Source organism: Hyla sarda, chromosome 6 (assembly GCF_029499605.1).
Source record: "Hyla sarda isolate aHylSar1 chromosome 6, aHylSar1.hap1, whole genome shotgun sequence".
In the NCBI taxonomy this organism is placed as follows: Eukaryota; Metazoa; Chordata; class Amphibia; order Anura; family Hylidae; genus Hyla; species Hyla sarda.
The window spans coordinates 60,783,176-60,855,264 of record NC_079194.1 but is presented as its reverse complement, the minus strand read 5'-3'; the positions used below and the strand labels follow the sequence as shown (position 1 = coordinate 60,855,264).

General features: G+C 46.1%; 1 long non-coding RNA gene across 1 annotated transcript; it reads right to left on the bottom strand.

Annotated features, from left to right (window-relative positions):
- Positions 1-42,713: 42,713 nt before the first annotated feature.
- Positions 42,714-57,561, bottom strand: LOC130275668 (uncharacterized). The gene is made up of 3 exons (XR_008844864.1): positions 56,998-57,561; positions 48,334-48,377; positions 42,714-42,798 (listed from the first exon to the last, which is right to left on the bottom strand). It is a non-coding gene; the product is annotated as an uncharacterized LOC130275668 (long non-coding RNA).
- Positions 57,562-72,089: the final 14,528 nt, after the last annotated feature.

Below are 72,089 nucleotides of genomic sequence, written 5' to 3'. Positions count from 1 at the left end.
AGAGCTTTTTAAAGCTTGGAACAGTTTTTTAAGGGCAGGAGGGGTGTTAGGAATAGTTAGGGAATATAATCTGAGTTAGTTTAGAAAATATAGTTTGATGATGGGTACTCTTTAAAATAGGCTTACATACTTCACAAATAATAATGCATCTAGTGAACACAGCCTCATGCATTGCCCAAATACTAAGTTTTATATCATGCTCAAAACAGTCTGTAGGTATAACAGTCAGTGCAGTGGTTGGAGTTTGCAGTAAGCCAAAATAATATGATGTTTAACCTCTTAAGGACCCATGACGTATGCATACGTCATGAGTCCCAGTCCTGCGATATAACGCGGGGTCACACGGTGACCCCGCATCATATCGCGGCGGGCCCGGCGTCATAGTGAAGCCGGGACCCGCCTCTAATAGCGCGCGGCACTGATCGCTGTGCCGCGCGCTATTAACCCCTTAGCCGCGCGCTCAAAGCTGAGTCGCGCGGCTAAAAACGAAAGTAAAAGTGCCCGGCTAGCTCAGGGAGCTGTTCGGGATCGCCGCGGTATAATCGCGGCATCCCGAACAGTTGTAGCACAGGAGGAGGTCTTCTTACCTTCTCCTGCGCTGTCCGATCGCCGAATGAATGCTTCAAGCCTGAGATCCAGGCTTGAGCATTCAATCGCCGAAAACCCTGATTGATCCATTCCTATGGAGATGGATCAATCAGAGTAAAAGATCAGTTAATGCAATGTTATAGCCCCCCCTATAGGAGCTATAATATTGCATTAAAAAAGTGTAAAAAAATCATTAACCCTTTCAATTATCCCTTCCCCTAATAAAAGTTTGAATCACCCGGCATTTCCAAAAATAAAAAAAACATTATGTAAATAATAATAAAAATAAACATATGTGGTATCGCCGCGTGCGAAAATGTCCGAATAAAAATATACCGCTTTTTAAACCGCTCGTTCAATGGCGTATGCGCAAAAAAATTCCAAAGTCCAAAATAGCGCATTTTTGAATTAAAAGTGATCAAAAAGTCTGATCAGAACAAAAATGGTACCGCTAAAAACTTCAGATCACGGCGCAAAAAATGAGTCCTCAAAGTGCCCTGAACACAGAAAAATTAAAACGTTATAGGGGTCAAAAGATTACCATTTTAAACGTATAAATTTTCCTGCATGTATTCATGATTTTTTTCGGAAGTGATACAAATTCAAACCTATATAAGTAGGGTATCATTTTAACCGTATGGACCTACAGAATAAAGATAAGGTATCATTTTTTTAAAAATAGAAGCCCCCAAAATGTACAAAATAGTGTTTTTTCATCAATTTTGTTGCACATTGATTTTTTTCCCCGTTTCACCGTAGATTTTTGGGTAAAATGACTAATGTCATTACAAAGTAGAATTAGTGACGCAAAAATTAAGCCATTATATATAATTTTAGGTGAAAATTTTTAAGAGTTATGATTTTTTAAAGTTAAGGAGGAAAAATAAAAAATGAAAAAACGGAAAAAGCCCGGGTCCTTAAGGGGTTAGGGTAGGGTCCCATGTAGCGTATACGCAGCATATTTCACACTGCACAAAATCTGCTGCACAGCGGGAAATACGCTGTTTATTCTTCTAAGAGCAGACACACAGGGCTATCCTGCGACAACCCTGGGTGCACAGTAAGGTTTGGAGGGGGGTCTGCAAATCACAGTCACGTCGGCACGTTGGCCCTGCCTTCAAATCTTACTGCACACACCGAGCTGCCACGGGGAAGCCTTTTGTGTCTGCTAATAGGACCCGCGCATTACGTGGGACTCTACCCTTAGACGTACCTCCTTGTTAGGGATATAATGGTGTCCATAAATGTTGGTGCTTCTAGGAAAATTACAATGTTTGTCCACACTATAATGTGATGTTAGCTTATGGTGTTTCATGGTAGTGACGGTAAATCCAGCTTTTAAAAACACATCCCCTATACACAGGATAGGGGAGAAGTGTCTGATCACCGGAAGCCCCGCAATCTGATCACCGGAAGCCCCGAGTGGTGAATGGTCACTTACATTTTTTTTAAGCTGGAGAACCCCTTTAATAACAGCACACAAGTTAAACAACAGGGAATCAGTGACATTTTTGTGGAAAAAAATCTGAGATGTAAAAGCTTGTCAGCTGTTCATAATATGTTTTGCATTTTCTTTTGCCTATTTATATAAATTGACAATATCACACCTTAAAATATACAGTGTGTAATTGTTAGGTGGCCGAGCATCTCATTGAGTAATAGAATGAGCAGCTGACTGCTGATAGCAGCAAAGTGCTGTCCAACCGATCCAGCGATTGTATGTACGAGCCTCCCCACCAGATGATCGAGCCGTGTGATAGTCTCTGTAAACAAGCGCAAATCTACGAGATGCAGGCACAAAGAATCGGGCATGTTCTATAACAGCATTCCTAATTTCCTTCTCCCCTCACATTTATGTGTTTCAATATGGACGACTTTTATCTTAGGTGTACGACCAGTCTCATTTCCTAATTGCAATTTCAAAACAACTACCTCCTGGCATACAGTATCTTGCTCATGGTGTCTGTCTATTGGAATACAGCATGCTGCTATGCAAAACAATAGCATTGAAGACATTTTCTTATTAAAGGGGCACTCCACTGCTCTAGCGCTCGGGGCATTTTGTTCCAAACGCTAGGTGAAGGCTGTGGGGGTTGTGACGACACAGCAACGCCCCTCATGATGACACACCAGGCCCCCTAAATGCAAGTCTATGAGAGGGGGCTTGGCAGATGCCACGCCCCCTCTCATAGACTTGCATTGAGGGGGCATGGCATGACATCACAAGGGGCATGCCCGTGACATCACGACCCCCATAGCAAGCACCTAGCATTCAGAACAAAATGTCCTTTAAGGCAACCCATCTGCTGGTAGGAAATGTAGACATCATAGATCCCCTGTTTAGGACTATCTTCTACTATCCAAAGTTAAATGCCAATATCAAGAGGCGATAACATTTGAATAAGGGGTTTTCAAGAAGCTCCATAAAGGGGTATTCCATTTTTTTTTGTTTTTTTTTTGACTGTGTTACAGGGGCCGTAAAGTTAGTGCAGTTCATAATATCGTGTCTGTACCGGTGTTTGATGGCTGGTCTTGCAATTGTTATGTGATCTTTGCCCCGATGTTCTTTTTAGCAGCATACAAAATGAGTGTCGTGTCTGGCTTTGAAAGGGAGCACGTCAGTGCTTAAATGGGTGGAGCAACCGCTGGGTAGGAGGGAAGTCATTCTCCACCGGGTTGCAGGGAATTGTAGTTTTAAGCACAGCATGCATGGAAGGGAGTCTAGCTGTGCTGCAATAGTTGGGGTGACTGACGTGTGGGATGTGAAAAGTGACCTCACACTTACAAACAAGAGATCCTGGGACTTGTAGTTTGTGGGTGGGAACTGCAACAGGAAGGAGCCATTTCAAAAAAAGAAAGCAGCAGCGTTATGGTGGACTTACAACATAGCCTTTTAGCACAGATCCTTCCTAAGCATGTTCATTACTGTCTGCCAGGTAAGAACCAATGAAATCAGGATAAAAAGTATGGACAATCCAGATGGTGCCTTCCTTGTAAGATCAAGAAAATTGCCACAACGTATGGAAAGGCTATTTGTATTGGTATAGATGTTGCTCACCCTCTATACCATCTATACTAATAAAATTGCCTTTCTATACATTGTGGCAATTTTCTTCATCTTACAAGGAAGGCGCCATCCAGATTGTACATACTTTTTACCCTGATTTCATTTTATCTACTGGACTGAAGAGTCATGGGAAAAGGACGCCGAGGCTGCCATCTACTACCAACTCAGCGAGTCTACATGCAAGTGAAGGTGTTGCACTCTCAGTGCAACATCATACGGTAAGGGGCAATTTATCCATTCACCTTACTGATACATCCCGCATTACTTTACTAGGAGCGCACCTCATTTTTTTCCATTTATCTTACAGGTAAGTACCAAAGTCACTTATAAAAAATACAATGGTTTCTCATTGGGATGTCAAATACATTGAAAGAGCAAGTGTTTTCACTATTGTGAACACACTGTTGTCATGTAGCCTACTTTGGCCGCAGCTGAACTTCCTACTAAGGCTTTGCTAGCCACCGGTTACACAACATTCTGTTTTGCACAGCTTCCAGGCTGGAACAGACTGCTCTTTTTGGTACACATTTTAGAATGTTAGCACATTTCCTACTAGCTTCCTATTTTCTTACAGAATTTGTGCTCCTGAAGAGTCTGAATTAATCACTGATGTTTCACAATTTTATGTTTTGATTTTCCATAGCTATGAACATAGAGATCCTTTAGGCTGTATTGGAGAATTCCACCTCCAATTAAAGCCCACATCTATGGGATTCCACACTCCCATTCACACTTCTGAATTTCCGCTTGCGGAAATTCAGAAGTGTGAATGGGAGTGCGGAATCCCATAGAAGTCTATGGGCTTTAATTTGAGGCGGAATTCCGCAAGTTGAGATTCGGACGTGTGAATGGGAGTGCGGAATCCCATAGAAGTCTATGGGCTTTAATTTGAGGCGGAATTCCGCAAGTGGAGATTCAGAAGTGTGAATGGGAGTGCGGAATCCCATAGAAGTCTATGGGCTTTAATTCTAGGTGGAGTTCCACAAGCGGAAATTCAGATGTGTGAATGGGAGTGCGGAATCCCATAGAAGTCTATGGGCTTTAATTTGAGGCAGAATTCCGCAAGTGGAGATTCAGAAGTGTGAATGGGAGTGCGGAATCCCATAGAAGTCTATGGGCTTTAATTCTAGGTGGAGTTCCGCAAGCGGAAATTCAGATGTGTGAATGGGAGTGCGGAATCCCATAGAAGTCTATGGGCTCTAATTTGAGGCGGGGTTCCGCAAACGGAGATTCAGAAGTGTGAATGGGAGTGCGGAATCCCATAGAAGTCTATGGGCTTTAATTTGAGGCAGAAATTCTGCTGTGTGAATAGACCCTAGGGCTAGGTTCAGACTACGGAATCTCAGGACCACGCGAACATTGCCGTCCCCAATAGACTGCAATGTGTTCCACGAGTATTTCCACCTGAAGAATGAGCACCACCATTATTCAGGTGGAAATTTTAAAGCAAAAGTTCCGCTCACAAATTCTGCTTCAAAAATTCGGAAGTGTGAATTGGTGAACGGAAAGCCCATTGACTCGCAGGTACATTTTAGTAAGTAGAATTTCTGCCTGCAATTCCGCTTTGAAATTGCAGCTTTATTGCCTGGGCGCCTGAACACTATGACTAATGGGAGAATTATATGAAAACAAAGTAGATATAAGAGAATGTCAGACTAGTGTATGCCTAGTGCCAGACAGCTTGTTGGCGGGGCAGTAACTCTTTAGTGCCATGTAAAGTTACGACAATGACAGCCAGACTTTCATGAGGACTTGTATTCACCACATTTGCCTTCTTGATCTCTTTACAGACAAAGTTTAGCGAGTTCTCTTCAGGGATCCTGAATTTTACAAGATTCCTATTAGCATTAATGTGCCCATCATCTTATGAATGGAGAGGGTCTGAGCTCTGGGATCCCCACTAATCTTAAGAATGATAATGCTGCAGTACGGGTGAAAAGTTCAATTTCCTTCATAGTTTTAGTCTGCATAGTGGAGCCAGAGTAACTTACTGTTTAGGAAACTGTAACATGGCTCCATTCAAGTGAATGGGATTGGCTGCAATTCTCTGTCTGCGTATGGCCAGAAGCGCTACTGTGCAGGTAAAGTAGACACAGATATAATAAACTTCCCTTTATAGGTTGGTGAAGGTCTCAGAGCTCAGACCCTCTAAGTGCATAATGTGAGAGCATATCCTTGGAATATACCATCTGTTACGCCTAGCGCTCCGGGTCCCCGCTCCTCCCCGGAGCGCTCACGGCGTCTTTCTCCCTGCAGCTCCCCGGTCAGTCCCGCTGACCGGGAGCGCTGCACTGTCATGGCCGTTGGGGACGCGATTCGCACAGCGGGACGCGCCCGCTCGCGAATCGCGTCCCAGGTCACTTACCCGTTCCCGTCCCCTGCTGTCATGTGCTGGCGCGCGCGGCTCCGCTCTCTAGGGCGCGCGCGCGCCAGCTCCCTGAGACTTAAAGGGCCAGTGCACCAATGATTGGTGCCTGGCCCAATTAGCTTATTGGCTTCCACCTGGTCCCTGACTATATCTAACCTCCTCCCATGCACTCCCTTGCCGGATCTTGTTGCCCTTGTGCCTAGTGAAAGCGTATTGTGTGTCTAAAGCCTGTGTACCAGAACTTCTGCTATCCACCCTGACTACGAACCTTGCCGCCTGCCCCCGACCTTCTGCTACGTCCGACCTTGCTTCTGTCTACTCCCTTGTACCTCGCCTATCATCAGCAGTCAGAGAGGTGACCCGTTGCTAGTGGATACGACCTGGTCACTACCGCCGCAGCAAGACCATCCCGCTTTGCGGCGGGCTCTGGTGAAAACCAGTAGTGACTTAGAACCGGTCCACTAGCGCGGTCCTCGCCAATCCCTCTCTGGCACAGAGGATCCACTACCTGCCAGCCGACATCGTGACAGTAGATCCGGCCATGGATCCCGCTGACGTCCCTCTGCCTTATATCTCTGATATCACCACGGTGGTCGCCCAGCAATCCCGACAGATCGCCCATCTAACCCACCAGCTGTCGGAAGTATTCACCATTGTGCAGCAACTTCAGTCGCAACTTCAGCAGCAATCATCTCCTCCGCCAGCTCCTGCACCCCTTCCGCAGCGAGTGGCCACTCCTAGCCTCCGCCTGTCCTTGCCGGACAAATTTAATGGGGACTCTAAGTTTTGCCGTGGCTTCCTTTCGCAATGTTCTCTGCACTTGGAGATGATGTCGGACCAGTTTCCTACTGAAAGGTCTAAGGTGGCTTTCGTAGTCAGCCTTCTGTCTGGAAAAGCTCTGTCATGGGCCACACCGCTCTGGGACCGCAATGACCCCGTCACTGCCTCTGTACACTCCTTCTTCTCGGAAATTCGAAGTGTCTTTGAGGATCCTGCCCGAGCCTCTTCTGCTGAGACTGCCCTGCTGAACCTGGTCCAGGGTAATTCTTCCGTTGGCGAGTACGCCATACAATTCCGTACTCTTGCTTCTGAACTTTCCTGGAATAATGAGGCCCTCTGCGCGACCTTTAAAAAAGGCCTATCCAGCAACATTAAAGATGTTCTGGCCGCACGAGAAACTCCTGCTAATCTACATGAACTCATTCATCTAGCCACTCGCATTGACGTGCGTTTTTCTGAGAGACATCAAGAGCTCCGCCAGGAAAAAGACTTAGATCTCTGGACACCTCTCCCACAGTCTCCACTGCAATCTGCGCCTAGGCCTCCCGCCGAGGAAGCCATGCAAGTGGATCGGTCTCGCCTGACCCTGGAAGAGAGGAATCGCCGTAAGGAAGAGAATCTTTGTCTGTACTGTGCCAGTACCGAACATTTTTTGGTGGATTGCCCTATCCGTCCTCCACGTCTGGGAAACGCACGCTCGCACCCAGCTCTCGTGGGTGTGGCGTCTCTGGATGCTAAGTCGGCTTCTCCACGTCTCACGGTGCCTGTACGGATTTCTACTTCAGCCAGCTCTTCCCTCTCAGCCGTGGCCTGCCTGGACTCTGGTGCTTCTGGGAATTTTATTCGGGAGTCCTTGGTGAATAAATTCCGCATTCCGGTGACCCGTCTTGTCAAGCCACTCCACATTTCCGCGGTCAACGGAGCCAGGTTGGATTGCACCGTGCGTTACCGCACGGAGCCCCTCCTAATGTGCATCGGACCTCATCACGAGAAAATTGAATTTTTTGTCCTTCCCAATTGCACTTCCGAAGTTCTCCTTGGACTACCCTGGCTTCTACACCATTCCCCAACCCTGGACTGGTCCACTGGGGGGATCAAGAGTTGGGGTCCCTCTTGTTCCAAGGACTGCCTTAAACCAGTTCCCAGTACTCCCTGCCGTGACCCTGTGGTTCCTCCTGTATCCGGTCCCCCTAAAGTCGTTAGGGACTCTGCCTGCCACAGAAAATGCCTTTCCCCCCCTCCCAGTCCCTTCAGGCAAGCCTCTGTGTCCCCTCATGGCTCCCGTCCTTGTGTCTCCCTGCCCCGTGCCAAGCTTCACCCTCTGCCCTCCCTCCCCATTCCTACTCCTGCTGTACTGCCTGCCATTGAGGAAACCATCCATTCCTTCCCGGTGTCCTCATCCCAGGGGAGGCAGTCACCGGACAAAAAAAAGGGGAGACCTAAGGGGGGGGGTACTGTTACGCCTAGCGCTCCGGGTCCCCGCTCCTCCCCGGAGCGCTCACGGCATCTTTCTCCCTGCAGCTCCCCGGTCAGTCCCGCTGACCGGGAGCGCTGCACTGTCATGGCCGTTGGGGACGCGATTCGCACAGCGGGACGCGCCCGCTCGCGAATCGCGTCCCAGGTCACTTACCCGTTCCCGTCCCCTGCTGTCATGTGCTGGCGCGCGCGGCTCCGCTCTCTAGGGCGCGCGCGCGCCAGCTCCCTGAGACTTAAAGGGCCAGTGCACCAATGATTGGTGCCTGGCCCAATTAGCTTATTGGCTTCCACCTGGTCCCTGACTATATCTAACCTCCTCCCATGCACTCCCTTGCCGGATCTTGTTGCCCTTGTGCCTAGTGAAAGCGTATTGTGTGTCTAAAGCCTGTGTACCAGAACTTCTGCTATCCACCCTGACTACGAACCTTGCCGCCTGCCCCCGACCTTCTGCTACGTCCGACCTTGCTTCTGTCTACTCCCTTGTACCTCGCCTATCATCAGCAGTCAGAGAGGTGACCCGTTGCTAGTGGATACGACCTGGTCACTACCGCCGCAGCAAGACCATCCCGCTTTGCGGCGGGCTCTGGTGAAAACCAGTAGTGACTTAGAACCGGTCCACTAGCGCGGTCCTCGCCAATCCCTCTCTGGCACAGAGGATCCACTACCTGCCAGCCGGCATCGTGACACCATCACATTATAAATAAGAGTTTGGGGGGCTCACACTGTGCTAATATGTACCGAGATTTCTGTGTTACACGTAACCCTACATGCCAGAAAGGGAATAAAGAATATAGTGGTATACAGACCTCTAGGTATATATTAAATACAATTGTATTAGATAAATATTAGAATTGAGATGTGAGGTAGGTGTGTATGTGCAAATAGACTAGCAGTAGATGATATGGGTAAAAATGTTATTTTACATTTTACTATATTTTACATTAATAAACTAATTTTTACTCATATCATCTACTGCTAGTCTATTTGCACATACACACCTACCTCACATCTCAATTCTAATATTTATCTAATACAATTTATTTAATATATACCTAGAGTTCTGTATACCACTATATACATTATAAAATAAAATATACTCTGTACGGGTCTATTCACACGTACAGTATCCTACATATATTCAATGCGCAGGATTTGAAGCTGCTGATTTTATGCAGCAGATTTCAATGTAAACTAAATGACTGAACACAGCTCCAAATCCTGTACATCAAATATGTGCAGAATACTGTACGTGTGAATAGACCATAAAAGTGTCACTGTATTTAAAAAAAACAAAAAAAACATTAGGCATCTTGCCCAGAGAAGTCACAGTCAGATGAAGCATCTCACCAGGGCCGACTCTGCTTATAGGCAAAATAGGCAGCCGCCTAGAGCCACCTGAGCGCCACTCGCTGAGCCAGCAGCATGAGGAGGAGGTTTGTTACAGTGTGTCACCCAGTAGTAAGGTGGGGCGGGCCAATGGGCGGTGTCAAGGGGCAGCAAAATTAGCTTTTGCCTAGGGTGGCAAAAATCCTTGCACCAACCCTGCGCCCGGTTGTCACTCAAACCTGACTCATTCACCATAGACTCTAATGCAGTGAATGAGTGGGACAGAGTGGCCAGCCGGGGAGTGAATGTGCCACGCACTTCACAGGGTTATAACTCATGATCACATCGCATCTCAGGACTGAGACTAGAGATGATCGAGTTACAGTGATTCGATTCGTCACAAACTTCTCGGCTCGGCAGTTGCTGTCTTTAGCCTGCATAAATTAGTTCAGCTTTCAGGTGCTCCGGTGGCCTGGAAAAGGTGGATACAGTCCTAGGAGAGAGTCTCCAGCCACCGGAGCACCTGAAAGCTTAATAAATTTATGAAGGTTAAAGTCAGCAACCGCTAAGCCGGGAAGTTTGTGACGAATCGAATCACTGTAACTTCGCTCATCTCTAACTGAGACCTGTGGTGACCACGGGTGTTATCCGTGACCGCCACTACGCTGGGGTTAGTTACTTGGTTCTTGGGGGTATAAACCCAGGGTCGAATGGTATTAATGTCTTGTGACGCCACTGTAGTCTTGGTAGCTACAGGTCCGGGGAACTGCATCTCCCCACAGGCTAGCAAGGAAAGAATGGACTCCACACTACGTTGCAGTTTAACGGAGGCTTTACTAACTTAAAGATAGGTGGTATAATCTCCACAGCGCTCAACCAAAGTCTCCCAAAAGATTAACAGACAGTCTCTAGAAAACCACACAGCTTACAGGGCCTGGACTTTATATTGCATATGAGTTTGGCTTCTTAGGCCGGACTAGGAATTTTAGGCCTGCGCTATATTAGGCATGCGATTAAAGTCTTTTATAGTCTTGAGATCAAAGTCACTTACTGGAGTGTCAATAAACTGTGGCTTTTCGCCGGAATTCAATGGATTCTCCTTTAGAAGTCCTCTGATTAAGGCTGAAGTAAAGACTTGGTATTATTTGGGGTTACTTCATGCTCTTTCTTATCTCTCCTCGGTGGATACCCTCTGCGGGCTATCCTACTCTGCGGATTCTCTCCATCTCTGCATCTGCACCGACTCTGTATCTACGTCAGAACACTACCACACTCTCTCTCTCTGCGTCAGAACACTCACTACAGGAAATGTCACCCCTTATAAGGGAAGGCTAAACTACAGCCTATCGGTCAGGCAGCTGTGGATCATAGAGTTGTCTGTATCCCCTTTAGGAGTTACAATAAAGTTACATATAAATAACAGCATAACATAACATTGTGCACAAAAGTCTAGTCTAGCTCTCAGTCCTCCACTCTCATATACCCTGACTAGACATGAGGTTGCTAGGAAACATACTTAAAGCTACAGATACCCAATAACGGATTACTAAGTTATAACAGTGCAAAATATACATTAGAAATGGTTGAGTCCCTGCAGGGGAGCCCCCAGGACACTGGAGGTCTCAATCTGACAGGGCCTACAATACCTTGACATAATACACCTGTACTGGGACATCACAGACCCAGTGGGATCTAAGCTTGTGACACGCTCAGACAGCATAACAAAAGGTTTTTCAATTGACAGTGACGCTTTAAGGCACTCACCAACCCAAATTAGGCCACTTTTACCTGGACAAATTTTGGTCAGTATTCTGTATTAGTATTTTTATGTGAAAAAGTGGCCTTTGGAAGGTTGGCAACAATGCGATGGGTTAGTGGGGGATTGAAGAGGTCAGTACTGTTATTTTGGGGTGGGTTCACACTGCGATTTTACTGTACGGGAATCCGGTTTTCTGACCGGACCTAAAACCGCGGCATACCACAGTTTTAGGTCCGGTCATAAAACCGGATACTGGGCAAAAATGAGCCGTCCGAAGTCACCGTTTGACTCCGGTTGGCTCATTGAAATGAATTAGATACGGGCCAGTGACGCTTCCCTTAATCAGAAAATTAATAAGGGTGGGTTCACACTACGATTTTACTATATGGGAACCGGATCCGGGAGCAAAAACTGTGTACTCCCATATCCCAGCCAGATCCGGTTCCCGTATAGTAAAATCGTAGTGTGAACCCACCCTTATTAATTTTCTGATTAAGGGCAGGGTCACACGTATCTAATCTGCTGTGGATCTCACTCTGTGGATTTGATGCTTTGCATTTTAGCTGTGTAAAATTCGCAGTGGATTAAGTATGTATGAGAATACCTTTAAAGGGAATCTGTCAGCTGTATTTGCTGCTAAGAGCTGCTGACACTATTGGATAGTTTTTAGGGTATAAAAATCAAACTAACCTTTCAAAATCATCTTTTTATTTCCCAGACAAGTGTCAATCTGCTCAAGTGTCACAATTTGGCACACCACCGCATTCGCCCTCATCTCCCAGCCCCTTCCTTACTGATGTAAAAGGTTCTAAATGTCAGTCACAGAGGGTTGGGTGTGGAGGTGAGGGCAAGAGAGAGGATGCGCCAGAATGTGGCACTTGAGCAGCTTGGTTACGCTCTGGTTACTCCTTGACACTTGGCTGAGAAATAAAAAGGCAATTTTATAAATTTGGCAACCCCCATCAGCTCCAGGAAAGGTACAAATTGCTTTAATGCCCTAACAGCTATTGTAGAGACATGTTAAGAATTTTGATTAGTTGGGGTCGGGGAGAGAAGAATGTGGCGGTTACATTGTGGGGACCATCTTGGTCACATGGTACAGAGCTGGGAGAGAATGCACTTAGTGTGCACTTCTCCTGGCAAATTCTAGCAATTGTTTTGTGTCTGGACAAACAGACCTCGAGGTTTACAAGTGTGCAAATGGAGTAAAAGCCTTTTTGTGGAGTATTAGCCCACACCAGCACAAACCAAAAAATAAAAATAAAACAATAGTAAATGTTGGAAAGTAAGCAAAATCTACTTTACATTGCATTCATTGGTGTATTTATTGTTTCATGGCATACTAATATTATATGTGTGATAAAATGAATAAAAAGCTGCTAAACAATGGAGAAAGAATTATCTTAGTTGCCCATGTGTCTACAGCATATGTGTCACCTGCATCTCTTGGCACAGATCCAGTCTATGGGGGTTGCACTTGCATAAAGAATTTTCACAGCTAAGATTCAAGCACATGCTACACCCTATAACATTCTTTAAATAATTTTGCCAAAAAAAGGAATTCAGTTCTTTGAAAAAAAAAAAATAAATAAAGCGAATTTCCCATGATATATTACAGGCAGACCTCAATTGTTGTAGGGCCCGAGATTGTCACCTAGCAACAATTAGTGGGAGATATGAAATGTTCTGCCCCCAAGTGCAGACACAAAGAACCGAAGAAATAACAGATTGTGTAGATGTAAACCTACCAACTGTGATGGAAAAAAACAACTCAAAAAGACAAAAAGATTTACATTTAAATAGACGCTTATACAGATATAATTCAAGATGTCACAATAATGGGTAATATGGAGGCGATTTTCCATAAGGTCAGCAGAAAAGCAAACACAAATCATTGTTGGAACATATTTATTGCTGAGCTATGTTAAATATAAGGTTTTGTATTCAGAAGTAGGAGCTGCAGGACAATTGTCTGGATATCCTCAACTTCTGCCAGCAAAGCCAGCTGTTTGCCAGGAGTGCTGGGAGTGGGATCCAGGCAATCGGCTGATCGCTCCAGAGGCTGCGTACTTAAAGGGTTGCTTCAGAGAAGTTAAAAAAAAAAAGCCCTTTATATTTATTAACAATCCAAAAATCCAAGTGATGTTGTGTTTTGACTGGGTTATCCAAGTGTCTCCATTTTAATTGTGACACCCAAAACAAACAATGAAAGAGTTCTTTACCTGGTTTCATTGGTCAGTCACATGACGCAGAGCCCCGATGTCAACATTTAGTAATGCTGTGACAAGGGGCTCCTCCCAAGCCCTACAACATCTGCCACATTTCTTGATTTAGCCAAATTGAGTCTCATGGAATCCATAGAAAAAGGCCAACCTTGTTGACGGTGAAACACCGTCAACAAGGTTGTCCCTTTTCTAACGGTTCCATGAGACTCGATTTGGCTACATTTATATATCTAGTCCTAGGTGATGTTTACCGGTCCCAGCTGTGAGGCTCCCATCCAGATTTCACATATACTCTCCAAGGTGTAGTGCTCTGAGCACAACCTGCTTCGGTAAGAAGTAACTCGTTCTGACACTTTTTCTTCATCTATCTTGTGGTCTTCACAGAGCCCCCTCTCTTGCCCTCTTGTTTCCTATTGATATGGTTCTCAACATTAGCCTTATTTTTAAGAGAGCAGACTTTAGCCTATTGAGCATCCACACAGGACAACGCTTCAGGTCAGACTAGGGAACACACCTTCTTCCTCCAAAAACAAAATCCTGTGGTCCTGATTGTTTTAACCAGAAAAACTTTCTGATTTGGTCCAAATAGACACTTCCCTGGCTTCTCCTAGGGCATTTATCTATGCACATTGGGGGACACGTTGGGGGAGACTTATTAAAACCAGTCCAGAGGAAATGTTTCCCAGTTGCCCATAGCAACCAATCAGATTGCTTCTTTCATTTTGCAGAGGCCTTGTTAAAAATGTAAGAAGCGAGCTGATTGGTTGCTATTGGCAACTGGGCAACTTTTCCACTGAACAGGTTTTGATAAATCACACCCATTGTCTTCACTACCCCTGGAAAAGGTATGAAGTTTAATTTCTAGCATGACCTCTTCTAGTCCAACACTACTGGAATATGTTAATCCTGTGATATTTTTTTTCCAAAAATCTTCCACTGTCTATACCATTGTCAACTGTAATACCAGTGGTCTTCTTCCATTAGCATATTGCCCATACCCATAGACTCAACCTTTACCCCACATGGCTGGGTAACATGCTCCCTCCAGCTGCAACGCTTGGGCTACTGCTCCTGCTGTCTTCTAGCTTGCTAGTGTCCTTTGAGGGTGATATATATATATATATATATATATATATATATATATATATGTACTTAGTATGTCCCTAACTTATCAACCTGTGCTGTCCACCCAACCAGTTAACTGACTATTATTTGCGAACATATTCTTCCAAACTAATAATGTTCCCACACTCCTTTCTCCCTGACCCTTTGATGCTTTACACCAGTGCCTCTTGGCCCGCAAAGCCAGTCATCACCTATACTGGGACCACTTCTAGCTGTAGCCCTCTGAAGCATAGGTCCAGATCCCAGGAAAGGGGTTAAAAGGTAAAATCTCGGGGATCACTTAGACAAAGGTCTCAGGAAGTGACCCAAAGCCAGGTGATACATTGGGTCCACATTTTCTGGTCTTCACAACTTCAAAGTGTTACAAGATTTTCACAGAGATGACCAAAGTATTAAACATCTTTTCAGAAGAGAAAACTACATAAAATGGGGTACAGTAGTGATCTTTTGTTAGAGGAGTGTCTGCCCTTATTAAATATCTCAATTTTGCTTATTGCCATAATTGTCCACAGTATGTGAAGTCAACAGATGTGAATGTGTAAGTGCGGTTGCTATAACAATGAAACAGAAACATATCACTTTGAAATTACATTGTATATAACAAAAAGCCATTATTCTTTTTTTTTTTTTTTACTGGAAGAAATGGAGAGATAACACATTTCTTTAAATCAGCATTTTCATCTTATCAAGTGGAAAATAAGCCATAAGATCTCGTCCTCCTCTGCATTTTAAGCTCATCTACATTTTTTTTCTGGGGAAATTCTAATGCTTCAGCATACCAAGGCTCATTAACATGCCACCGATCCAAGTGACATTCCCTTAGAACCAAAGTATCTACTCACTACAAAGTCCGGCTACCTGATTGGGATTATGCCAAGCTAGACATCTCTCGAAAAGGAAAGATTTAACCCAATCTGCAGGCAACCTGTTTCAGGGTTTTTGTCCCTCATCAGTACAGAGTTGATCTAGCTTGGCAGATATTTGATATAATGTAGGTAATATAATTTTATGTATTTTTTTGTCCCTGCAACTATTGCCTCTGTGAGGAGTCCAAATACAGGAAGTGAGGGCAGGACAAGCAGGGCTCTGTACACTGAGGACAAGCAGGGCTCTGTACACTGAGGACAAGCAGGGCTCTGTACACTGAAGACAAGCAGGGCTCTGTACACCGAGGAAAAGCAGGGCTCTGTACACTGAAGACAAGCAGGGCTCTGTACACTAAGGACAAGCAGGGCTCTGTACACTGAGGACAAGCAGGGCTCTGTAGACTGAGGACAAGCAGGGCTCTGTACACTGAGGACAAGCAGGGCTCTGTACACTGAGGACAAGCAGGGCTCTGTACACTGAGGACAAGCAGGGCTCTGTGCACTGAGGACAAGCAGGGCTCTGTAACACTGAGGACAAGCAGGGCTCTGTGCAGGCTTCTGGAGTGTGATGCAGGAACATGTCATAGAGCCCTGCTTGTCCTCAGTGTACAGAGCCCTGCTTGTCCTCAGTGCACACAGCCCGGCTTGTCCTCAGTGTACAGAGCCCTGCTTGTCCTCAGTGTACAGAGCCCTGCTTGTCCTCGGTGTACAGAGCCCTGCTTGTCCTCTGTGTACAGAGCCTTGCTTGTCCTCAGTGCACACAGCCTTGCTTGTCCTCAGTGTACAGAGCCCCGCTTGTCCTCAGTGTACAGAGCCCCGCTTGTCCTCAGTGTACAGAGCCCCGCTTGTCCTCAGTGTACAGAGCCCCGCTTGTCCTCAGTGTACAGAGCCCCGCTTGTCCTCAGTGCACAGAGCCCCGCTTGTCCTCAGTGCACAGAGCCCTGCTTGTCCTCAGTGTACAGAGCTCCTCTTGTCCTCAGTGCACAGAGCCCCGCTTGTCCTCAGTGCACAGAGCCCTGCTTGTCCTCAGTGTACAGAGCCCTGCTTGTCCTCAGTGTACAGAGCCCTGCTTGTCCTCAGTGTACAGAGCCCTGCTTGTCCTCAGTGTACAGAGCCCTGTTGTCCTCAGTGCAAAGAGCTCTGCTTGTCCTCAGTACACAGAGCCCTGTAGTCCTCAGTGTACAAAGCCCTGCTTGTCTTCAGTGTACAGAGCCCTGCTTGTCCTCAGTGTACAGAGCCCTGCTTGTCCTCTGTGTACAGAGCCCTGCTTGTCCTCAGTGTAAAGAGCCCCGCTTGTCCTCAGTGTACAGAGCCCCGCTTGTCCTCAGTGTACAGAGCCCCGCTTGTCCTCAGTGCACAGAGCCCTGCTTGTCCTCAGTGTACAGAGCCCTGCTTGTCCTCAGTGTACAGAGCCCTGCTTGTCCTCAGTGTACAGAGCCCTGCTTGTCCTCAGTGTACAGAGCCCTTCTTGTCCTCAGTGTACAGAGCCCTGTTGTCCTCAGTGCAAAGAGCTCTGCTTGTCCTCAGTACACAGAGCCCTGTTGTCCTCAGTGTACAAAGCCCTGCTTGTCTTCAGTGTACAGAGCCCTGCTTGTCCTCAGTGTACAGAGCCCTGCTTGTCCTCTGTGTACAGAGCCCTGCTTGTCCTCAGTGTAAAGAGCCCCGCTTGTCCTCAGTGTACAGAGCCCCGCTTGTCCTCAGTGTACAGAGCCCCGCTTGTCCTCAGTGCACAGAGCCCTGCTTGTCCTCAGTGTACAGAGCCCTGCTTGTCCTCAGTGTACAGAGCCCTGCTTGTCCTCAGTGCATAGAGCTCTGCATGTCTTCAGTGCACAGAGCCCTGTTGTCCTCAGTGTACAAAGCCCTGCTTGTCCTCAGTGCACAGAGCCCTGTTGTCCTCAGTGTACAGAGCCCTGCTTGTCCTCACTGTACAGAGCTCTGCTTCTCCTCAGTGCACAGAGCTCTGCTTGTCCTCAGTGCACAGAGCCCTGTTGTCCTCAGTGTACAAAGCCCTGCATTTCCACCCACATTTCCTGTATTTGGACTCCTCACAGTGACACACAGACAATAGCTTTAGGGACAAAAATATACAACTTTTTTAACCAATGTATATTACAAATAAACATATAATGGTATTATTTACATTATATAAAAAGTTTTAACGACAGGTACATTTTAATGAGCTGCTTTCTATATATCCCTGAGTTCTCAGTGGAGGGCTAAATGGCTTAAAATTCTCCCCACTTCGTGCTCACTGCAAGGAAAGCACACACACCCTCACCTACCTCAGCATACCAAGATATACACCGCATGACGTGGCGGCCGACACGCACCCTCAATACATTTCTATGGCATAGCCGGAGGCTGCCGAATGCAGTGCTCTAGCTCTTCCATAGAGATGTAACGAGGAGGCGTGTCGGCCCCTGCGTCATGCGTTGGTCAGACACGCCCCCTTGCTGCTGACTGCCATGGCCCCTGAGATCACGGGGGGCCCCAGCTGTCAGACTCCCCGTGATCTGAAACTTATCACCTATCCTTAGGATAGGGGATAATCATTCATACGCTGGAGTACTCCTTCAAGAACCAGACCAATTAAAATTTTTGCACTTTAGTTTTTTCCTCTCCTTCTAAAAACCATAACTTTTAAAATTTTGCACCTACAGACCCATATGAAGGCTTGTTTTTTGCATCACCAATTGTACTTTGTAATGACATAACTTATTTTATAACATAATCTGTGGCGAAACAAAAAAAACGTGTGGGGTGAAATAAAAAAACAAAACGCCATTTATAACTTTTGTGGGCTTCCGTTTCTACACAGTGCACTTTTCAGTAAAAATTACACCTTATCCTTATTCTGTGGGTCCATACGGTTACAAGGACACCTAATTTATGTAGGTTTTATTTTATTTTACTACTTAAAAAAAAAAAAAATACATGCACCAAAATTACTATGTTTAATTTGCATTCTTCTGATTACTATATGGGGCTATATGAGGGCAAATTTTTTGTGCTATGGTCTGTAGTTTTTATTGGTACCATTATTATTTTGATGGGACTTTTTGATCACTTTTTATAAATTTTTTATGGTATATGAAGTGACCAAAAATGCACAATTTTGGACTTTGGTATTTTTTTATGTGTATGCCATCAACCATGCAGTTTAACTAAGATTATATTTTAAAAGTTCAGACATTTACCACATATGTTTATTTTTTATAACATTCTTTTATTTAAAAAATGGGAAATGAGGGATTCAATCTTTAATTAGGGGAGGGGCTTATTCACATTTATTAACTTTTTTTTTTTACACTTTTTTTTTTTTTAGTCCCAATAGAGCTCTATTACACAAAATCTTTTGATTGCATACACTGTCAATGCTATGCCATGTAGCAGTCGCGACCCACCAGGTTTGAAGAGTACTCAGCTCGAGAGCACGCTTTAAACCCCGGTAACAGGACCAGGGCATCTTGGGGAGTTTTGGGATGAACTAGAATGGAGATTTTGAGCCAGGCCTCTCCTTCAATTTTAATGTCTGACCTCACAAATGCTGGATGAATGGGCACAAATTTCCACACACACAACAAACTAAATTTATCAAAAAGTCTTCTGCTGTTTGATAAATTTGTTGCATTTTAAACATTTTGTTGGACAAGGTGTAAAATGTGTAAATAGACATGTACACCAGTGGTACCTGACATATCACAAGTTTTCATTAGTCCTGTCCTGGATATTTAGACCGATTGCTGAGCACTTATCTCCCCGCTCTCTGTGCGTGTTACCAAAAGAGTTCTGACATATGTTACGCCGAGCGCTCCGGGTCCCCGCTCCTCCCCGGAGCGCTCGCTACACTTCCCTCACTGCAGCGCCCCGGTCGGTTCCACGGACCCGGGGCGCTGCGTTACCACCTCCGGCCGGGATGCGATTCGCGATGCGGGTAGCGCCCGCTCGCGATGCGCACCCCGGCTCCCGTACCTGACTCGCTCCCCGTCAGTTCTGTCCCGGCGCGCGCGGCCCCGCTCCCTAGGGCGCGCGCGCGCCGGGTCTTTGCGATTTAAAGGGCCACTGCACCGCTGATTGGTGCAGTGGTTCCAATTAGTGTTTACACCTGTGCACTTCCCTATATCACCTCACTTCCCCTTCACTCCCTCGCCGGATCTTGTTGCCCTAGTGCCAGTGAAAGCGTTCCTTGTGTGTTCCTTGCCTGTGATTCCAGACCTTCTGCCGTTGCCCCTGACTACGATCCTTGCTGCCTGCCCCGACCTTCTGCTACGTCCGACCTTGCTTCTGTCTACTCCCTTGTACCGCGCCTATCTTCAGCAGCCAGAGAGGTTGAGCCGTTGCTAGGGGATACGACCTGGTCACTACCGCCGCAGCAAGACCATCCCGCTTTGCGGCGGGCTCTGGTGAAAACCAGTAGTGACTTAGAACCGATCCTCTAGCACGGTCCACGCCAATCCCTCTCTGGCACAGAGGATCCACCACCTGCCAGCCGGCATCGTGACAGTAGATCCGGCCATGGATCCCGCTGAAGTTCCTCTGCCAGTTGTCGCTGACCTCACCACGGTGGTCGCCCAGCAGTCACAACAGATTGCGCAACAAGGCCAACAGCTGTCTCAACTGACTGTTATGCTACAACAGTTACTACCACAGCTCCAGCAATCATCTCCTCCGCCAGCTCCTGTACCTCCTCCGCAGCGAGTGGCCGCTTCTGGAATACGACTATCCTTGCCGGATAAATTTGATGGGGACTCTAAGTTTTGCCGTGGCTTTCTTTCCCAATGTTCATTACACTTGGAGATGATGTCGGACCAGTTCCCCACTGAAAGGTCTAAGGTGGCTTTCGTAGTCAGCCTGCTGTCTGGAAAAGCCCTGGCTTGGGCCACACCGCTCTGGGACCGCAATGACCCCGTCACTGCCTCTGTACACTCCTTCTTCTCGGAAATTCGAAGTGTCTTTGAGGAACCTGCCCGAGCCTCTTCTGCTGAGACTGCCCTGTTGAACCTGGTCCAGGGTAATTCTTCCGTTGGCGAGTATGCCGTACAGTTCCGTACCCTTGCTTCAGAATTATCCTGGAATAAGGAGGCACTCTGCGCGACCTTTAAAAAAGGCCTATCCAGCAACATTAAAGATGTTCTGGCCGCACGAGAAATCCCTGCTAACCTACATGAACTCATCCATCTTGCCACTCGCATTGACATGCGTTTTTCCGAACGGCGTCAGGAGCTCCGCCAGGATATGGACTCTGTTCGCACGAGGCGTTTCTTCTCCCCGGCTCCTCTCTCCTCTGGTCCCCTGCAACCTGTTCCTGTGCCTCCCGCCGTGGAGGCTATGCAGGTCGACCGGTCTCGCCTGACACCCCAAGAGAGGACACGACGCCGCATGGAGAATCTCTGCCTGTACTGTGCTAGTACCGAACACTTCCTGATGGATTGTCCTATCCGTCCTCCCCGCCTGGAAAGACGTCCGCTGACTCCGCACAAAGGTGAGACAGTCCTTGATGTCTACTCTGCTTCTCCACGTCTTACTGTGCCTGTGCGGATGTCTGCCTCTGCCTTCTCCTTCTCTGCTGTGGCCTTCTTGGACTCTGGATCTGCAGGAAATTTTATCTTGGCCTCTCTCGTCAACAGGTTCAACATCCCGGTGACCAGTCTCGCCAGACCCCTCTACATCAATTGTGTAAACAATGAAAGATTGGACTGTACTATACGTTTCCGCACGGAGCCCCTTCTAATGTGCATCGGATCTCATCACGAGAGGATTGAACTGTTGGTCCTCCCCAATTGCACTTCTGAAATCCTTCTTGGACTTCCCTGGCTTCAACTCCATTCCCCAATCCTGGATTGGTCCACTGGGGAGATCAAGAGTTGGGGGCCCTCTTGTTCCAAGGACTGCTTAAAACCGGTTCCCAGTAAACCTTGCCGTGTCCCTGTGCTTCCTCATGTAACCGGTCTCCCTAAGGCCTATATGGACTTTGCGGACGTTTTTTGCAAAAAACAAGCTGAGACTCTACCTCCTCACAGGCCTTATGATTGTCCCATTGACCTCCTCCCGGGCACTACTCCACCCCGGGGCAGAATCTATCCTCTGTCCGTCCCAGAGACTCTTGCCATGTCTGAATACGTCCAAGAAAATTTAAAAAAGGGCTTTATCCGTAAATCCTCCTCTCCTGCCGGAGCCGGATTTTTCTTTGTGTCCAAAAAAGATGGCTCTCTACGTCCTTGCATTGACTACCGCGGTCTTAATAAAATCACGGTTAAGAACCGCTACCCCCTACCCCTCATCTCTGAACTCTTTGATCGTCTCCAAGGTGCCCATATTTTTACCAAACTGGACTTAAGAGGTGCTTATAATCTCATCCGCATCAGAGAGGGGGATGAATGGAAAACGGCATTTAACACCAGAGATGGACACTTTGAGTATCTGGTCATGCCCTTTGGTCTATGCAACGCCCCTGCCGTCTTCCAAGACTTTGTTAATGAAATTTTTCGTGATCTCCTATACTCCTGTGTTGTTGTATATCTGGACGATATCCTGATTTTTTCTGCCAATCTTGAAGAACACCGCCAGCATGTCCGTATGGTTCTTCAGAGACTTCGTGATAATCAACTCTATGCCAAAATAGAGAAATGTCTGTTTGAATGCCAATCTCTTCCTTTTCTAGGATACTTGGTCTCTGGCCAGGGACTACAAATGGACCCAGATAAACTCTCTGCCGTCTTAGATTGGCCACGCCCCTCCGGACTCCGTGCCATCCAACGTTTTTTGGGGTTCGCCAATTATTACAGGCAATTTATTCCACATTTTTCTACCATTGTGGCTCCTATTGTGGCTTTAACAAAAAAAAATGCCGATCCCAAGTCTTGGCCTCCTCAAGCGGAAGACGCCTTTAAACGACTCAAGTCTGCCTTTTCTTCGGCTCCCGTGCTCTCCAGACCTGACCCATCTAAACCCTTCCTATTGGAGGTTGATGCCTCCTCAGTGGGAGCTGGAGCTGTCCTTCTACAAAAAAACTCTTCCGGGCATGCTGTTACTTGTGGTTTTTTTTCCAGGACCTTCTCTCCGGCGGAGAGGAACTACTCCATCGGGGATCGAGAGCTTCTAGCCATTAAATTAGCACTTGAGGAATGGAGGCATCTGCTGGAGGGATCAAGATTTCCAGTTATTATTTACACCGATCACAAGAACCTCTCCTACCTCCAGTCTGCCCAACGGCTGAATCCTCGTCAGGCCAGGTGGTCTCTGTTCTTTGCCCGATTTAATTTTGAAATTCACTTTCGGCCTGCTGATAAGAACATTAGGGCCGATGCTCTCTCTCGTTCCTCAGATGCCTCTGAAATTGAACTCTCTCCTCAACACATCATTCCTCCTGACTGCCTGATTTCCACTTCTCCAGCCTCCATCAGGCAAACTCCTCCAGGAAAGACCTTTGTTTCTCCACGCCAACGCCTTGGGATCCTCAAATGGGGTCACTCCTCCCATCTCGCAGGTCATGCGGGCATTAAGAAATCTGTGCAACTCATCTCTCGCTTCTATTGGTGGCCGACTCTAGAGACTGATGTGGTGGACTTTGTGCGAGCCTGCACTATCTGTGCCCGGGATAAGACTCCTCGCCAGAAGCCCGCTGGTTTTCTTCATCCTCTACCTGTCCCCGAACAACCTTGGTCTCTGATTGGTATGGATTTTATTACTGACTTACCCCCATCCCATGGCAACACTGTTATTTGGGTGGTCGTTGATCGATTCTCCAAAATGGCACATTTCATCCCTCTTCCTGGTCTTCCTTCAGCGCCTCAGTTGGCTAAACAATTTTTTGTACACATTTTTCGTCTTCACGGGTTGCCTACACAGATCGTCTCGGATAGAGGCGTCCAATTTGTGTCTAAATTCTGGAGGGCTCTCTGTAAACAACTCAAGATTAAATTAAATTTTTCTTCTGCATACCATCCTCAATCCAATGGACAAGTAGAGAGAATTAACCAGATCTTGGGTGACTATTTACGACATTTTGTTTCCTCCCGCCAGGATGACTGGGCAGATCTTCTACCTTGGGCCGAATTCTCGTATAATTTCAGAATCTCTGAATCTTCCTCCAAATCTCCGTTTTTCGTGGTGTACGGCCGTCACCCTCTTCCCCCCCTCCCTACCCCCTTGCCCTCTGGTCTGCCCGCTGTGGATGAAATTTCTCGTGATCTTTCCACCATATGGAAAGAGACCCAAAATTCTCTCTTACAGGCTTCTTCTCGCATGAAGAGATTCGCAGATAAGAAAAGAAGAGCTCCTCCCATTTTTTCCCCTGGAGACAAGGTATGGCTCTCCGCTAAATATGTCCGTTTCCGTGTCCCGAGCTATAAGTTGGGACCACGCTATCTTGGTCCTTTTAAAGTTTTGTGTCAAATTAATCCTGTCTCTTACAAACTTCTTCTTCCTCCTTCTCTTCGTATCCCTAATGCCTTTCACGTCTCTCTTCTTAAACCTCTCATCCTCAACCGTTTTTCTCCTAAATCTGTTCCTCCCACTCCTGTTTCCGGCTCCTCGGACATCTTCTCTGTCAAAGAGATCTTGGCCTCTAAAAAGGTCAGGGGAAGAACTTTTTTTTTAGTGGATTGGGAGGGTTGTGGTCCAGAAGAGAGGTCCTGGGAACCTGAGGACAATATCCTGGACAAAAGTCTGATCCTCAGGTTCTCAGGCCCCAAGAAGAGGGGGAGACCCAAGGGGGGGGGTACTGTTACGCCGAGCGCTCCGGGTCCCCGCTCCTCCCCGGAGCGCTCGCTACACTTCCCTCACTGCAGCGCCCCGGTCGGTTCCACGGACCCGGGGCGCTGCGTTACCACCTCCGGCCGGGATGCGATTCGCGATGCGGGTAGCGCCCGCTCGCGATGCGCACCCCGGCTCCCGTACCTGACTCGCTCCCCGTCAGTTCTGTCCCGGCGCGCGCGGCCCCGCTCCCTAGGGCGCGCGCGCGCCGGGTCTTTGCGATTTAAAGGGCCACTGCACCGCTGATTGGTGCAGTGGTTCCAATTAGTGTTTACACCTGTGCACTTCCCTATATCACCTCACTTCCCCTTCACTCCCTCGCCGGATCTTGTTGCCCTAGTGCCAGTGAAAGCGTTCCTTGTGTGTTCCTTGCCTGTGATTCCAGACCTTCTGCCGTTGCCCCTGACTACGATCCTTGCTGCCTGCCCCGACCTTCTGCTACGTCCGACCTTGCTTCTGTCTACTCCCTTGTACCGCGCCTATCTTCAGCAGCCAGAGAGGTTGAGCCGTTGCTAGGGGATACGACCTGGTCACTACCGCCGCAGCAAGACCATCCCGCTTTGCGGCGGGCTCTGGTGAAAACCAGTAGTGACTTAGAACCGATCCTCTAGCACGGTCCACGCCAATCCCTCTCTGGCACAGAGGATCCACCACCTGCCAGCCGGCATCGTGACAACATAGGTACATTGGGCGTCACATGGTGCCAAGTCAGGAGAGAACATGCCTAGTGAACACTTCTTCTGGCTCATGTGACTTTTTTTTAAATCAACTGGTGCCAGGAAGGTAAACAGATTTGTAAATGATAACTACTGAAGAAAGGGTCAGACATTATTAAGCACCCTGAAACGCGTCTAGTTATTTTTATTTTCATTTTTATTTATGCCACTCATGCCACTTGTCGCTTAGATAGTTATTACTGCAAGGACCCTGGTTGGCTACACTCTGGACAGTTGCACTCTGGACAGTACCTACAGCTCTGAGTGAGCAATCCACTTCCAGGACTTACCTGCTTCTAGGTCCAGACTCAATCAGTTTCAGCTCCTATGGTTTGCAAGACTCCTGACGTCAGACGCTGAAAACACGAGGCTTTGCATCCATCTCCTCGGTATCATCGGGCGGTATCACCCGGGCCCTGCGCCGTCAGGACCAGCCGCCGTCTGTGCATGCCAGCACACATCTCTGCAAGTTCATCTGCAGCTCAGCGAGGGATTGCTGACTAAAAAGGAGCACCATAGGAACTGGTAACAAATCATCGTTTATTACATCATTTGCTACAGTTTGTAGTGCACTTAAATAATCCAACCAGAGACAACTTAAAATTATTGTAACATCATTGTAGCGACCATTGCTACAACATAAAGGACAGTGACATTTCATGAGTCTATCGGTGTCCATCAATGGGCAGAACTTGCAATACTAATAATAACTAATATAACAAAAGTGGCATATAGAACATTTTTGCATGATGTCATATATTCTTTTATTTGTATTTTAACATTGTTTCTTCTTCCACAAGGGCCCTGTGAGAGTGGAATATAAAATACTATAACAAATTTTTTATAAATTATTGGAATAATTGAAGCACGGTCTTATTGCAATATTATTACTATTCAAACACTAACCTTGAGGTGGGGGATACAGTTTTTCTGTTATTTTGATATATTTAACACACCGTGGTATAGGTGTGTACCCCATATCACCTCGGTAAGTGTATAATTGTGAGCTGCACCAACAAATTTTCTCTTCAGATTTGTAAATTACTTCTATTAAAAAAGCTTCATCCTTCCAGTACTTATCAGCTGCTGTATTTTCATTTTGAATTTCTTATTCTGTCTGACCACAGCGCTCTCTGCTGACATCTCTGTCCATTTTAGGAACTGTTCAAAGTAGGAGTAAATCCCCATAGCAAACCTATCCTGCTCTGGACAGTTCCTGATATGGACAGAGGTGTCAGCAGAGAGCACTGTGGTCAGACAGAAAGGAAATTCAAAAAGAAAAGAACTTCCTCTGGAGTATAGAGCAGCTGATAAGTACTTGTGGTGGCGTTGGGAGATAAAGCCTTGTGGGGTGTAGGGTTGTTAGGGTGTTGCTGTTCAGGATCGCAAAGGGCGCTGTTAACCCTTGTCACTCGTGACGCCAGGGTGAGGGGTAAATTCTGTAATCTTGATAGGCCTCTTGCCACCCTTCCCAAGAGCAATAGGTGAATGTAGGATAAAGGATTGTCCACAACCACTGTTAACTGAAAACTTGCAGGAACTTTTACTGAAGAATTTCTGTACATGCAGCAATAGTAACAGTCCAGATAACAAAGTCTCTACAGATATAGCTGAGCAGCAATTGACAGTTGGTTGGGATCAGATAAGCCCAATTTAGCTTCTTAGGGATTTTGTAGCATAGATCCGCTGGATTTAAGGGTGCGTTTAGGTCCAGTGATCTTGCGGAGGGTAGCGGGGAATTGCTTAGTATAACCGCTTTGATATAGGCTGAGGCCGCAAGGCTTTGGCCTAGTAAATCGTCTTGTAAGTTGCGGATGTCCTACCTCTTCCAGAATCAGCAACCCAAGAGAGATGCTGCTTGCTTGGCAGCGCAGGAACAAGAAGAGATTAATGGCTGCAGCTCCCTTATATGGGCAGGGGCTGAGCCATTTTGGATTGGTCCAATCAGCTGTCACTCACCGTTACAATGGATTGTGGGTGATCACATATCATGAGAACCACCAAAGGTCCTGTAGCAAAACCATAGAGTTCTAAACCTAATCACGTGACCCGCAGGTCCTGCTACGCTGAACAGGTAGGCAATTAAAAATATACATATTTATACTTATATTTATATGAACTTCTATACAGATATAGATTAACTGAGGGGTGACAAGGGGATAACTATAGAAGAGGGACCCCGACGTTCCTAGGGACTCTGACTATGGGGACCTCTACAAAGGTAACGTATTAAATACGGTACTGGGACACCACATACTGGAAGGGTTATGATTTTTTAATAGAAGTCATTAACAAATCTGTTTAGTTTTCTGGCATCAGTTCACTTAAAAAAATGTCTTCCAGTGGAGTACCCCTTTAAAGGAAAACTGTCAGCAAAGTTACCCACACTAAACAGTGGTACTGACTGGTAGTGCGGGTGACGCTGATTAAAACGCTGCCTACCATCCCTGAATCTGTCACGTCGTTCCTCCGTTATGTTCCTAACTGCGATTATGCAAATAACCAGTCAGTGGCATGGGCGGAGTTATGATGGCCGCCTCGGGTACTATGACGTCTCAGCCCTCGCTCGGCCCGCTCATACATATTCATACAATACCCTCCGCTTCCCTGCTCTGTATTTACTCCTACTGCGCATGTGCATCTTCGGCACATGCATGCAACTTACTGGCCATTTGCATAATCGCAATTAAGAACATAATGGAGGAACGCCGCAACAGATCCAAGCATGTTAGGCAGCGTTTTAATCAGTATCACCCGCAATACCAGCCATTACACTGGTTAGTACGGATGACTTTGCTGACAGTTTTCCTTTAAACGGCTCCATGAACTAACATTGGGAGTCCGTCTCGATCACGTGGCACAGAACTGGGAAATAACATGCTTAGCCTGTACTTTTCCTCACTCCCGACACTTCAGACCTCGACTAATTAAAAGGTTTAAATAAAAATTGAACCCATAGGGGCCTTAGAGTTGACAACAAACAAGCAAATAAAAACATGAAATATTAAAACATTATATAATTCAGACCACTGAATGGCTGAAGTTTCCTGTGAATGGTGGTGGACTGGTATCATCAGTTCATGTACAGCCCGAAGTAAAATAACAAAAATAAATATGGCCCTCTAGGCCCTGCAAACCCTCCACAGGCACAGGTATCTCCACAAAGCCTGGATGCAGTTGGGAGTCTGTAACAGTTGTAAAAACTTTCACTTGGCCTCCAGTCCTACATGGAACATTGAGTCCATCAGCCATTATTGTGCTTAGCGTTTTTTTTTTTTTTTTGGGGCTTAGTAGCAGTTTTTAAAAATTGCAGCATGGTTTGACAGTGGGGATTTGTGATGTATTTCCTCCCATAAACCTCTATAGGTAAAAAAACAAAAACATAAAAAAATGCATGTGTACACATGTCGGTTTTGTACACTTAAACGTGTCCACGGTGTGCACCAGCACCCACCTTCAAGCGACAGTCTGCTCAGCCAATCACCACCTGTCAGCAGGACATTGCTGTGGCCGGTGATTTGCCGAGTGGCTTGTCCCTTGCAGTCCATCCAGGAGGGCAGGCGCCAGAGTGTGCGGAGAACGTGTAAGTAGTCGGGGCTCTGTACAGGAGAGGCAGGGGAGTTCTGACTGCTGGGATCAGACAATTGTTCCCTATCCTGTGAATAGAGGAGAAGTGTCTAAAAAGCTCAGATTTCCAGACTAACCCTTTAACCCCTTAAGGACCAGACCAATTTTATTTTTGCATTTTTGTTTTTTTCTCCTCTCCTTCTTAAAATCATAACACTTTTATATTTCCATCCACAGACCCATATGAGGGCTTATTTTTTGCGTCACCAATTGTCCTTTGTAATTACATCACTTATTTTAGCATAAAATGTACGGCGCAACCAACAAATATTATTTATATGGGAAAATTGAAAAGGAAACCGCAATTTAGCAAATTTTGGAAGGTTTTGTTTTCACGCTGTACACTTTCCGGTAAAAATGACATGTTTTCTTTATTCTGTGGGTCAATACCATTAAAATGATACCCATGTTATATGCTTTTCTATAATTGTACCACTTAAAAAAAATCTCAAACCGTTATAACAAAATTAGTATGTGTCAGGATCCGAACTGGTATGCAGAGAGGACACTGGAGGTGGATCCTCTGTGTCAGTGAGGTGATGGCGTTACAAGGGGAACAGAATCTAAGGGGTTACTGGTTTTCACCAGAGCCCGCCGCAAAGCGGGATGGACTGGCAGCGGCAGGTAACCCCCAGGTCAGGGGGTCAGCTGAGTCAGGCGCGGTACACAAGGACAAGGCAAGAGCAAGGTCGGACGTAGCAGAAGGTCTGGGCAGGCAGCAATGGTTCGTAGTCAGGGGCAACGGCAAGGGTCTGGATACACAGGCTTGGGATACACAAAACACTTTCTCAGGGCACTAGGGCAACAAGATCCGGCAAGGACAGGAAGGGGAAGTGGGTTTTTATATGTATTGAACTGATTGGGCCAGGCACCAATTAGTGGTGCACTGGCCCTTTAAATTTCATAGAGCCGGCGCGCGCACGCCCTGGAGAGCGGGGCCACGCGCTCCGGGAGGACAGTGAAGGAGGACGTGGTGGGTGAGAGACGCGGGGCGCGATCCAAGAGCGGGCACATCCCGCACCTCGGATCGCGTCCCCTCCGGAAACATAGAAGCAGCGCTCGCGGTCAGCGGTGCCGACCGGAGCGCTGCATCCAGAAGCACGCTCCGGGGAAGCAGCGGGACCCGGAGCGCTCGGCGTGACAGTATGTTTGTAATTGCCCTATTTTGACCACCTATATCTTTCTAATTTTTCCGTATATGGGGCGGTATGGGGGCTCATTGTTTGCGCCATGATCTGTAGTTTTTATCAATACCACTTTTGCCTAGGTTTTACTTTTTATACATTTTTTATTAATGTTATTTGGAAGAAAATGTGACAAAAAAGCAGCATATACGGGATAATTAACAATATATTTTAATATTTCAGACTGTGAAATATTTCAGACATGCGGCGATACCAAATATGTGTATAAATTTTTTTTTTTTTACACTTTTTTGGGGCTAAAATTCTGACAAACTGACGTTTTACCTTTTTATTGGGGGAGGGGATTTTCACATTTTTTTACTTTTTTTTTTTTTTATTTCTTTACTTTTTTTTTTTTGCACTTTAATAGTCCCCATAGGCAACTATTTATAGCAATTGTTTGATTGCTAATACTGTTCAGTGCTATGCATAGGGCATAGCACTGATCAGTGTTATCGGTGATCTTCTGCTCTGGTCTTCTCGATCTCAGACCAGAGCAGAAGACCCCGGGAGACAGCCGGAGCCAGGTGAGGGGACCTCCGGCTGCCCTGCTGGATGATCGGATCCCTGCGGCAGCGCTGCGGGCGATCCGATCATCCATTTAAAGTACTGCACTGCCGCAGATGCCGTGATCTGTGTTGATCACGGCATCTGAGAGGTTAATGGCGGACATCTGCACGATCGCAGGTGTCCGCCGTTACCGGCGGGTACCTGGCTGCTGATAGCAGCCGGGACCTGCCACGCACGTACCTGCCATTCATACATTTACGCTCCGCAATGACCGTGAGCACCAGATCAGTGCTCGCGGTCATGGCGGAGCGTAAATGTACGTCATGGTGCGTTATGTACCCCGGCTCCATGACGTACATTTACGTCCATTGTCGTTAAGAGGTTAAGCAGTTATAATATACAAAAAAGAAGGTTGCAGCAGCACTCTTGGTCAAAAAATTTAGGCTCTTAGCGCACTTTTTGATCAAAACGTATTCCCCCATCCACCACGCGGAGGTAGCCTCATTTCGGATGGGACCCTTACACTCATTTCACTCACCTCTGCTGGGCATATGGCCTCTGACTGGGTGACATGCTGGATCCACTATCAATTTATAAAACCTCCTGTGAAAAAGGGGAGGGGTGCACGGCTACAGAGGGTGCCACTCCCCCTAAATTGCACAGCAAAAACAAAAAGAAACATAGCCAGTAGAGATGAGCGAATTTACAGTAAATTCGATTCGCCACGAACTTCTCGGCTCGGCAGTTGATGACTTATCCTGCATGAATTAGTTCAGCTTTCAGGTACTCCAGTGGGCTGGAAAAGGTGGATACAGTCCTAGAAAAGAGTCTCCTAGGACTGTATCCACCTTTTCCAGCCCGCGGGAGCACCTGAAAGCTGAACTAATTTATGCAGGAAAAGTCATCAACTGCCGAGCCGAGAAGTTCGTGATGAATCGAATTTACTGTAAGTTCGCTCATCTCTAATAGCCAGCACAACTACCTAATGCTGCAACCTTCTTTTTTGTATACTCTGTATTTGCCACAGCAGCGTGCACCGTGTATTAGGTAGTTGTGCTGGCTATGTTTCTTTTTGTTCTTCAGTTATAATATGCGTAATATTCTGAATATCCTGAAGAAAAACATCCTCCATAATGTATTTTTTTCACCCAAATGCTGGATAGTAGTTTAGGCATTCCTATTGTGTCATTTCTTTCGCCTGTACTATTGCGGCTCGTCCCACCCATGTTGAAACTCAATTTTACCCATTGCAGGCTGGAAGGGGTTAAAGATCTGGCTATTCCAGCGCTGATGGAGATAACGGTATCTGATCTATCTGTTTACAGCGGTATTCGTATTCCGAGCTGATAATGCAGAGATGTAAGCTATTTATGAACTAAAAAATTCTGGTGCCTCCGGATAGTCATGAACTCCCCCCCCCCCCCCCCCCCTCTTTTTTTTTTTGACACATTTAACCCTTCCACTACAACACTTCACTTAGACTTGTGTTTCTATAAAGGTTTACAGATTCAGAGAGATACCTTAATAATGGAGATTCTGATCACTTATCTCTCTCGGCGGTAACATCCATCAAGGTAATTGCTGCTAATCCGGGCAAACTAGTTCTCAAGGGGGAATATGCGCAATTTGTGTACTGAAATTCCTTCATGTTCTACCTTGGGCAGAGATTCTTTCCCGGATAAAATTAACATGAAGTCACTGATAAGACCGAGATGGTATCAGACCAGTAAAGAAACGTGATACGCATTGTAGCAAGTATTTCACTGTAAAGCCTCATTCAGATTACTTCCACGAAATGAGCCCGGAGTGGACTGATCCGTTACCCCCCACATGCTGCTCCCCTGAATGATGTTGTCCAGACAGACAGAAAATTTATATTTGTATAAAATACCAATATAGAACCAACAATTTTTGCAATGGTTGGAGTGAGGTAAGCCAGCTGACAAGTAAGCGGGGCTGTGAACAGAGCAATGCCTTCTGGGTAAGGAATGAAGGTGCACTGGTACATATAACACCAGATGTTGACTATAAAACATATTTTAATGCAAACATTTCTCAACAGCTAATAAATCATAAAAACACATTTTTTTTTTTTTTCCCTTTTAGAAAGAGAGAAAAGAGAGAAAGAACCCTGGAGGAAACATGGAAGAAAAAAACAGCAGAACACATAGATTTTATTGAAGGTATGCCCGAGGAAGCTTGAATTCTGTTAAGACTTGTTTGGTGAAAATGTGTGTACGACTACGCTCTAATATTATGCGCACAGCGTGCCAACATTCTAACACAGGTAAAGCACGTAAAGTGAGTGGGTGCAAATCTCATTAATGGAACAGAAAGTTTCTCTGTGACCTCCCTTGGCCCCTTCACCTTGGGATTCTACACCCGGCAGGAGATTTAGTTTTTTTTGGTGACGGTACAAAAATAATGGTGGTGTCTTTAAGGCGTACCGCTAGAAATTGTAACTTAACCACTATTATTGGCAAAAAAAAAAAAAAAGAGGAATAGTGTGGGGGCTACCAACAATTCTTGGAATATCGCTATAAGGGTACGTTCACACGGGCGGATCCACAGAGTATTTTACACTGCGGGTCCACCGCCGATGGACCTCTACAGGGTGACTCAGATGTTCCTGCTCGGAGTGGCAATACGCCACTATGAGCAGAGACACTGCGATGTGCGAGTCGCCGTGCGCATGCACAGTATACTCGCACATCGCGACGGCTCTCAGCTTAGCTCAGGGAACAGGGGGAGCGGCCGCAATGTGTGCGAGTACACCGCGCATGCGCAGTGACTCGCTTATTGCAGCAGTGTGTCTGCTCATAGCGGCATATTGCCACTTCGAGCAAGCACATCTGAGTTACCCTGTAGGGGTCCATAGGCGGCGTATACGCAGCATAAAATACCTTGTGGATCTGCTTATCTGAACGTACACTTAGGGTATGTTCAGACGAGCAGATCCACAGCGTATTTTACGCTGCGGATCCGCTGCTGAAGGACCCCTACAGGGTGCCTTTAGATGTGCCTGCTCGGATCGGCAATACACTGCTTCGATGTGCGAGTCGCGCGGGCATGCACAGTGTACTCACACACATCGCGGTCGCTGCCCCTGAGCTAGGCTGAGATCATCATGGCGACTTGCACATCGCAGTGTGTCTGCTCCTAGCAGCATTTTGCCGCTCCAGCAAGCACATCTAAAGGCACCCTGTAGGGGTCCTTTGGCGGCTGATCCGAAGCGTAAAATACACTGTGGATCCACTCGGATTGCTTCTTTCATTTTTGAAAAGGCCTCTGGAAAATGAAAGAAGCGATCTGATTGGTTGCTATTGTTACGCCTAGCGCTCCGCGTCCCCGCTCCTCCCCAGAGCGCTCACGGCGTCTCTCTCCCTGCAGCGCCCCGGTCAGTCCCGCTGACCGGGAGCGCTGCACTGTCATGGCCGTCGGGGATGCGATTCGCACAGCGGGACGCGCCCGCTCGCGAATCGCATCCCAGGTCACTTATCCGTCCCGGTCCCCTGCTGTCATGTGCTGGCGCGCGCGGCTCCGCTCTCTAGGGCGCGCGCGCGCCAGCTCTCTGAGACTTAAAGGGCCAGTGCACCAATGATTGGTGCCTGGCCCAATTAGCTTAATTGGCTTCCACCTGCTCCCTGGCTATATCTGATCTCCTCCCTTGCACTCCCTTGCCGGATCTTGTTGCCTTGTGCCAGTGAAAGCGTTTAGTGTGTCCAAAGCCTGTGTTACCTGAACTTCTGCTATCCATCCTGACTACGAACCTTGCCGCCTGCCCCCGACCTTCTGCTACGTCTGACCTTGCCTCTGCCTAGTCCTTCTGTCCCACGCCTTCTCAGCAGTCAGCGAGGTTGAGCCGTTGCTAGTGGATACGACCTGGTTGCTACTGCCGCAGCAAGACCATCCCGCTTTGCGGCGGGCTCTGGTGAAAACCAGTAGCCTCTTAGAACCGGTCCACTAGCACGGTCCACGCCAATCCCTCGCTGACACAGCGGATCCACAACCCGTAAGCCGAATCGTGACAGTAGATCCGGCCATGGATCCCGCTGAGGTGCCGCTGCCAAGTCTCGCTGACCTTACCACGGTGGTCGCTCAGCAATCGCAGCAAATTGCCCAACAAGGACAGCAGCTGTCGCAGTTGACCGCCACGTTACAGCAACTTCTGCCTCTGCTACAGCAGCAACCATCTCCTCCGCCAGCTCCTGCACCCCCTCCGCAGCGAGTGGCCGCTCCTAGCCTCCGCTTGTCCCTGCCGGACAAATTTGATGGGGACTCTAAACTCTGCCGTGGATTTTTGTCTCAGTGTTCCCTGCATATGGAGATGTTGTCGGACTTGTTTCCTACAGAACGGTCTAAGGTGGCGTTCGTAGTAAGCCTTCTTTCAGGAAAGGCCTTGTCTTGGGCCACACCGCTCTGGGACCGCAATGATCCTGCCACAGCCACAGTCCAGTCCTTCTTCGCTGAAGTCCGGAGTGTCTTCGAGGAGCCAGCCCGAGCTTCTTCTGCCGAGACTGCCCTGTTGAACCTGGTCCAGGGTAATTCTTCAGTGGGCGAGTACGCCATCCAATTTCGTACTCTTGCTTCCGAGTTATCATGGAATAACGAGGCTCTCTGCGCGACCTTTAAAAAAGGCCTATCCAGTCGCATCAAGAATGTGCTGGCCGCACGAGAGATTCCTGCCAACTTCCAAGAACTCATCCATTTGGCTACCCGCATTGACATGCGTTTTTCTGAGTGACACCAAGAGCTCCGCCAGGAAAAAGACTTAGATCTCTGGGCACCTCTCCCACAGCATCCTTTGCAGTCTACGCCTGGGCCTCCCGCCGAGGAGGCCATGCAAGTGGATCGGTCTCGCCTGACCCAGGAAGAGAGGAATCGCCGTAGGGAAGAAAATCTCTGTCTGTACTGTGCCAGTACCGAGCATTTCTTGGTGGATTGCCCTATCCGTCCTCCACGTCTGGGAAACGCACGCACGCACCCAGCTCACGTGGGTGTGGCGTCTCTTGGTTCTAAGTCTGCTTCTCCACGTCTCACGGTGCCCGTGCGGATTTCTCCTTCAGCCAACTCCTCCCTCTCAGCCGTGGCCTGCTTGGACTCTGGTGCCTCTGGGAATTTTATTTTGGAGTCGTTTGTGAATAAATTCCGCATCCCGGTGACCCGTCTCGTCAAGCCGCTCTACATTTCCGCGGTCAACGGAGTCAGATTGGATTGCTCCGTGCGTTACCGCACAGAACCCCTCCTGATGTGCATTGGACCCCACCACGAAAGGATTGAGCTCTTCGTTCTCCCCAACTGTACCTCTGAGGTCCTCCTCGGTCTGCCATGGCTCCGGCTTCATTCTCCCACCCTTGATTGGACCACCGGGGAGATCAAGAACTGGGACTCTGCCTGCCATAGGAAGTGCCTCTCCCCCCCTCCCAGTCCCGTCAGGCAAGCCTCTGTGCCTCCTCATGGCTCCCGTCCTTGTGTCACCCTGCCCCGTGCCAAGCTTCACCCTCTGCCCTCCCTCCCCATTCCAACTCCTGCTGTACTGCCTGCCGTTGAGGAAACCCTCCATTCTTTCCCGGTGTCCTCATCCCAGGGGAGGCAGTTATCGGACAAAAAAAAGGGGAGACCTAAGGGGGGGGTACTGTTACGCCTAGCGCTCCGGGTCCCCGCTCCTCCCCAGAGCGCTCACGGCGTCTCTCTCCCTGCAGCGCCCCGGTCAGTCCCGCTGACCGGGAGCGCTGCACTGTCATGGCCGTCGGGGATGCGATTCGCACAGCGGGACGCGCCCGCTCGCGAATCGCATCCCAGGTCACTTACCCGTCCCGGTCCCCTGCTGTCATGTGCTGGCGCGCGCGGCTCCGCTCTCTAGGGCGCGCGCGCGCCAGCTCTCTGAGACTTAAAGGGCCAGTGCACCAATGATTGGTGCCTGGCCCAATTAGCTTAATTGGCTTCCACCTGCTCCCTGGCTATATCTGATCTCCTCCCTTGCACTCCCTTGACGGATCTTGTTGCCTTGTGCCAGTGAAAGCGTTTAGTGTGTCCAAAGCCTGTGTTACCTGAACTTCTGCTATCCATCCTGACTACGAACCTTGCCGCCTGCCCCCGACCTTCTGCTACGTCTGACCTTGCCTCTGCCTAGTCCTTCTGTCCCACGCCTTCTCAGCAGTCAGCGAGGTTGAGCCGTTGCTAGTGGATACGACCTGGTTGCTACTGCCGCAGCAAGACCATCCCGCTTTGCGGCGGGCTCTGGTGAAAACCAGTAGCCTCTTAGAACCGGTCCACTAGCACGGTCCACGCCAATCCCTCGCTGACACAGCGGATCCACAACCCGTAAGCCGAATCGTGACAGCTATGGGCAACTCAGCAACTTTTTCTCTGGACAGGTTTTGATAAATCTCCTCCACAGTTCTTGAATTTGATGTATTGGACAAGTGTAAGGATTTGAGCAACTCTGACAAGAGTTAAGTGTGTTTGCCAGATGACTGGGTCAGAGCATCTCTAAAACAGCAGGTCCTGTGGATTGCTCCTGTATGCAGTGAATGGTACCTAACAAAAGGGTCCAAGGATGGACAACTGGTGGGCCAGTGACAGGAAAATGGGTGCCCAGGACTCATTGATGCTAGCCAGTCTGGTACATTTCCCACAGAGGAGCTACTATAGCAAAAATGACTATAAAAAGTAAATAGTGGCTATAACAGAAAGGGGTGATAACATGTAAGACATCACACCTTGTTGTCTATGGGGCTGCCTAACCACAGACCCATTATAACCACAGACCAGTCAGTGTGCCATGCTGACCCCTGTTCACCACAGAAAGAGCCTAGAATGTGTATGTGATCATCATAACTTGACCAAGGAGCAATAGAAGGCGCCTAACCTGATGAATTTCCTATTGTTTAACATTATGTGCATAGCTTGGTGTGGTGGCACTACTTACCTGGAGAAGAGATGGCCCCAGGATGCACTATGGGAAGAAGACAAGGAGACAGTGGCCCTTATTTACTAAGAGTGTTGTGTACATTTCTTTGTGGGTTTTAATTCCCTACAATTTATTTTCCACTGTATTTGCTAAGGTTTCCCTACATTTTCCACTTTCCCTACATTTCCCTTTTTTTTTACACATGCTCTGATCTGTAGGGTTTTCCTCAGCTGAAATCCACCACATTTTCTGTAGAAACCTTAGTCAATATGTTGAGTTTTTGTGAAAATGTCAGGAACGCGCCCCTTTTCTGTGACCACGCCCCTTTCCCAACTGCCACGCCCCCTTTTCAGGTTTTCTTAGCAAAATGGAGAGTTAGTCAGGGTTTTTTCACTTATGGTGCAAATTCTATCACAGACAGAATTTCTGGCGCACAACCTGACACAACATGTCGGGTTAGCAATAGTAAATGATGGCCAATGTGATGTAATGTTCTGCTGGAAAACTTTGTGTTCTGGCCTCATGTGGATCTTACTATGACATACAGCACATAGGTACGAAGAACAAGATAAATAGTTTAAGGTGTTGACTTGGCCTTCAAATTCTCAAGATCACATCATAAAAATCCCACCTGATCCGTGGAGGCCACATTTCACAATTTACTGTTTCAGTTTTTTAATTATTTTCCTCCTCCATTATTTTTCTATTGACAGAGCCATATCAGGGCTTGTTTTTTGCAAGAATAATCATACTTTTTAATGGAACTTTCCATTTTACTATAAAATAAAAAAGCGTTTACTTTGTATTTTTTAATAACTATTTTAATAACTTAAAAAAAAAAAAATTCTTACATGTTAAGTCTCCCTAATAGACTTGAATGATTGCTTGCTTGCTCATATAGTACATTTTAATACATGTGTTCTTCAGAAGGCACCTGGCTGCTATGACAACTGATTGTCACACCGCTATTGTGCTGTGGGGACCCACAACTATGACTTAACTGCTTAGATGCTATGATCACTATTGACCCTGGCATCTAGGGGATTAAGCTGTCAGTATAAGAGTGAAATCATCAGCTCTAGTCAACATCCAGTTGTAGTATACCGCCAGTAGAAAAAATATGTAGATTCAGCTCACCACTGTTGAATGTTCCATGACTGAAGACCATGTCTGTATTCGGAGAGCAGGGCAGAAACTGGAAGAAGGAGGCAAAAGAAGGAGGCAAGGGCCTCCAGCTGCTCCGAAACGAAAATTAATAATTAAAACTTCACTTTTATTCCATTGAGATTAAACGCAATAGGATATATATAATGGTAATAAAACAAGAAGCACCAACGCGTTTCGAGCCAAATGTGGCTCTTAGTTGTGGCAATATGTGCACATGCATGTGCTCCTTATGTAGTGATGTCACGATACTCCGGCCCCGTGTAACCCTACCCTAAAGGGGTTTTCCGGGACACTGAAGTGAATGGGAGCTGAGATGCACTAACCAAGCAAGGCTACTATACAATGTACAGAGCTGTCTGCTTACCACAGGGGTCTCTGTATATGTGGGCATTGCATCTATGACGAACAGCTGATTGGTGGGGTGCTGAGTGTCAGACCCCTATAGATCAGATATTGATGTCCTATCCTAATAAACTGCTTTAAAGGAGTTGTCCCAGCTCATCATCTTGCTTTTTACACCCATCTGCTGGTTTGCGGTGGCTGGAGATGGTCGCTAAAGCCGAAAGCAGTGGAAGCAGGGAAGTTACGCAACTTCCTGAGTTTCTGACGACATCTGGCCGCCAAAAACGGGTCGGAGGTGGCCTTAAAAAGCCAACTGGGATTGGACAACCTCTTCAAGGCCATTTCATTACACAGTGATTAGGCTGTATATTAAAAAATTCTGTGTATATTATGATATTTATATAAAAAAAATTCCTAGCGTATTCCTATAAATGGTCTTTTATATCCGGCTGTAACTATGATGTCATGCATTAAGATATTTATTTAAATAATTTCTACTATAATCCTATAGATGGGCCTTTACTATCTGCCTATAACTATGAGGTCATGCAGTTTGATATTTCATCACTAGATGGCAGTATATCTCAGGGCACCTGTTAGCTCACAGTTTAGCACTAATATTCATTCTGTGCAAGTGGACGAGGGAAAAGGCCGATCTAGAAGCAAAGATGCCGGGCTGAAGTTCTTTGGGAACTTGTAGTTATATAAAGGTCTGCTTTTTGGATTTGTAGCGGATTTGCTGCTGTAGATTTTGGTACAAAAAATGTTATGAGAAAAAGAAGTCTTAGGCTAGGATTCCACTTGGTTTTTTTTTCTGGCAGTTTTTGGATATCTGGAAGGACTTACACTTCTCCATTATGAATTCACTTCTGACTTTGGCTCAAAAATTGCAGTGGCAGATATCCAAAAATTGCCAGAAAAAAAAAACAAGTGGAATCCTAGCCTTAGGGTGCGTTCACACAGCCATCTGTCCCCGTTTTTTCCCCCCGTTTTGGTTCCGTTGTTGCTGCTTGTAAACGTATTTCAAACGGTTGTAAAATAATCCCATTGATGTCAATGGGATTTTTTTACAATCCTTTCACATCCGTTTGCACCCGTCTGCGCTAATTTCCTTTTTTTTTTACGGGAGAAAAGACGGCACATGCAGTATTTTTTCTCACATCAAAAAAAATGAAGAAAAAACGTATACAGTAAATGTTACATTGAAGTCTATGGAAAATGGATGAGCCTTTAATGTCATCCATTTGCATCCGTTTTTTGATCCGTTTTTACTTCTGAGCATGCTCAGAACAAAAAAAAAAAGTATAGTTTATTAACTGAAAAATAACGGATCCAAACGGATAACATCCGTTTTCATCCCTTATTGTCCTTTTTTTTTTTGTAAACGGGAAGGGTCTAGACGGCCGTGTGAACGCAGCCTTAGCGCTAATCCCCCTTCTCTGTGACATGTCTATGATTTTTTTTTTTTTTTCAAACTGAACAGACTTCATAAGATTGTAACAGGTTATCACAGTGTTTCCCGATCAGTGTGCCTCCAACTGTTGCAAAACTACAACTCCCAGCATGCCCGGACAGCTGAAAGCTGTCCGGGCATGCTGGAAGTTGTAGTTTTGCAGCAGCTTGAGATATACTCTTTGGAAAACACTGCTCTATAGCAGGTGAAAACAAGAATTTGCTTATAACTGTATTAAATGCTCTGGCTACAATGTAACAAATCTCAGCCATGGATCTGATCACTATAGGAATACATAAGATTGATACCCCCGAAATAGGAAAGCGATGATATGTGCTACAGTCAGTGAGATCTTAAAGGAGTACTCCAGCGCAAAATAACTTATCCTCTATGCAAAGGATAGGGGATAAGTTATAGATCGCGGAGGGGGGTCCGAGCGCTGGGGCCCCCCGGGATCTCCTGGATGGGGCCGCGGCAGTCTGCCGGAAGTGAAGTTTCCTCCTCAGCAGAAAGCCGCGTCAGACACTCCCCCTCCATGTATCTCTATGGGGTACATGGAGGGGGCGTGTCGGCCTCCGCGTCATGCGGGGACGGAACGCCCCCTTTCCTGTATATTGCCGCGGCCCCGTACCGAAGATCGCGGGGGCCCCAGCGCTCGGACCCCCCGCGATCTATAACTTATCCCCTATCCTTCGGATAGGGGATAAGTTATTTTGCACTATAGATGTCCTTTAAGGGTTAAAATTTGTTGGGAATCCGTCAGATTTTCTTAAGTTAAAAGATGTTTACATTTTTGTACCATTTTTAAACGGATTTGCTAGATACACAGCAAACAGTTGTAGTTGACTGTTGTAGTGTCCCCTGGACCTTTCGCTTACCGCCAGGCATGGACTGTAGACTAAAGGACCAAGAGTTGCCTGAGGCTGTCTATCTCCTGCTATCCAAGACTGCAGACTGGACCTGTTATCACAGCGTTTCCCAACCAGGATGCCTCCAGCTGTTGCAAAACTACAACTCCCAGCATACCCGGACAGCCAACGGCTGTCCGGGCATGCTGGGAGTTGTAGTTTTACAACCCTGGTTGGAAAAGGCACCCTGGTTTGAAAATGCTTGGTTTCCAATATGATGCATCGCTTGTGTAGACATGATCTGAACTGTGGCATCTTCAGCTATATGGAAATGAGTTAATGAGTGTTGCTTTCCCTATAAAGTATTACAAACAGACCATTTCTAAATGTTCAAGGTTGGAGAAACAACAAGTCATGTAGTAGTGCTGCCATCTGGTGGTAAAAAAGAAGTATTGCAGCCTGGATTATAAAGAATTCTAGATTTCCTGTACATAGGTATTAAATATTTATAGAGTCACATTAACCAAACAAAAAAAACCTGTAGCCTTTAACTTTCCTACTAATAGTGTCTTTCAACTCACAACTTAGTAGCATAGTCCCATTGTTTTAAATAGGATTTTGTTGCTTTGCGCAGACGGCGAAACGATTCAATTCTTTCTGCAATATCTGCTTGGAAATGCATTGCCGTCTATGGAGATTACGCATTTCCGAGCGGTCCTAGCCTCGACATGCCGGAGCCTGCAGTTTGCGGAATGTCTGCCAGAAATATTTTAGGCGGACATTCTGCCAAAATTCGGTGGCATGAACATAGCCTAAGGCTTAAGTTTATACAGCGGAATGTCTGCACGGAAAATCACTGTGCAGACATTCCACTGACCCCTGGTTAGGCGGCAGAACGGTTCTAGGACTGCTCGGAAATACGCTGGGGGAGATTTATCAAAACCTGTGCGGAGGAAAAGTTATCCAGTTGCCCATAGCAACCAATCAGATCGCTTCTTTCATTTTTCACAGGCCTTCCTAAAAATGAAAGAAACAATCTGATTGGTTGCTATGGGCAACTGGGCAACTTTACCTCTGCACAGGTTTTGATAAATCTCTTCCGGTGTCTCATAGACAGCAATGCATTTCCGTACGGACTCCACAGAAAGAGTAGACATGACTATTCCTGATGCTAATGCCAGAATCAGAATTTCCGCAGAAATTCTGCCATGTGTTTGGTGCAGCAGAATCCTATTGAAATCAATGGGACTCTGCTGCAGCGGAATGTTCATGCGGAGTTGTTTTGTAGAATTCTGCACAGAAATTCCATCGTGTGAACATGATGCTTAGAAGAAGGGGTGAAAAATACAGGGGGCGCTCCCTGATTAGGTGTATATGCTGGTGTGTGCCCTACACCACACCCAGGTGATATACCAGCCTCGAAAGTAGCTGCGCTGGACTGTGCCCCGCTTGAGAGGGTGGAGATAGTTGAGGTAATTGGCTGCTGCACTCTTACTGGCATCGGGCCACCTAGGATGGTACCTGATAGAGAGCAATGGAGGTAATATTTAAAAAAAAAAAAAAAACTGGTTCCGCAAGGCACTGCTCAGTATTCGGTAGAAAAAGAAAGACTAGAGTAGCACAGGACAATAAAAACTTTATTGGTGTAGAAGGGACAACGAGTTTCGTAATCCACTGATGCCTTCCTCAGGTCCACTCACAGTTCTAAAAGAATAGATAAACACATATAGAAGATGCGCTTCTTCTTTAAGGATAGAGAGGGTGTAATTTAATATATATATATATATATATATATATATATATAAAATAGGTATGAAATAAAAGTAACCACAAGGTAAGTTTAAAAGGAAACGGACCCGCTGCTGAAGTAGCAGGGTGCTGGGTAGGTGGTAGTGCGTTCATGTCACTTTTAAGTGGAAAATTATTACTTTAAAAAGGCCGTGGTGGCGCCGGAATCAATAATGTGCTATGAAATTAGGAGCAGGATGCTGGAAACTGATATATTTACACACATGTATAATGGGTAGTATGCCCAAGTAAAATGCAGTGTAGTGCGGAGGAAGATAAAAATAGCGTGCATGAAATGGGGCAAAGCACAAACATATACCCTGCCCCATTTGTGCAAAAAGTCATAATTAAATCACTTGCTTGTCAGCAAGTGATTTAGTTATGTGAACATAGCCTTAGGGCACAATCACACAACCGAATGTGTGGCGGGAGAAATTTCGGATGGACTTTCCATGCACAGCAGGCACTGAGTGATTTAGTCAGCACTAGGACCGGTTGGGCATGCGCCGTCACCATTGGCGGCAATTGGCATTGCATATTCGAGTGGACAAAATAAACATGTTCATTTTTTCAGTGGAGTCTGGAATCTAAATATCCGTGGCGGAATTTTCCGCCACAGCAGTTCAGCAGTGGGCTTAGTGCAGAAGAATCCCATTGAACAGGAGGCTGCTGCATCAGAATTTCTGAGTAGAATTTCTCTGCACGCAAATTCCGTAGTGTGAACTTATCAGCTGCTGTATGCTCCAGAGGAAGTTCTTTTCTTTTTGAATTTCTTTTCTGTCTGACCACAGTGCTCTCTGCTGACACCTCTGTCCATGTCAGGAACTGTCCAGAGCAGGAGAGGTTTTTTATGGGGATTTACTCCTACTCTGAACAGTTCCTAAAATGGACAGAGATGTCAGCAGAGAGCACTGTGGTCAGAAAGAAAGGAAATCCAAAAGAAAAGAACTTCCTGTGGAGCATACAGCAATTCCTCAAGGTTTAGCAGGGTGTTGTGCTCCCAGGTGAGTACATACAATTAAAGGGGTACTCCGCTGGAAAATATAAATATATATATTTTTTTTATCAACTGGTGCCAGAACGTTAAACAGATTTGTAAATTACTTCTATTTAAAAAATGATTAGTTGCTGTATGCTCCACAGGAAGTTATTTTCTTTTTGGATTTCCTTTCTGTCTGACCACAGTGCTCTCTGATGACACCTCTGTCCCTTTTGGGAACTGTTCAGAGTAGTAAATGCCCATAGCAAACCTATGCTGCTTTGTACAGTTCTTGACATGGACAGAGGTGTTAGCAGAGAGCACTGTGGTCAGACAGAAAAGAAATTCAAAAAGAAAAGAACTTCCTCTGGAGTATACTGCAGCTGATAAGTACTGCAAGGATTACGATTTTGAAAAAGAAGTAATATACAAATCTGTTTAGCTTTCTGGCACCAGTTGATGTAAACAAAAATGTTTTCCAGCGGAGTACCCCTTTAACCCCCTGATTCACGTGGTATCTTGAAATCCCACACAAGACACTCTCCATTGTTTCTTTCTATATAGTTTATAGGATAAGCCATCAGTGTCTTTTTTGGGTACGTATTTGTTGTGGGTACAAAGTGACTGTTTTTATTTGTGGTGTAGATTTATATTATCTTTAAGGTTGAGTAGGCTAAAGCCTTGGGTCCTTTAGGGACTGTTAGTAACTGTAGTATTGTATAGGTATTGCTATAGAACAGAGTGCAAAGGAGCTATCCAGGGATAGAAAAATTGAGCTAATTACTTTACCAAAAAACAGCACCACACTCGTCCTCAGGTTGGATGTGGTATTACAACTTGGCTCCATTCACTTCAATGGAACTGAGCTGTAATATAACAAACAACCGGAGGACTGGTGTGGTGCTTTTTTTCCCATTCCTGGACAACCCCTTTAACCACTGGAGCCTTAGGCTGCAGGTAACATTTAGAGATATGCTTTACAGCAGTCTTTCCTATCCAGGGTGCCTCCAGTTGTTGCAAAACTACAACTTACAGCATGCCCAGACAGCAAAAGGCAAAATACTGTTTTACACCATGCCCCATAGACACAAAATATTCTGACGCAGACCCTGTTCATTTTATGGGAGAGGTTTCTAAACATGCTCTGTGACCTGTTCAGAGGTCATTCTACAGAGGTCGGGGGTGGGGGGTCTATATTAAATGGTGTGTTATCTATATACTGGTGTCACCTTTCACTGTAATCCTGTCTATAATGGTAGAAAGCACTGCTGGAAAGTAAGTACAGGAAGTGTCAGGCTCTTTTTTGGCTTAGTGGCCAGAATGAAAAGTGCAAGATTTCAGAATTATTTTATTATATAGATAGTAAAATGGGAAAACTAAAAATAAATGTCACCCAAAATTCTTAAAAATATCTCACCTAAAACTTGATATAAAGGGGTACTCCGCTATTCAGTGTTTAGAACAAACTGTTCCAAACACTGGAGCCAGCGCCGGGAGCTCGTGATGTCATAGCCCGCCCCCCATGACGTCATGCCCACCTCCTCAATGCAAGTCTATGGGAGGGGGAGTGGCAGCAGTCACACCCCCCTCCCATAGACTTGCATTGAGGGGGTATGACCGTGACGTCAAGAGTGGGGCGTGACCGCGACATCATGAGCCTCCGCCCTGCCTCGTCAGTCATCTGGCACGGAGCGAAGTTCACTCAGTGCATCGGATGTCTGGGGTGCTGCAGAGGTACCCAGCAGCAGGACCTCCGCGATCAGACATCTTATCCCCTATCCTTTGGATAGGGAATAAGATGTCTAGGGGTGGAGTACCCCTTTAATGAATGTCAAAAATCTTTTAGTTGGATAAAGAACTCCTTGTACTTCCCCCCATGTTCTTTCTCCCCGTGTGTGCTGAATGGTATTAGGGGGGTCTTGGGGCATACATGTGGATGGCTGACCTGGCTGGTGGGAGAGTATTAGTTTTAAAGAGCTTGGAGTTTCCACATCAAGCACATCCAGCAGCACTACGTGTCATAACACCAGCACTCTATAACACATGCAGATGGAGCCTCTGCTCGCAGTGATGAAGTGAGGAGTATGCTGGATGGGAGCAGGGGTGGAGATAAATGCCCTGGCACATATGTTCAGTTGGGGCCCCCCTCTCCAGGGGCAATTTATTTTTACTGCCGCCAGCTGTGGCCTGCTGTGAATCCCTGGTGGTCTGAGGTGCTGCCTGTTGCAGATAAATACCACGTTGTGCTTCCTACATATAATACTGCTACACACGCTGCCCCCTAAATCAAATACTTGTACATACTGTGTCCTAAATACAATATTGCCACATACTGTGTCCTGAATACAATACTCAGTCTTAATTAGAAAACAGACACTGCTCGCCTCTCAATTATACTAGAAAGGTTCACATCACAGGGCTGCTTTTTAAGATGAATATGGTTGTGCTCAACTTATAGTTATAGCAGTCCTCAATGCAAATTCAACAATGTTAAAAAGAGAAAGTGGCACTCAACAGTTACTTCTTTCTTCATTTAGTCAGTCATAGTTTACAGATTTTCCACACCTAAGCAGGCATTGACCCCAGTGTGTATTCATTCCAATGGTGACAGCTGTTTCACGCTGTTCAGCGATTCAATGGACCCTGATACTGCCACATGCTGTACCCAGAACTGAATAATTATGCCACTGTGCCCCCTAAAATAATGAATGATGCTACTGCGGCTCCCTCAAACATTTGCTACTTCTGCCCCCTAATCACTAACCCAATGGACTGTGCCACTGTCCCCTTTATAAATGATGTCACTGCCCCTCCTAACGACACCACTTCCCCTCAAATTGTGCCTCTTCCCCACTGAACTATACCACACCCCCCTTTATGAACTTTGCCAGTCCCCTGACAGTGCTAATGTCCCAAAGACTGTGCCCCTGTTCCCTTATATCAACTGTGCTCCTGTTCCCTAATGAGCTGTGCCACTGCACCCTTTATGTGCTGTGTCAGTCCCTAAATGAGCAATTCCTGTCATAAAACTGTTCTCCCCACTGCCCCATCAATTGTTCCATTGCCTCCATTGAACTATGCCACTGCCCAATGGACTCTGTTACTGCTCTCTTAATTGTGCAACTACCCCCTTAATGTGCCATTGCCCAAATTAACTATGCTTCTGTCCCCCAAACTGTGCCACTGTCCCCTCCACTGGCCTAGCCATAGCAGAGTGATGTTGTAAGCGCTGTAAGCCCCCTCCCATAGACTTGCATTCAGGGGGCGTGGCCGTGACTTCATGAGGGGGCGTGGTTAACCCCCGCAGGATGAAAACAACGTTCGGAACATTTTGTTCCACGCTGGCCAGTGGAGTACCCCTTTTATTTTTGATGAGCTATCAAATAGGTAGTCAGGGAAAGTCTTAGTTGGCCTATTGGAGGAAGGGCTCACAATAGTGCCTAAGATGGTAACAGGAACCCTAAGGTAAGGTTCTGCAACAGGTCCACTATTTTTAGGGAAATAACTCTGCTTATGCATAGGGTGTAGTGGGGACAGAATCAGGTCCCTAGAGAAAAGTGTCATATACCTCCCAGCCTAATAAGAATATTCCTTTTTAGTCCAAAGGTTCAATTCTCCTGATATTTGATCTTTGTCTTTCCTAGCAGTGAATATTTTAAGGTATAAATAAAAGGTTCTGATGGACTGTATTTGACTTTTCACAAGCAGAGTATATTAGATATTCTGTTATAGAAATCAAAAGCCACATGAGGTAGTGGACAATTTTCCTCAATTCAGGGAAAATATATTCATCTGATTTGTATCAAGGTAAAGTTTAGCTCTCATCGTGTTCTTCAAGGATCCTTTTAATTAATCTCAGGATTATTTGAGTTAACAGCAGGATACCTGATTCCTAAAGGGGTATTCCTATTATATAAAATGAATATCACCTATTATAGGGCTTATATTCCCCAATTAAACTGTTCTGCACGTCAATAGCAATAGTCATACAACCCCAAAGAAGTATGCAGAATATAACAGTATAATCTACTTATGTATTTATTTGTGTCAATAATAAAATAAAAAAATAATTGGTGGAAAAGTAGTCCCAAAATAAGGTCCCACCCAATGGCTTCATTACTCCGTACATACTATGCAATGTCCAGACATAAATATGTAGATGTAGGTAGAAAACAGGTTCAAAATGTGCAAAAATATTGCTACAAACCACAAATATGCATATGGAGAAAAAGAAAACAACATCCACGAAATAGACAAAAGACAAGTGCCAGGGAGGAGACTACATGCCCCAACACACATTTCACTACTACTTTATCGGGGGTCATGAAGAAGAGGTAGTGAAATGTGTGTTGGGGCTTGTTTGTATAGAATATTCCGTGATAGGAAGGAGTGGGTGACATTTGGCATAAGTAATGGAGTTCTCTCCCTGTAGGCTGACCAAGAAGGGCATAAAAATAGTGCTCCAGCCTCACCATCTTTGACACAAGTTTGGGATCCAAAAGTTTAGATTTTCTTCCTGGAACAAATTACAGACTTAAATTGGACATAATGATATCAGTGACTACAGGTTACATCTTCTCTATAGTGAGGAGAATACACAATGATATCAGTGACTACAGGTGACGTCTTCTCTATAGTGAGGAGAATACACAATGAAATCAGTGACTATAGGTGACATCATCTCTATATTGAGAATACACAATGATATCATTGATTACAGGTGATGTCTTCTCTATAGTGAGGAGAATACACAATGATATCAGTGGCTACAGGTGACGTCTTTTCTATAGTGAGAAGAATACACAATGATATCAGTGATTACAGGTGCTGTCTTCTCTATAGTGAGGAGAATACACAATAATATCAGTGACTACAGGTGACATCTTTATAGTGAGGAGAATACATATCAGTGACTACAGGTGACGTCTTCTCTATTGTGAAGAGAATACACAATGATATCAGTGACTACAAGTGACATCTTCTCTATAGTGAGGAGAATACACAATGATATCAGTGACTACAGGTGACGTCTTCTCTATAGTGAGGAGAATACACAATGATATCAGAGACTACAGGTGATGTCTTCTCTATAGTGAGGAGAATACACAATGATATCAGTGACTACAGGTGACGTCTTCTCTATCGTGAGGGGAATACACAATGATATCAGTGATTACAGGTGATATCTTCTCTATAGTGAGGAGAAAACACAATGATATCAGTGGCTACAGGTGATGTCTGTCACGATGCCGGCTGGCAGGTAGTGGACCCTCTGTGCCAGAGAGGGATTGGCGTGGACCGTGCTAGTGGACCGGTTCTAAGCCACTACTGGTTTTCACCAGAGCCCGCCGCAAAGCGGGATGGTCTTGCTGCGGCGGTAGTGACCAGGTCGTATCCACTAGCAACGGCTCACCTCTCTGGCTGCTGAAGATAGGCGCGGTACAAGGGAGTAGGCAGAAGCAAGGTCGGACGTAGCAGAAGGTCGGGGCAGGCAGCAAGGATCGTAGTCAGGGGCAACGGCAGAAGGTCTGGAAACACAGGCAAGGAACACACAAGGAACGCTTTCACTGGCACTAAGGCAACAAGATCCGGCAAGGGAGTGCAAGGGAAGTGAGGTAATATAGGGAAGTGCACAGGTGAAAACCCTAATTGGAACCACTGCGCCAATCAGCGGCGCAGTGGCCCTTTAAATCGCAGAGACCCGGCGCGCGCGCGCCCTAGGGAGCGGGGCCGCGCGCGCCGGGACAGAACAGACGGGGAGCGAGTCAGGTAGGGGAGCCGGGGTGCGCATCGCGAGCGGGCGCTACCCGCATCGCGAATCGCATCCCGGCTGGCAGCGGGATCGCAGCGCCCCGGGTCAGAGGACGTGACCGGAGCGCTGCAGCGGAGGGAGTGAAGCGAGCGCTCCGGGGAGGAGCGGGGACCCGGAGCGCTCGGCGTAACAGTACCCCCCCCCTTGGGTCTCCCCCTCTTCTTGGAGCCTGAGAACCTGAGGAGCAGACTTTTGTCAAGGATGTTGTCCTCAGGTTCCCAGGATCTCTCTTCAGGACCACAACCCTCCCAGTCTACTAAAAAAAAATTTTTCCCTCTGACCTTTTTGGCAGCCAAAATTTCCTTGACCGAGAAGACGTCCGAGGAGCCGGAAACAGGAGTGGGAGGAACAGATTTGGGAGAAAAACGGTTGAGGATGAGTGGTTTGAGAAGAGAGACGTGAAAGGCATTAGGGATACGAAGAGAAGGAGGAAGAAGAAGTTTATAAGAGACAGGATTAATTTGACACAAAATTTTGAAAGGACCAAGATAGCGTGGTCCCAACTTGTAGCTAGGGACACGGAAGCGGACATATTTAGCGGAGAGCCATACCTTGTCTCCAGGGGAAAAAACGGGGGGAGCTCTTCTTTTCTTATCCGCGAACCTCTTCATGCGTGAAGAAGCCTGTAAGAGAGAATTTTGGGTCTCTCTCCATATAATGGAAAGGTCACGAGAAATTTCATCCACAGCGGGCAGACCAGAGGGCAAGGGGGTAGGGAGGGGGGGAAGAGGGTGACGGCCGTACACCACGAAAAATGGGGATTTGGAGGAAGATTCAGAGACCCTGAAGTTATACGAGAATTCGGCCCATGGAAGGAGATCTGCCCAGTCATCCTGGCGGGAGGAAACAAAATGTCGCAAATAATCACCCAGGATCTGGTTAATTCTTTCTACTTGTCCATTGGACTGGGGATGATATGCAGAGGAAAAATTTAATTTAATCTTGAGTTGTTTACAGAGAGCCCTCCAGAATTTAGACACGAATTGGACCCCTCTATCCGAGACAATCTGCGTAGGCAACCCGTGAAGACGAAAAATGTGTACAAAAAATTGTTTAGCCAACTGAGGCGCAGAAGGAAGACCAGGAAGAGGGATGAAATGTGCCATTTTGGAGAATCGATCAACGACCACCCAAATAACGGTGTTGCCACGGGAAGGGGGTAAATCAGTAATAAAATCCATACCAATCAGAGACCAAGGCTGTTCGGGGACAGGCAGAGGATGAAGAAAACCAGCGGGCTTCTGGCGAGGAGTCTTATCCCGGGCACAGATAGTGCAGGCTCGCACAAAGTCCCCAACATCCGTCTCCAGAGTCGGCCACCAATAGAAGCGGGAGATGAGTTGCACAGATTTCTTGATGCCCGCATGACCTGCGAGATGGGAGGAGTGACCCCATTTGAGGATTCCGAGGCGTTGGCGTGGAGAAACAAAGGTCTTTCCTGGAGGAGTCTGCCTGATGGAGGCAGGAGAAGTGGAGATCAGGCAGTCAGGTGGAATGATGTGTTGCGGAGGGAGATCAACTTCTGAGGCATCCGAGGAACGAGAGAGAGCATCGGCCCTAATGTTCTTATCGGCAGGACGAAAGTGAATCTCAAAATTAAATCGGGCAAAGAACAGAGACCACCGGGCCTGGCGAGGATTCAGCCGTTGGGCAGACTGGAGGTAGGAGAGGTTCTTGTGGTCGGTGTAGATAATAACAGGAAATCTTGATCCCTCCAGCAGATGCCTCCATTCCTCAAGTGCTAATTTAATGGCTAGAAGCTCTCGATCCCCGATGGAGTAGTTCCTCTCCGCTGGAGAGAAGGTCCTAGAGAAAAAACCACAAGTGACAGCATGCCCGGAAGAATTTTTTTGTAGAAGAACAGCTCCAGCTCCCACTGAGGAGGCATCAACCTCCAATAGGAAGGGTTTGGAAGGGTCAGGTCTGGAGAGCACGGGAGCCGAAGAAAAGGCAGACTTGAGTCGTTTAAAGGAGTCTTCTGCTTGAGGAGGCCAGGACTTGGGATCAGCATTTTTTTTGGTTAAAGCCACGATAGGAGCCACAATGGTAGAAAAATGTGGAATAAATTGCCTGTAATAATTGGCGAACCCCAAAAAGCGTTGGATAGCACGGAGTCCGGAGGGGCGTGGCCAATCTAAGACGGCAGAGAGTTTGTCTGGATCCATCTGTAGTCCCTGGCCAGAGACCAAATATCCTAGAAAAGGAAGAGATTGGCATTCAAACAGACATTTCTCAATTTTGGCATAGAGTTGGTTGTCACGAAGTCTCTGAAGAACCATACGGACATGCTGGCGGTGTTCTTCTAGATTGGCAGAAAAAATTAGGATATCGTCCAGATATACAACAACACAGGAGTATAACAGATCACGAAAAATTTCATTGACAAAGTCTTGGAAGACGGCAGGGGCATTGCACAGTCCAAAGGGCATGACCAGATACTCAAAGTGTCCATCTCTGGTGTTAAATGCCGTTTTCCACTCGTCCCCCTCTCTGATGCGGATGAGGTTATAGGCGCCTCTTAAGTCCAATTTAGTGAAGATGTGGGCACCTTGGAGGCGATCAAAGAGTTCAGAGATGAGGGGTAAGGGGTAGCGGTTCTTAACCGTGATTTTATTAAGACCGCGGTAGTCAATGCAAGGACGTAGGGAGCCATCTTTTTTGGACACAAAGAAAAATCCGGCTCCGGCAGGAGAGGAGGATTTACGGATAAAGCCCTTTTTTAGATTCTCCTGGACGTATTCGGACATGGCAAGAGTCTCTGGGGCAGAGAGAGGATAAATTCTGCCCCGGGGTGGAGTAGTACCCGGGAGGAGGTCGATAGGGCAATCATAAGGCCTGTGAGGAGGTAGAGTCTCAGCTTGTTTTTTGCAGAAAACATCCGCGAAGTCCATATAGGCCTTAGGGAGACCGGTTACTGGAGGAACCACAGAGTTACGGCAAGGGTTACTGGGAACCGGTTTTAGACAGTTCTTGGAACAAGAGGACCCCCAACTCTTGATCTCCCCAGTGGACCAATCCAGGGTTGGGGAATGAAGTTGAAGCCAGGGAAGTCCAAGGAGAATCTCCGAGGTGCAATTGGGGAGGACCAAAAGTTCAATCCTCTCATGATGAGATCCGATGCTCATAAGAAGGGGCTCCGTGCGGAAACGTATGGTACAGTCCAATCTTTCATTATTTACACAATTGATGTAGAGGGGTCTGGCGAGACTGGTCACCGGGATGTTGAACCTGTTGACGAGAGAGGCCAAAATAAAATTTCCTGCAGATCCAGAGTCCAAGAAGGCCACTGTAGAGAAGGAGAAGGCAGAGGCAGACATCCGCACTGGCACAGTAAGACGTGGAGAAGCAGAGTAGACATCAAGGACTGTCTCACCTTTGTGCGGAGTCAGCGTACGTCTTTCCAGGCGGGGAGGACGGATAGGACAATCCCTCAGGAAGTGTTCGGTACTAGCACAGTACAGGCAGAGGTTCTCCATACGGCGTCGTGTCCTCTCTTGAGGTGTCAGGCGAGACCGGTCGACCTGCATAGCCTCCACGGCGGGAGGCACAGGAACAGATTGCAGGGGACCAGAGGAGAGAGGAGCCGAGGAGACGAAACGCCTCGTGCGAACAGAGTCCATATCTTGGCGGAGTTCCTGACGCCTTTCAGAAAAACGCATGTCAATGCGAGTGGCTAGGTGAATAAGTTCATGTAGATTAGCAGGAATTTCTCGTGCGGCCAGAACATCTTTAATGTTGCTGGATAGGCCTTTTTTGAAGGTCGCGCAGAGGGCCTCATTATTCCAGGACAATTCTGAAGCAAGTGTACGGAATTGTACGGCATACTCGCCAACGGAAGAATTACCCTGGACCAGGTTCAACAGGGCAGTCTCAGCAGAAGAGGCTCGGGCAGGTTCCTCAAAGACACTTCGGATTTCCGAGAAGAAGGAGTGTACAGAGGCAGTGACGGGGTCATTGCGGTCCCAGAGCGGTGTGGCCCATGACAGGGCTTTTCCGGACAGAAGACTGACTACGAAAGCCACCTTAGACCTTTCAGTGGGAAACAGGTCCGACATCATCTCCAGATGCAGGGAACATTGGGAAAGAAAGCCACGGCAAAACTTAGAGTCCCCATCAAATTTATCCGGCAAGGATAAGCGTATCCCAGGAGCGGCCACTCGCTGCGGAGGAGGTGCAGGAGCTGGCGGAGGAGATGACTGCTGAAGCTGTGGTAGCAACTGTTGTAGCATAACGGTCAGTTGAGACAGCTGTTGGCCTTGTTGCGCTATCTGTTGTGACTGCTGGGCGACCACCGTGGTGAGGTCAGCGACAACTGGCAGAGGAACTTCAGCGGGATCCATGGCCGGATCTACTGTCACGATGCCGGCTGGCAGGTAGTGGACCCTCTGTGCCAGAGAGGGATTGGCGTGGACCGTGCTAGTGGACCGGTTCTAAGCCACTACTGGTTTTCACCAGAGCCCGCCGCAAAGCGGGATGGTCTTGCTGCGGCGGTAGTGACCAGGTCGTATCCACTAGCAACGGCTCACCTCTCTGGCTGCTGAAGATAGGCGCGGTACAAGGGAGTAGGCAGAAGCAAGGTCGGACGTAGCAGAAGGTCGGGGCAGGCAGCAAGGATCGTAGTCAGGGGCAACGGCAGAAGGTCTGGAAACACAGGCAAGGAACACACAAGGAACGCTTTCACTGGCACTAAGGCAACAAGATCCGGCAAGGGAGTGCAAGGGAAGTGAGGTAATATAGGGAAGTGCACAGGTGAAAACCCTAATTGGAACCACTGCGCCAATCAGCGGCGCAGTGGCCCTTTAAATCGCAGAGACCCGGCGCGCGCGCGCCCTAGGGAGCGGGGCCGCGCGCGCCGGGACAGAACAGACGGGGAGCGAGTCAGGTAGGGGAGCCGGGGTGCGCATCGCGAGCGGGCGCTACCCGCATCGCGAATCGCATCCCGGCTGGCAGCGGGATCGCAGCGCCCCGGGTCAGAGGACGTGACCGGAGCGCTGCAGCGGAGGGAGTGAAGCGAGCGCTCCGGGGAGGAGCGGGGACCCGGAGCGCTCGGCGTAACAATGTCTTTTCTATAGTGAGGAGAATACACAATGATATCAGTGACTACAGGTGACGTCTTCTCTATAGTGAAGAATATGCACAATGATATCAGTGACTACAGGTGACGTCTTCTCTATAGTGAGGAGAATACACAATGAAATCAGTGACTACAGGTGACATCATCTCTATATTGAGGAGAATACACAATGATATCATTGATTACAGGTGATGTCTTCTCTATAGTGAGGAGAATACACAATGATATCAATGGCTACAGGTGACGTCTTTTCTATAGTGAGAAGAATACACAATGATATCAGTGATTACGGGTGATGTCTTCTCTATAGTGAGGAGAATACACAATGATATCAGTGACTACAGGTGACATCTTTATAGTGAGGAGAATACATATCAGTGACTACAGGTGACGTCTTCTCTATTGTGAAGAGAATACACAATTATATCAGTAACTACAAGTGACATCTTCTCTATAGTGAGGAGAATACACAATGATATCAGTGACTACAGGTGACGTCTTCTCTATAGTGAGGAGAATACACAATGATATCAGTGACTACAGGGGATGTCTTCTCTATAGTGAGGAGAATACACAATGATATTAGTGACTACAGGTGACGTCTTCTCTATAGTGAAGAATATACACAATGATATCAGTGACTACAGGTGACATCATCTTTGTAGTGAGGACAATGCACAATGATATCAGTAGCTACAGGTGACGTCTTCTCTATAGTGAGGAGAATACACAATGATATTAGTGACTACAGGTGACGTCTTCTCTATAGTGAGGAGAACACACAATTATATCAGTGATTACAGGTGACGTCTTCTCTATTGTGAAGAGAATACACAATTATATCAGTAACTACAAGTGACATCTTCTCTATAGTGAGGAGAATACACAATGATATCAGTGACTACAGGTGACGTCTTCTCTATAGTGAGGAGAATACACAATGATATCAGTGACTACAGGGGATGTCTTCTCTATAGTGAGGAGAATACACAATGATATCAGTGACTACAGGTGACGTCTTCTCTATAATGAGGAGAATACACAATGATATCAGTGACTACAGGTGACGTCTTCTCTATAGTAAAGAATATACACAATGATATCAGTGACTACAGGTGACATCTTCTCTATAGTGAGGAGAATATACAATGATATCAGTGACTACAGGTGACATCATCTCTATAGTGAGGAGAATACACAATGATATCATTAACTACATGTGACGTCTTCTCTATAGTGAGGAGAATACACAATATAAGTGACTGCAGGTGACGTCTTCTCTATAGTGAGGAGAATACACAATGATATCAGTGACTACAGGTAACATCATCTTTATAGTGAGGACAATGCACAATGATATCAGTAGTTACAGGTGACGTCTTCTCTATAGTGAGGAGAATACACAATGATATTAGTGACTACAGGTGACGTCTTCTCTATAGTGAGGAGAACACACAATGATATTAGTGATTACTGGTGACGTCTTCTCTATAGTGAGGAGAATACACAATGATATCAGTGATTACAGGTGATGTCTTCTCTATAGTGAAGAATATACACAATGATATCAGTGACTACAGGTGACATCATCTTTGTAGTGAGGACAATGCACAATGATATCAGTAGCTACAGGTGACGTCTTCTCTATAGTGAGGAGAATACACAATGATATTAGTGACTACAGGTGACGTCTTCTCTATAGTGAGGAGAACACACAATTATATCAGTGATTACAGGTGACGTCTTCTCTATAGTGAGGAGAATACACAATGATATCAGTGATTACAGGTGACGTCTTCTCTATAGTGAAGAATATACACAATGATATCATGGCTACAGGTGACGTCTTCTCTATAGTGAGGAGAATACACAATGATATCAGTGACTACAGGTGACGTCTTCTCTATAGTGAGGAGAATACACAATGATATCAGTGACTACAGGTGACGTCTTCTCTATAGTGAGGAGAATACACAATGATATCAGTGATTACAGGTGACGTCTTCTCTATAGTGAGGAGAATACACAATGATATCAGTGACTACAGTGACGTCTTCTCTATAGTGAGGAGAATACACAATGAGATCAGTGACTACAGTGACGTCTTCTCTATAGTGAGGAGAATACACAATGATATCAGTCATTACAGGTGACGTCTTCTCTATAGTGAGGAGAATACACAATAATATCAGTGGCTACAGGGGACATCTACTCTATAGTCTTTTCTTATCTAATTCAGCTGGTACATACCGCCGGGTCCAGCTAAATCTTCTCTCTGCAGAACTTGACGCCCAAATGGATCCTCACTATGTCAGCGGAGTCTGATCCTCGATATGAAAATGATAATTAATATAATGCTGCCAGGCACTGCGCTTTCTGAATATAATACTGCCACACACTGTGCTCTCTGAATATAACCCTGCCAGACACTATATTTAGTAAATATGATACTGCCACACACTGCGCTCTCTGATTATAAACCTGCCACACACTTTATCCTCTGAATAGAATACTATCCCACACTGTACCCTCAAAATATATAATACTACTGCAAACTGCGCTCTCTGAATATGATACTACTGCCCATTGTACCCTCTGAATATAATACTACAACACACTGTACCTTCAGAATGTAATAATACCACATACTATACCCTCTGAGTATAATACTGCCACACATTGTAATCTCTGTATATAACACTACCACCACACCGCACTCTCTGAATATAATACTATTCCACACTGCGCCTCTAAATATAACCTTGCCATACAGTAAACTGTCTGGGTACAATACCGCAACATATTGTGGCACATAAAAACTATATCACTCCAGGAATCCCTTGATACATCATACCTTTAATATGCAAAACACTGTGTGCCCTTCACATATAGTAATAACGCCTCCTGCCCTCTGCCCCCTACATATAAAATATAACAATGCCCAGTGATGTCACAGTACAGCTATTAAGCTCCGTTTCGCACTGATCAGTGCTTCATCATGGCCGGATGAAGCACTGATCAGTGCGAAACGGAGCTTCTCGTCTGTGGTATCCCCCCTGTGCATATCCCCTCCCTATGATTTTATGTGAGTATTACACGCAATAAAGAAGCCAAACTACGAGAACTTGATGAGTTGCCGGTCTCTGTTTATCTTTGCTTGGCTATGAATAATACACAGTGATGTCACAGTACAAGGATAATACATACAGTGATCTCACAGTACTGGGATAATACATACAGTAATGTCACAGCACAGGGATAATACACACAGTGAAATTACAGTACAGGGATAATACACACTGTGATGTCACAGTACAGGGACAATACACACAGTGAAGTTACAGTACAGGGACAATACACACCATGATGTCACAGTACAGGGACAATACACACAGTGATGTTACAGTACAGGGATAATATACAGTGATGTCACAGTACAGGAATAATACACACAGTGAAGTTACAGTACAGGAATAATACACAGTGATGTCACAGTACAGGGAAAATACACACAGTGATGTCACAGTACAGGAATAATACACAGTGAAGTTACAGTACAAGGAAAATACACACAGTGATGTCACAGTACAGGGATAATACACACAGTGATGTCACAGTACAGGGATAATAAACACAGTGATGTCACAGTACAAGGATATACACACAGTGATGTCACAGTACAGGGATAATACACACAGTGTTGTTACATTACAGGGATAATACACAGTGATGTCACAGTACAGGGATAATACACACAGTGGTGTCACAGTACAGGGATAATATACACAGTGATGTTACAGTGCAGGGATAATACACACAGTGATGTCACAGTACAGAGATAATACACAGTGATGTCACAGTACAGAGATAATACACACAGTGATGCCACAGTACAGGGATAATATACACAGTGATGTCCCAGTACAGGGATAATACACAGTGATGTCACAGTACAGGAATAATACACACAGTGAAGTTACAGTACAGGAATAATACACAGTGAAGTTACAGTAAGGGGAAATACACACAGTGATGTCGCAGTACAGGGATAATACACACAGTGATGTCACAGTACAGGGAAAATACACACAGTGATGTCACAGTACTGGGATAATACACACAGTGGTGTCACAGTACAGGGATAATATACAGAGTGATGTTACAGTGCAGGGCTAATACACACAGTGATGTCACAGTACAGGGATTATACACAGTGATGTCACAGTACAGAATAATACACACAGTGATGCCACAGTACAGGGATAATATACACAGTGATGTCCCAGTACAGGGATAATACACAGTGATGTTACAGTACAGGGATAATACATACAGTGATGTCACAGTACAGGGATAATATACACAGTGATGTCCCAGTACAGGGATAATACACAGTGATGTCACAGTACAGGGATAATACATACAGTGATGTCACAGTACAGGGATAATATACACAGTGATGTCCCAGTACAGGGATAATACACAGTGATGTTACAGCACAGGGATAATATACACAGTGATGTCACAGTACAGGGATAATACATACAGTGATGTTACAGTACAGGGATAATATACACAGTGATGTCACAGTACAGGGATAATACACACAGTGATGTCACAGTACAGGGATAATACATACAGTGATGTTACAGTACAGGGATAATACACACAATGATGTCACAGTACAGGGACGATACACAGTGATGTCACAATACAGGGATAATATACACAGTGATGTCACAGTACAGGGATAATATACACAGTGATGTCACAGTACAGGGGTAATATACACAGTGATGTCACAGTACAGGGATAATACACACAGCGATGTTATAGTAGAGGGATAATACACACAACGATGTTATAGTAGAGGGATAATACACACAGCGATGTCACAGTACAGGGATAATACACACAGCAATGTTATAGTAGAGGGATAATACACACAGTGATGTCCCAGTACAGGGATAATACATACAGTGATGTCACAGTACAGGGATAATACACACAGTGATGTCACAGTACAGGGATAATATAAACAGTGATGTCCCAGTACTGGGATAATACACACCGCGATGTCACAGTACAGGGATAATACACACAGTGATGTCACAGTACAGGGATAATACACACAGTGATGTCACAGTACAGGGATAATACACACAGTGATGTCACAGTACAGGGATAATACACACAGTGATGTCACAGTACAGGGATAATACATACAGTGATGTTACAGTACAGGGATAATACACACAATGATGTCACAGTACAGGGACAATACACAGTGATGTCACAATACAGGGATAATATACACAGTGATGTCACAGTACAGGGATAATATACACAGTGATGTCACAGTACAGGGATAATATACACAGTGATGTCACAGTACAGGGATAACATACACAGTGATGTCACAGTACAGGGATAATACACACAGTGATGTCACAGTACAGGGATAATATACACAGTGATGTCACAGTACAGGGATAATATACACAGTGATGTCACAGTACAAGGATAATACACACAGTGATGTCACAGTACAGGGATAATACACACAGTGATGTCACAATACAGGGATAATATAAACAGTGATGTCCCAGTACAGGGATAATACACACCGCGATGTCACAGTACAGGGATAATACACACAGTGATGTCACAGTACAGGGATAATACACACAGTGATGTCACAGTACAGGGATAATACACACAGTGATGTCACAGTACAGGCATAATACACACAGTGATGTCACAGTACAGGGATAATACATACAGTGATGTTACAGTACAGGGATAATACACACAATGATGTCACAGTACAGGGACAGTACACAGTGATGTCACAATACAGGGATAATATACACAGTGATGTCACAGTACAGGGATAATATACACAGTGATGTCACAGTACAGGGATAATATACACAGTGATGTCACAGTACAGGGATAATATACACAGTGATGTCACAGTACAGGGATAATACACACAGTGATGTCACAGTACAGGGATAATATACACAGTGATGTCACAGTACAGGGATAATATACACAGTGATGTCACAGTACAGGGATAATACACACAGTGATGTCACAGTACAGTGATAATACACACAATGATGTCACAGTACAGGGATAATATACACAGTGATGTCACAGTACAGGGATAACACACAGTGATGTCACAGTACAGGGATAATACACACAGTGATGTCACAGTACAGGGATAATATACACAGTGTTGTCCCAGTACTGGGATAATACACACAGAGATGTTATAGTAGAGGGATAATACACACAATGATGTCACAGTACAGGGATAATATACACAGCGATGTTATAGTAGAGGGATAATATACACAGCGATGTTATAGTAGGGGGATAATACACAGTACATGGTTAATACGCAATTATGGAAGAGTACAGGGTTAGAGGTCACAATGGGATGCCATAACCATCTGTTGTGTTGCACTCTGGTCCTATCTCTGACCCCAGCACGCCAGGTTATTTAAACTTGTCCAGAAGAAAAGTTGCTGAGTTGCCATAGCAACCAATCAGATCACTTCTTTCATTTTTTAGAAGGCTTGTCAAAAATGAAAGAAGCGATCTGATTGGTTGCTATGGGCAACTCAGCAACTTTACCTATGGACAGGTTTTGCTACATCTCCCCCTAAGCACCAAGCAGGGTTGTGTGACCTAATCAGATCTAATATATCAATAAATTATTCTTAACAAAGATCAATATATTACTAGAGATTAGTACATACCATTAGGACATGCCAAACAATCTGGTATCATCATGTTGGATTTTATTTCACATTTGGCAACAGCTGGAGACACCACTGCTGTCCTTGCATTTTCTAACCAGCAGCTGGAGAGAGTATTTATGTATTTGGGTTGCTCTGTGAGCCAAATCACCTAAATTGTCGCTCACCTAATAAACTGGAGAGCGCAAAGTGAGAGCCCCAAGTTTTTAGACCAGGGAGCAGTGACGGTCGCGGTTCCTAGGCCAGTGTTTCCGAACCTGTGTGCCTCCAGCTGTTGCAAAACTACAACTTCAAGCATGCTTTGGCTGTATGGGCATGCTGGGAGTTGTAGTTTTGCAACAGTTGGAGGCACACTGGTTAAGAAACACTGGCCTAGGTGTTGAAAACGCTGCGGGGTAGACAGCTCGGTAACAGGTAAGCTGCGTATAGTCTGAAGGTTGGTGCATGGGTCTTAACAGACAGACGCAACAGATCTCTGTTATTCCAACTTGGGGCACGCCAGGTTGTTATGTTAGTGAACAATTGGCGCTTAAGCGGCGCCAACTCTGTCTGAGGATAAATAGGCAGAAAAGGACCTGCAACATACAAAAAGTTTAATAAAATAAGACAGGCAGAAACACTTTTTAACATTAAACACTTACAAGTAGGGCAGCCTGCTATTCGGCGCACAACAGCAAAAAACGGTGCAAAATAAAACCACACAAAACAGGACTTTGCACAGCAAAACATTGATGAATCTCCCCTATAAGGTATAAGTTGTGGCTATGCACCACCACATTAGTTACCAGGTTAGTGCTAAGGACGTAGCAAAGAGGGAAGGCGAGTTAAGAACTGGTCTCAGATATTACATTGACATAAGTTTTCAATGAGGGGAATTTATCAAGCTGAGCTTAAAGCGCAACTGTCATGAGGTGTGGGGCATATAACCTAACCACAGTGTGTGTATGGGGTGTAAGATATATCTGCAGCCTTACTTTTATCCCTCTTATTACAGCTTTTATTAGCTCAAAAAACACTTTAACATGCAGCCACTGACAGTCGGATAGGCGTGGCCAGGAGTTTGCTATGTACAGCCTATCCCCTGTACACCAGGGCTGGGACCGCAGTGTGATTGACACATAGGTCCCAGCGCATGCGCCCCTTATCTTTCATATGTAAGCGCTGACCAACATTACAGAGTGAGCGCTCTGTCTGACACCTCCGTGCGCCTGGGCAATACTGGAGGCAGACAGTGAGCGCTCACTTCAACCGTCTGACTCCTCTGTGCGCACACCCCTCAAGGCACGTAACAAGGGGTTCAGTGAACTTTAACACCCCACAGGTGTTTGACGACTTTTAGTTAAAGTTGGATGTGTAAATGATTGATTTTTTTTTTCACTAAAATGCTGGTTTTCCCTAAAATTTTAAATTTTTACAAGGGATAATAGGACAAAATGCCCCCCAAAATTTGTAACCCCATCTCTTCTGAGTATGGAATTACCCCATGTGTGGACGTCAAGTGCTCTGCTGACGCACTACAATGCTCAGAAGAGAAGGAGTCACATTTGGCTTTTGAAAAGCGAATTTTGCTGAAATGGTTTTTAGAGGGCATGTCGCATTTAAGAAGCCCCTATGCTGCCAGAACAGCAAAAAAAAAAAAAAAAAACACATGGCATACTATTTTGGAAACTACACCCCTCAAGGAATCTAACAAGGGGTACAGTGAGCCTTAACACCTCACAGGTGTTTGACGACTTTTTGTTAAAGTCAGATGTGTAAATGAAAAGTCAGATGTGTAAATGAAAAAATGAACCAGCAGATGTGTAAAATGCTGGGTTTTCCCCAAATTTTACATTTTTTACAAGGGGTAATAGGAGAAAATGTCCCCCAAAATTTGTAACCCCATTTCTTCTGAGTATGGAAATACCCAATGTGTGGACGTCAAGTGCTCTGCTGGCGCACTACAATGCTCAGAAGAGGAGGAGCACCAGTGAGCTTTTGGAGACAGAATTTGGTTGGAATAGAAGTCGGGGGCCTTGTACGTTTACATACCCCCCCCCCTCCCCCCCGTGGTACCAGAACAGTGGACCCCCCCCACATGTGACCCCCATTTTGGAAACTACACCCCTCACAGAATTTAATAAGGAATGCAGTGAGTATTTATACCCCACTGGCATTTAACAGATCTTTGGAACAGTGGGCTGTGCAATTTAAAAATTACATTTTTCATTTTCACGGAACACTTTTCCAAAAATCTGTCAGACACCTGTGGGGCGTAAATTCTCACTGTACCGCTTATTACATTACATGAGGGGGGCAGTTTCCAAAATGGGGTCACATGTGGGGGGGTCCATTATTCTGCCACTATGGGGGCTTTGTAAACACAAGTGGCCTTCAATTCCGGACAAATTTTCTCTTCAAAATCCCAATGGTGCTCCTTCTCTTCTGAGCATTGTAGTGCACCCGCAGAACACTTTATATCCACATATGGAGTATTTTCTTACTCAGAAGAAATGGGGTTACAAATTTTGGGGGGCTGTTTTCCTATTTTCCCTTTTGAAAATGAAAAATTTAGGATAACACCAGCATTTTTGTGAAAACATTTTTTTTATTTTTTTTCATTTTTCCATCCAACTTTGAAGAATTTTCATTAAACACCTGTGGGGTGTTAAGGCTCACTATACCCCTTGTTACATTCCGTGAGGGGTGTAGTTTCCAAAATGAGGTCACATGTGGGTATTTCTTTTTTTGCGTTTATGTCAGAACCGCTGTAAAATCAGCCACGACTGTGTAAATCACCAATTTAGGCCTTAAATGTACATAGTGCGCTCTCATTCCTGAGCCTTGTTGTGCACCCGCAGAGCATTTTACGCCCACATATGGGGTATTTCCGTACTCAGGAGAAATTGCGTTACAAATTTTGGGGGTCTCATTTCCTTTTAACACGTGAAAATAAAAAGTATGGGACAACACCAGCATGTTAGTGTACATTTTTTTAATTTTTTTTGCAGGCTGGTGTAGCCCCCAACTTTTCCTTTTCATAAGGGGTAAAAGGAGAAAAAGCCCCCCAAAATTTGTAGTGCAATTTCTCCTGAGTATGGAAATACCCCATATGTGGCCCTAAACTGTTTCCTTGAAATACGACAGGGCTCCGAAGTGAGAGAGCGCCTTGCGCATTTGAGGACTAAATTAGGGATTGCATAAGGGTGGACATAGGGATATTCTATGCCAATGATTTCCAAACAGGGTTCCTCCAGCTGTTGCTAAACTGCCAGCATGCCTGGACAGTAAGTGGCTCTGCAACAGCTGGAGGCTCCGTTTTGAAAACACTGCCATACAATACGTTTTTCATTTTTATTGGGGGGTGGGGACAGTATAAGGGGGTATATATGTAGTGTTTTACCCTTTATTATGTGTTAGTGTAGTGTACTGTTTTTAGGGTACATTCGCACTGGCGGAGGTTTACAGTGAGCTTCCCGCTAGAAATTTGCGCAGTGGCGAAAAATTTGCCACAGCTCATACTTGAAGCAGGAAACTTACTGTAAACCTGCCCGTGTGAATGTACCCTGTACATTCACATGGGGGGGCAAACCTCCAGCTGTTTCAAAACTACAACTCCCAGCATGTACTGACAGACCGTGCATGCTGGGAGTTGTAGTTTTGCAACAGCTGGAGGCACACTGGTTGGAAAACCTTCAGTCAGGTTCTGTTACCTAACTCAGTATTTTCCAACCAGTGTGCCTCCAGCTGTTGCAAAACTACAACTCCCAGCATGTACTGATGGCCGAAGGGTATGCTGGGAGATGTAGTTATGCAACAGCTGGAGGTACGCAACTACAACTCCCAGCATGCCGAGACAGCTGTTTGGGCATGCTGGGAATTGCAGTTTTGCAGCATCTGGAGGGCTACAGTTAGAGACCACTGCACAGTGATCTCTAAACTGTAGACCTCCAGCTGTTGCAAAACTGCAAATCCCAGCATGCCCAAACAGCTGTCTGGGCATGCTGGAAGTTGTAATTTTGCAACATCTGGAGGGCTACAGTGTAGAGACCATTGTATAGTGGTTTCAAACTGTAGCCCTCCAGATGTTGCTAGGCAACTCACCGGCTTTGTAGGATCCAGGGAGCCAGCCGCACGACATGCCACCCGCACCGATCACCGCAGCCGATCGAGTCCCGCAGCCTCCACCGATGGGTAAGTGGACTTCGGCGCCCGGTCCCCTTTGGTTTCCCCGTTCTGCCCCGCCTATTGTGGGTGGGCAGAACGGGGAAAACGAAAGTTAACCCCCCCCCCGCCCCCCATCTGCTATTGGTCGTTGCTTTTGACGACCAATAGCAGGGATAGGAGGGGTGGCACTTCACTTCTATCCCTTCAGTGGGATCGTGGGTGTCTTGGACAACCGCGATCCCCCTAATATTCCGGGTCACCGGGTCACCATAGACCCGGATAACCCGGAATAGGCGCAAATCGCAAGTTTGAATTCACTTGCGATTTGCGCCGATCGACGACATGGGGGGGGGGGTCTGATGACCCCCCTGGGCATTTGCGTGGGGTGCTTGCTGATCGATATCAGCAGTCACCCCGGTCTGGTCCCCGCCCTTTTAGTGGCCGGGCTGCACGATTTCTCGCAATCACAATTTTACACGAGATCTGTTTTTTACTTAGCTGTAGGCAGGGATTTGCTAACTGCGACTTTTCATAAAAAGTCACAATAAAAGTCACAAGCGGCCTAAAAAGTTGCAAATCTACACCAATAAAAAGTTGGCTTACAAAAAGTCCTGTAAAGTCCCGCCCGCATCTAACACCCACTGCCCGCCCATGTCTATCACCTACCATCCACATCTATCACTGGCTGCCCGCATATACCACCCGCTGTTGTAAGACTACAACTTACAGTGAGGACATGCTGGGAGTTGTAGTCTTGCAGTAGCTAGCTGGCGGGTGTTAAATGTGGCCGGGCAGCGGGTGGTATATGCGTGTGGTGGGCGATATATGGGGGGGTGCGTGGTGATGTGGTGGATGTATGCAGGGGGCAGCGGGTGGTATATGCGTGTGGTGGGCGATATATGGGGGGGTGCGTGGTGATGTGGTGGATATATGCAGGGGGCAGCGGGTGGTATATGCGGGTGGTGGGCGATATATGGGGGGGGTGCGTGGTGGTGGCATACTGTGGGCGGGGGATGTATGCAGGGGGCAGCGGGTGATAGATGTGGGTGGGCATTGGGGAGTGGAGCCTGCCGGCAGAGAACCATGAATATGATACTACAGCATTGTCATTTCATATTCCCCACCTGGAGCTGGGATTGGCCGAGGGGCCTCGACCAATCACAGCTTCAGAAGGGAAATATGAAACTACAGTGCTGTAGTTTCATATTCATGGCAGCGGTGCGCTTGTCACCTGCGCCGCATGACTACAACTCCCAGCATGCTCTTAATGTAAGGGCATGCTGGGAGTTGTAGTTGTGAGGTGCACGCCGTTGACAAGTGCTCCGCTCCCCGGCCGGCTCACAGGAATATGAAACTACGGCATTGTAGTTTCATATTTCCCTCCTGAAGCTGTGATTGGCCGAGACCCCTCGGCCAATCACAGCTTCGGTAGGGGAATCTGAAATTACAATGCTGTAGTATTATATTTATGGTTCCCAGACGGGGAGCGGAGCACTTGTCAACGGCGTGCACCTCACAACTACAACTCCCAGCATGTCCTTACATTAAGAGCATGCTGGGAGTTGTAGTCATGCAGCGCAGGTGAAAAGCACTCCGCTCCCCGGCCAGCTATCATGAATATAATACTACAGCATTGTAATTTCAGATTCCCCGCCCGGAGCTGTGATTGGCCAAGGGATCTCGGCCAATCACAGCTTCAGGAGGGACATATTAATAGTATTATATTAAAGGTTCCCTGCCGGCTCCGCTCCCCACCGCCGGCCCACATCTATCACCCGCCGCCCGCACACCTCACAACTACAACTCTCAACATGCCTTTACATCAAGGACATGCTGGGAGCTGTAGTCTTGCGGCACAGGCGGTGGGAAATAAGCGGTCTTCCCTGGCTGTTGCTAAACTATAACTCCCATGATGGGAGTTGTAGTTTAGGAACAGGGTGCCACCAACTGTTGCCAAACTGGAGGCTCACTGTTGCTAAATTACAACTCCCGTCATGGGATGGGGGTTGTAGTTTAGCAACTGCTGGAGGCACCATAAATATATTAACATATTTTCTGTGTTTTTTTTCTTCTCATTTCACATTTCAGATCCGTGTATGCGGAGGACTTCTTCAGATTCGGTGGATTACATCGATGACCAGAGAAACACTTACACCATGGAAAACGGTGTATGTAAGTTGTGTACATAAGAACAGCTTGATGAATTCCCCTCCCCCCCCCCCCCCCCCATAGTGTTGATGCATTAAATCTGCAACTTTTTTTTAAATGCAGTCCAATATTGTAAGCCAGGTCTAGGTTTGAGGTTTATTTGAGTGCATTGAGCAAAGTTTAAAACTTTTTGTAAGTGTTTTTTTTTTTTTTAGAAAAGTCGCACTTGATAAATCAGCAACCACTGCAAAGTAAAAAAAAAAAAAACTTAATTGTTCAAGCAAGACACTTTTTGATAAATCAATTCAGATATAGAGCTGCTGAAAATTTGCACAAAATTTTAGCACTTTTCTACACCCATAAGGCATTAACCCCTTAAAGGAAGAAGCCCATTTTGACCTTAAAGGGGTACCCCGGTGAAAACCTTTTTTCTTTTAAATCAACTGGTGGCAGAAAGTTAAACATATTTGTAAATTACTTCTATTAAAAAATCTTAATCCTTCTAGTACTTATTAGCTGCTGAATGCTACAGAGGAAATTCCTTTCTTTTTGGAACACTGATGACATCATGAGCACAGTGCTCTCTGCTGACATCTCTGTCCATTTTAGCAACCATGCATAGCAGATGCATAGCAGATGTATGCTAAGGGCAGCATGGTGGCTCAGTGGTTAGCACTGCTGCCTTGCAGTGCTGGGGACTTGGGTCCAAATCCCACTAAGGACAACAATAAATAAAGTATTATTATAATAACTTCAGCAGAGAGAACTGTGCTCGTGATGTCATCAGACAGCATTCCAAAAAGAAAAGAATTTCCTCTGTAGTATTCAGCAGCTAATAAGTACAGGAAGGATTAAGATTTGTTAATAGAAGTAATTTACAAATATGTTTAACTTTCTGCCACCAGTTGATTTCAAAGAAAAAAGGTTTTCACCGGAGTACCCCTTTAAGGCCATTTTTTGCAAATTTGACCACCTTCACTTTGTACATTAATAACTCTGAGTTGCTTTTACTTATGAATTTGATTCCGATATAGTTTTTTCGTGACATATTCAACTTTAATATAGTGGTAATTTTTTGTCGATACTTGCATAATTTCTTGATAAAAAATGTACAAATTTCATTAAAAAATTAGAAAATTTAGCATTTTTCTAACTTTGAAACTCTCTGCTTGTAAGGAAAATAGACCTGCCAAATAAATTATATAAATTATATATTGATTCACATAAATCTACTGTCTACTTTATGTTGGCATCATAAAGTTGACATGTTTTTACTTTTTGAGGACATTAGAGGGCTTCAAAGTATAGCAGCAATTTTCCAAATTTTCACGAAAAATTCTAAATTGGAAGTTCAGTTTGAAGTGGATTTGAGGGGCCGTTCTATAGGAAATTCTCCATAAGGGACCCCATTATAGAAACTGCACTCCTCAAAGTATGCAAAATGACATTCAGAAAGTTTGTTAACCCTTTAGGTTTTTCACAGGAACAGCAGCAAAGTGGAGAAGAAAACTCAAAATCTCGATTTTTTTTTTTTTTCATTTTTACAAGGGTTAAAAGGAGAAAAAGCCCCTTTTTTTGTAACCCAATTTCTCTCGAGTATGGATATACCTCATATGTGGATGTAAAAAGCTCTGTGGGCGCACCACAGGGCTCAGAAGGGAAGGGGCAACTTTGGGATTTTAGAGAAATAATTTTGCTGAAATGGTTTTTGGAGGGCCATTTAGGAAGACCCCATGGTGCCAGAACAGAAAAAAAAAAACTACAACACCCCTCAAGGAATATAAAAAGGGGCACAGTGAGCCTTAACACCCCCAGGTGTTTGACAACTTTTCTTTAAAGTTGGACGTGGGGTCAATTTGGATTTCTGGGCAGACAACAAACCCAGGAGTCAGTGGCTCACATAGGTGACCCCGCCTGGACCCCAGTCACCTAAATGGGATAACAGGGGGAATGTATTTCACTTTATTTCAGTGTGTAGTATAGATGTAGTGTGGTGCTTTTCATGTTTACTATAGGCTTTTTTTGTGGTGCAGATTTTTAGTTTTTTTGTACTTTTTGGGGAGTGTTTGCGGTCCATGCCACCAGCGACTGTTCTGCACTGTGGGGTCGGACCGTACCCCGTGTGAAGTCTGTGCTGATTGCTGTGCAGTGAATTATTACTGATTCACACTTTTTTGGGGGGCAGGGTTTTTTTTTTGCGCTTTTTTGTGGGTGTTCGTGGTCAGTGCCACCAGCGACTGTTCTGCACTGTGTGGCCAGACCGTAAACTCTCCCAAAAAAGAACAAAACAAAAAAAAATGCCTGTACCCAAAAAAGTGCTGATTAGTAATAATTCACTGATCAGCAATCAGCACAGTCTTTACACGGGGTACGGTCCGACCACACAGCGCAGAACAGTTGCTGGTGGCATGGACCGCTTATGCCCCCCAAAAAAGTGCAAGAAAAGAAAACCTGCACCCCATAAAAAGCTAGGGGCAGGCAGCAGACCAGTGGTCGCCAAAGTGTGGTCCTCCAGATGTTGCAAAACTACAACTCCCAGCACGCCCAGACAGCCATTGGCTGTCTGGGCATGCTGGGAGTTGTAGTTTTCCAACATATGGATGGCCACAGTTTAGAGACCACTACACAGTGGTATCCAAATTGTGGCCATCCAAATGTTACAAAACTACAACTCCCAGCATGCTCATACTGTCTGGGCATGCTGGGAGTTGTAGTTTTGCAATTGCTAGAGGAGATCACTTACGTGCCGCAGCACAGCAGCCACCGCCGGACCTCCATGCTCCTGCCACGCAACCACCGCACACGCCGCACTCTCGCTCGCACCTGCACATCCGATCGCTGTTCAGGTTAATCAGACGGGGTTCCGGGGGTGTCAGATGGAAGTGGTCTTCCGCCAGACACACTGGGACTCCAGTTAATTAATCTGCGCAGCGCCGCAGGAGCAAAGTTTTACTGAACGCCATATATGTATACGGCGGAAAGCGCAAAGGTATCACGTCATCCCCCGTATATATACAGCGTTCTGCGGGAAGGGGTTAAACACATTGATAAATCCCCCCATCATCTTGGTGGAAGGTGAACCTTCTGTGTAGTCTGAGGTCCAGAGTGCGCTGAATTAGGTCTATTCACACGGCAGAATTTCCGCTTGCGGATTTCTGCCTCAAATGTAAAGCCCATAGACTTCTATAGGATTCCACACTCCCATTCACACTTCTGAATTTCTGTCCGCAAGCGGAAATTCTGCCATGTGAATAGACCATAAGGCTAGGTTCAGACTACGGAATCCGTGTTCCGCCTGCGCCGACCGAATTAGTCAGCGCTAGGACCGTGCGGACACTGCAGTCTCCTATAGGCCGCTATGTGTTCCGCTAGGATTTCCGCCTGAAGAAAGAGCAACCCCTTTCTTCAGGCGGAAATTTTCTAGCGGATTTTTCATCCGCGGATTTTCTGCCGGAAATTTCAAAGCGAAAATTCCGGCGGAAATTCCGTAGTCTGAACCTAGCCTAAGAGGGTCTGACAACATTCCCAATGTGCTGAGAATATTAACCAAGACAACAATGTTCTGGAAAGTGTTATTCCTCACATAATAAGGGAATCTATTTAGCATTCTGCTGATGGGATTCGGAATAATATCCTCTTTTGTGTTTCTATGAGTCTCTTCTATTTTTAAGCACCTCATCACTATTGATTCCTGGCAGAACATGACGTAAGTGTTCACAAAGACTCCTGCTGTTCGCTACTAGGTGTATTTCTGTCCTGAGTGTCATGCTGTGTGAATTCTTCATAAGACCTGTTACTTACGTTGCTACTAACTTGTGGGGAAAAAAAGTGACACGTGTAGCTAAGGCTGAAGACAAACATTTTTATTTCTTTTAAAGTTTTTTAAAGTGTCCTTACCATTTAGATGATAGTGAACATTTGGTGGCATTTTTATAGCTATTTATTTCCTAATAATATCAATCAGGTGATAAAACTTAAAGCACGACTTTGGGCACTATAACCTACGCACGGCCTTTGTACTGTGTGCAGATGGTGTGTACAGCACCATTTTTACCTTATTTCTGGCGGCTTTCATCACCCCAAAAAATACTTTTGATCACAGCCACAGACAGTCGGATAGGCGTAGTGCGAGGTACGCTATGCCCCGATGCCACCCACCCACCCCCTGTGTCAGCGCTGGGACCGCTGTGTGATTGACACACAGGTCCCAGCGCATGCGCCCCGCAGCTCATCTGACGTGCGCGCCGCCGTGTGTTATCCAGGCATCCGCTGTCT